This window comes from Falco peregrinus, chromosome Z (assembly GCF_023634155.1).
Source record: "Falco peregrinus isolate bFalPer1 chromosome Z, bFalPer1.pri, whole genome shotgun sequence".
Lineage (NCBI taxonomy): Eukaryota > Metazoa > Chordata > Aves > Falconiformes > Falconidae > Falco > Falco peregrinus.
In genome coordinates, this window is record NC_073739.1 from 33,755,405 (window position 1) to 33,827,493 (window position 72,089).

The 72,089-nt window shown below is 42.5% G+C and overlaps 1 long non-coding RNA gene across 1 annotated transcript; it reads left to right on the plus strand.

Moving 5' to 3' along the window:
• The first annotated feature begins 38,042 nt into the window (after nt 1-38,042).
• On the plus strand, nt 38,043-50,337 carry LOC129782747 (uncharacterized). Its single transcript, XR_008744806.1, has 4 exons — nt 38,043-39,754; nt 40,144-40,247; nt 41,901-42,019; nt 48,986-50,337. It is a non-coding gene; the product is annotated as an uncharacterized LOC129782747 (long non-coding RNA).
• Nucleotides 50,338-72,089: the final 21,752 nt, after the last annotated feature.

A 72,089-nucleotide genomic window follows, 5' to 3' on the forward strand; every position in this document is an offset into this window, starting at 1 on the left:
TGCTGCAGATGTTTCCAAACGGCTTGCAAAAGCAAAACAGATGTCCCATGTCTCTGTCATTGCCCATCCTTGCGGGAGAGGCTCCCCAGATGTGGTGTCTGCCCAGTACATGGCCCTGCGTGCACGCAGGTGGAGGGAGGGCAGTGCAAAACCTGCAGTGAGAACCGCCGACAGCACCCGGCACGGAGGCAAGGTTGCAGCGTCAAGCAGTTTAGGCCAGCGCAATGTGGGATGATGCTGGGAAGTCCTTCTTCTCTCTCCTCACAGGAGCATGTGCCTCCGCATCCCATATGGATGTCCCACCTTCTAGGAGCAGGTGAGACTGCAGTTGCACCAGGGAGACAGGTAAACTGTTCCTGAAGTGCAAGCCTGTAAGCCCACTTTCTTACTGAGTCCCTGGTGAGAGGAACAAGGGTACGAACAGGAGGGGAGGGGCAGAAATTGCACTGCAACCAAGACTGAAGAACCTACACGTATGGGTAGAGCTGGAGCCTAGGTGATTTGTGCAGGTCTTCCAGGGACAAGCTGGGGTTTGCCCAGGTGACAATGCCCTGGGCTAACACTGTGCCCATTTTTTCGCAGCGTTTTCCAGAGGAGGATTGAGGATTGCTCTTTGGGTTCTGCTGGCCTGGTGTTCTGCACCAGTGTGGAGGAAAAGCAGGTTCAAAAGAAAAACCAGCATAAGCTGCCTTTCACCCAGCTGTTGTGTGGGATAAATCTGTCTGCTGGGCACCAGTGGTTCAATGAAGTTTCGTTGGTTCCTTTGTCTTCTGATCAGTTGTCTGCATTCAGCTGCGATGTGTCAGCAGCTATCCCTTAATATGCTTCAAACCCCCTAGCTCATCTGTTCCTTCATCCACTGAAGCTGGTGGGAATTTCAAATGCTGTTGTGAGAAGGTAACTAAACCAACATGGGGCAAACTGGGCATAAGAGCTGTGCTTCTTGTGGAGGCAGATACCAAAGCTCAGATGATTGCAGCGTAAGGAGGAAGGATGAGAAATTTAGCTCCACCTGTGATCATCTTAATGCTTAGCCTAAAGTCTGTGCCACAGGGTGGTCACAGGAAGCTCTCAGTGCAGTTCTGTCAGTGTTTGGGGCAGCTGCCAGCAAGTCAGAGAATCTGTCCATTGCTGCCAATGAGAGATGGATTGAGCCCTCAGCAGAGTTAGTGAAATCTTGTCAAGAGTCTGCTGCCTGAAAACACACGCTGTGAGCTGATGCTGGAAAAGGAACTGCGCAATAGCTGTTCCAAGTTCAACTAACTCAAAGGCAGATATTTCAAAGAACAGCTCAGTGCTGGGCTCTGCTCCATTTGTCATCCAGGGAGAGATTTTGACACTTCCAGAGGACAACGTGGCCCACCCACAGTCTGAGGCAGTCTGAGAGCTGCATCCCTTTCTGCAGGCTGTAGAGCAACAGTCTTCAGTAAAATGGAACATACCTGCATGTTGCTGCTTTTTTACGAACCTGTACGAGGGAGCTATGCTGACACTGAGTGCCTCTGAAAGATCTACCCCAAGTTTCACAGCAAAATTTTGCAGTCAGCAAGACCGCTTTTACATTTTTTTTTGCTGCTCTGAGAATCGTTCAAGGGCATGGAAGTAATAACTGCCAAAAGGCTACAGAAGACTGTTTCTACAATCTTTCCAAACTAATAGTGGCATAAAATTAAACATCTTTTGATGCTATCTTACAGTCTGCCAACAACCATCTATACTATAAGCAGGCCACCCAATTAAAATGAAAAGTAAATCCCTTCATGTGTTTTTATATGTATATATAAATTTTATGCATCCAGATGACCATTTTTATGCTGCTGTTACATTAGTTGAGGTTTTTACTTATATTTATCTGTGGCCTCTTCTTGTTATTGTTGCAATAAATATAGTAATTGAAGTCAGAGAGGTAGATAATTTCTTGTACCACAACACTGCCTTATAGTCAAGCCACTTTATGCCATGGTAAGGCTTGCCTGGCCACTTCCACAGGGAGCTACACCATTCCTTGTGCCTATCTTTCAGAGGAAGTATTGCTGATCTGATTTTTTTTTAAAAGGATGGTCAGGAATAGAGTGTATGTCCCAGTGGCAGGCATACTGCCCTCATCCTTCTCTGTATGGCTCCTTGGGCCAGGATGGTATGCTTATTCCTCCAGGAGCCCGTCAGGGTGGAAAAATCGCTCTTACAGTTCTATAAAACATCCCAGTAGCTTTGGAGGCATATGTTGTACCACATTTCTCACTCTGTGGGGACTGCCTTATGTAGTTCCAAATGTGTAGGGTAGCACTCAAATGTCTGGGTTTGGAGGGCCCAAGGAACCTATCTGCCCTTAAACCGATGACTGTAACACCATGATGATGTCTGACACAAGCCTCACTCACCGAAGTGGCTGTCCTCTGATTGATTTCGGCTGGCTTTGGTTCACCTCCAGATGCCAAAGGGGTTTTCCATGATGGAAGAGACTCATTTTTTTCATTCCTGTTTTGTCATACCTCATACTAAATTTATCTTTGGAAATGACCTCAGACTTTTGAATGGTATTCTCTTTGGCTTTCTAAACAACGTCTTCATTTTGCCAAAGGGAAAGAGACTTTTTAAACCAGCAGACTATCTCAGATAGATCTGAACTAATCATTAAGTCAGCCCATCTAGTCACATCGATATCATTGTCTCTGATGCTGATTAATGGATCAGAGCTAACTTTAAACTGACACTTCCTGGTTTGCTTTTAAAGTCCTATTTTAAATGGCTGCTATATTGCAGTTTCAACATGTCCCACTTATGAGAAGACTGAACCAAGGGGTGTTTTGGAAGCAGACAGCTGGCTGCAAGCCTGTTATGCCACACCAGCAGCTGAAGAGCTGGCCTGAAACTGCATTTGATCACCTGAAAGGGCTTCCACAGCACAGCCAATAGCAAAGTACGGTGAAGGAGTCAAAAAAATGAAATAAAAAAAAAAATCACAGTGGATGTCATAATGACCCGGGTTTGTTTATGTAACGTAGGGGGCTGAATCATATCTCAGCCTTTCATCACCCAGCCCTGGAACAGTAGTACTTTAATAACATCTAATGACAAAAATATGGAAAAAATTAGAAGCCAGAGCAAATGAGGAGGAGTTTTTCGCTGATGCAGATTAAGTTCCCTAAATGCCAGTCATTGTTTATTTTTGTCCAAAGTTCCCCTTTCTTATTTATTTAACAGCTCAGACTCTTATTTCTCCTTATGGTTTGCAGTTTGAGAGGCCAATTTTTATTTTTTTTATATATATATAAAGGACATTTAATATTTTGCAATCGCTACATTTTTTTTGGCAGATAACTCTGGAGGAGTTCTTTCCAGTATACCTGCTGCTTTATTAAAACCATGGCTGGAACATGGTCATTAAAGTGCTCATTGCTCTCCTTTGAATACAGTGTGCCTCTCAGACCTCCCACCTAGACACCAACTCATTAGGAACATACAAGATCAAGAGCTTTAGAAACAAAATTGGTTGTTGAATACTGGTGGGAAGTCCTCTTTTGGCCCTGGAAAGGCAGAATTTTGTTTTCATGGGTAATATTCCTGCAAGTTGGCTTCTTATGCCCACAGAACATCTGAGTCTATCAAAAGTGGAAGGACATTCTCGTTTATGTTCAGGGGGATGTGGATTCCCAGCAATTCTGAGCGACCCAGTCTTGCTTATGTCTTTGAGGATGTACCTTGCTGCAATATGACTGTGAAGCAGCTGGATGTGGATCATGAGGGCTGGGTGCTGTAAAGCCATTTTCTAAGCATCATAGTGGCACAAGGCTTCTGGGTAGCCTGGCATCCATAAATCCTGGACATGATCATTGCATTTTAACCCAGAACATGAAAGTAGGCTTTTTGCATCCAGAGGTCTAGCTCTCCTGAATAACTGTTTGGATCATGCCTCCATCCTGATAGCCAACTGGAGGAAAGAAGGTGTGAGGAGGCTGGCTGAAAATGATGAGCAACGGTCAGAGCTGGGCACAGGAGAACACACCCTTCATGTCTGGTGACTTGTTCAGTGTCAGGCAAAGCAGTTGTAGCTCCTCTTTATAGGTGCAGAGCTGCAAGAGGAATCTTGCTCTGTCTGTGTTTTGAATGCTGCCCTCACAAGATTGGTACCTGTTATGCCGGGCTGTGATAATCTATCTGGACACGTGGTCAGAAAAGAGAAAGTACAGCTGGAAGGGACCTATAGAGGCCCAAAGATCCAACACAGGATCAGCTCTATGTGCATGTTTGTCTGCTCTCTTCTTCATGCCCTCCACTGATGGAAACTCCCTGATGATCTGTTCTACCCTGTGAGTACCCTTACCCATGAGAAAGATCCTTCAAGGCATGTTCCTTTTTGCAGTTTAAACCATAGGATCTTATAAAACTTACCACGGACATGGGGAATGCATTACTAAGTACCTCTCTTAATTTCTTTGGGAATGGTTGCTGTCCTACCCTCTTTGGAATCAGTATCCTGTGGCAGTGTCAACACTGCAGGAGGGATGTACTCTGTGTCCCTGACATGCACCCTGGTTTCATCCTGGGTTTCTCTTGAAAGAAACCCAAGAAAGGGATGTGGACAGAGAGCTTTCCAATAGATCTGTCACCATGGGTGCTCAAATGGACCAGACCTAAAAGCATAGCTACCCTGTGCAAATAATCTGAATGCAAAAGTATCCTTACATGCCCATGGCTTCAAGAGCTGGCATGCCCTAATCATGACACTGTGATGATTTTCTAGGCTACATTTATGAAAGCAAAGGGAAGAATGGCAGACCTCATGCCTGGACACAAAGCTCAGTTACCCATGGTGTGAAGCTGGTGTGACTATCCAAGTCCCAGAATGACAAGCACTGAACTGTTTATGTGCTTGATACAGGGTTTGGCCCAGGCCAGGGAGCTTAACGAGCAAGCAGCTTGGATTTGCAGAGAAGTCAGTATGTATATGTGATTAAAGGGTGCCAGTTGTCCTCAGGGCTGGAGAGCAGACCTGCTCATTTCCATTGTATAAAAGTACCCTTAGATTTTGGCAACCACTACCTTTATATATCTAGTATATTTATATATCTACTATTGATAGGACTGTCTGTGCTTGGGACAGTAGCACAAATGTGGTGTTACCACATTACCTCTTCTCCGTTTTACTTCCAGACTGCAATGCTGCTTTGGAAATGGGACTTTTTACAGCAGCAGCTGTGACACAGAAGAATATGAAGCATAGCCTGGTGCACCTGCAGGAGGTCAAGCAAAATTTGTGGGCCAATTTCAGTGTGTGGGGCTGGTATGGTGGAAACCAGAGAATGGTTAGGACACACATCTAGAAACTGACAGGTCTGTTTGTGAAACTGAGAATGAGTTTCCCTCCTGGGGACTTCTGCCACCACGGAACTTTTCCAGGGTCACCAGCAAGCCAGAGACAGTGACCTCCTCAGAACCACATGCTTCTTCAAACATGCATTTGAATTTAAAAAAAAAGATTTGTTTTTTTCCAATCAGGGCAATTTATTAAGTATGTTCAGGTCATGCAGAATATGACCTTGAGAAACCACCAGAGCTATAATCTTAATGGACAGTTGGCCTTTGTGTCTCCCAGTCACAGATGAAAACACTGTAGTGTTGCCAGTCTTGAAATGCTGGTGAGGCTTACAAATGACATGGAAATACAATATAAATATGAAGTTCTATTTGCTTGTCTGGTTCTGGAGCCGTGGGCCATGTTTTCAGGCTTTTCTTTGCAACTCTGAGAGCAAGAGAATTATTTCATATTGAAAAGAAACCCCCCAAAAAAACCCTTTGATACTGTTTTGTAACTGCTAGCTGACAGGAATTGGAGCTTTAAACCAAACATCAGATATTATGAAGCTTGAGATAAAAAGCTGTAAGAGCCTGCAGCTCTACACTGGAGCTCCACTTCCAGACTATTCCCTGCAGCAAGGAGCAGATTTCACAATGCCAAAGAAAAAAGAAACTGGTCAATGGCCAGAAGACAGAGTCTGTAAACATCGCTAACAAGCAAACCCCTCTCTGCTGCAACAAGTACTTCAGACACAGAGTGCTGTGGGGCTGAGGCAGAGAAAACCATTGCAGTGGCTGCTCCCAAAGGCAGCAGGTGCTTGAAGGTGAGGTTGTTGGTGGTAGTGGATTCCACCCTGGGACAATTTGTGCTTGAGTTGTCTTGGCCCCAACCAAATGGCCAACCTGATGAACCAAAGCCAATCATTACTGCTGCTTCATGTTCTTGAGGACTGTATCATATTAATACCACCTTGGTTGTTACCCTTTCTTTCTCACATAGGTGCCTAGCTCATCCACCTTGTCCAGCACAGGTGCCTGCACCACCCATCTACCTGTTTCTCAGCAGGCATCTCGCTGCAGCAGAGTTGCTGCAGCCCTGAGCCAGGTGCCATGGCAGATGGACCCAACATGTCCTGAGAGCCAATGCAGTGCCACAGAGAGGACTAGGGAAGGAGCAAGGGAGGAGATACGAAGGAGCTCTCTGGTTTTTGGGTCCTGCTATGGCATTTGCCTGTCAAAAGTATGCCTTGGTTGTAGCAGTAAGGGACTAGAGAGCTGGAGCAGAGCAGCTTGCAGGGTAGGGAAGCTAAGCAATTACCTGCTGTTCTTGGTCCTCCCACATCTCCATTGAGAAATGGGATGGCAGGGCAGGAAAACCTGCTAGGTTGCAGGTGCTTGTGTCCCCTTCACCCTCTTGAGGGTGGGCAGCCTGTCTGTCCCCTGGGGAAACAGCAGAATAAATCCCCAGAAGCCTTTCATATTCAGAAGGGATAACCCCAGTGCAGAGAAGGAAAGAACAAATGATTGGGGGTGGGGGGTGTGCAGTGGAGCGGGGAAGGACTTTTCACTTTGGGCAATGGAAATGAAACTTGTGACTTGGTTTCTGAGAGGCCATCTGCCAGAACAGCTGTGCCTGTTGCACAACCTGCTACTGTTAGCAGATAACTCACTCACCACAGCTAGACAGCACGTGGGACAGACCTAACCCTTTCCTCCAGGAGCTAGATATGGTCTTCAGGCAATCAAGCCATTTATATTTTCTCATTTGCTGGCTGTCTTTAGCAGCCAGATCTGCAAGTGGCTGCAGCCAGCCAGACACAACTGGTAACTGCCGGACAAGGCAGCAGCTGCGGCAGCTTACAATAATGGAAAGGAGCGGTTACTAGCCAGTTGCAGCAAAGCATAAGCAAACACTGCTGACTGTTACGGGAGGCTACTCATGATGTGATAAGGAAGTGTCCTTGGCCATAGTATTTTAATAAAGATTTTGTGAGCAATTGTTATTAAAAACTTCAAAGAGATTCCTCCATGAGTTATAAAAGGAAAAGGCTTCTGCAATATGTATGCACTATATGTGTGTGCATATGTAAATGTGACCATAGTCTCTTCCCTTGACTCTCTTTTCTCCCTCAGTCTAAAGCTAAGTAGTCTTGATTAACAAGCACAAGCAACCAGCTCCATCCCCTCCTGCTGAGGATGAAGCCCCATGCTCTTAAAAAATAGGAGTAATTTATTCTACTAGATCTCTAAGTCCTCAGCCTTTGTACCTCACTGAACACAAGCTGCCAGAAACATGATCTTTCCCAGCCCTTTACTGCTGTGGTTGAACTGCCTCACCAGACAGGTTGTGCTCACTCTGTTCATTTTGCAGCTGGCTGGATTAACTGCATCATGCCATGATTTCCCAGGAACAAGGTGAATTGAACAACAGTCTGATGTATGCACATTTCTTATTCCTTCTCCAAACTGTGAATTGCACTCTCCCAGTCTGGAGAAGCTTCCTTCCATTTCCAAAAAGTGTAGAACTGGTCCAAGCAGTATTTACAAAAACAGCTGCTTGCGCTTTTGGCACTCAAGTTCTGGGTCAAAGCTGTCGACACAGGTCTGTGAAGTGATGGATATTCAGCCATGGAGAACAGTTAGGTTCATGTGTAGCAGAGACACCACTATGTGATTTCTTTTCATGAAGGCTCCATCCCCTAGCTCAGCAACAGGCAGGATTTATTCATCTCCCTCCTCCATCAGCTAAGCAACCTTCTCAATTTCACCCATCACCAGAAAGGTCTTGGTATCACAGAACAATTTTTACGACTCCTCAAATATTTCTGTGTCTTCAGATCTACCCTTAGACATCTGTGGGGAAATGTGGGCTTAAGTTCCTTTAGCAGAGGCTCCATTCTTTATTGATGAGCAAGGCAATTCATTGAGAGTTGTAAGGAGCAGAACTCCTTGGCACACCTGCATTCCCTTGAGTTTTGAGGGCTGGTATAAGACACAGCAATGGCTCTAGTATTTAGGTCCAGATTAATTTTCCCTAGATGCTGGAGCATCTAGTTGTCTTAAGTGACTGCTCGGGAGATGCAGCTAGTGTAATAAATGTACAGTTTTTAGATAGGTCTTGCTTAGGTAGCCCTTGTCAGATGTCCTAGCTTGCTTGAAAGACAAAAGTCATTGGCATGCAGCTTGTCTTGCATTTCAAAAGAGGCTGAACATTTTCTGCCATGTGAGTAACAGCATATTCTTCTGTCTGGACGTGTAAGATTCAGGGAATGGATCAGGTCTCTCCAATTCCCAGAGACTAATACTGGTGGAGCATCAGGTCTGACACCAAGGACAGTAAAAGCTACGGGGTGCTTGGATAACCCTTGCCATTAAGAGATAAAGATGCAGCCTGTCTACAGGCTTGGGCACATACTGCGGCATTTGATACATGTTCACGTTTTACTTCGCTACAACAGAGACAAGAAAATTTAAAAGGAAGAAAAAGAAAACAAAACCAAAATCATAGTTCCCATTAAGTTTGCAAGCTTATCCATGATATTTCTTACTGAAGTCAGCCCAGATTTGGAATGATTTTGACTTTTTCTTCATAGAAGGTAGCACATTCGGTTCAGCTCCTGATGAAGTTCCAACTTGGGTAATTCAATTCTGTTGCTCAAAATTCCTCTTGCAGTTTCAATTAGATGCAATCATTTAATTTTCATTTCCTTTTCTGAGCTGTTGAGTAATACTAGTGTGCATTGTTCAAACAGTTGCTCTCCATCATCACAGAGATGCTTGCCTTGTCCTGGTGGATAATGCAATGTGATCCTTGCGTATGGCTTGCATATCACTTTGCTGAATCTATGAAGTGTTTGGGGATAGTTGAATTGCATTTTGACAAGAATTATACATAAATCTTTATTATCAGGGTGGTACCCTATAGCAATCAAAATCAATATACCTTCCAAAAAGTTAAAAAAAGTAGGAACGGAGTTTAGATCTCAGTCTGTGCAAAAATCCCACAGGCCTACAATACTGAAAAACTTGGCATATTCATTTGGTTTGGGAGATAAAAATGTATTGCATACTGTCACACAGAAAAAATTATTTTTGGAGCCAGGTGGGTGATCTTAAGCCCATTCATTGGTTTGTAGGTCATGACAGGTCCTCATTTCACACCTTGAGGTTTTCTGTGTTTTGAAGCGTGGGCCAGGTTTATGAGTACTGGTGAAGAATTTAGTTCCTCCTGTGGCAGTGTGAAAGATGGGGTTCTTCCTAAAAGAAGGCAGGTTTTTAAATTCAGGTATGAGTAACTGTGGGCCTTTGTGAACGTAAGTAGAAGTGGAAGATAATCAAGCAGAACTGAAAATTACAGGGTATAATAATCGTAAGGCCTTTACTTTACTGGACCTGTACAACAAGGTTTATTTTTTAGTTTTCAAACTATTTAGGGGAATTTTATCTTCTTTCATTCTGCTTACACATCTTCATTTCCAAAGTTGCTTGAGAGAATCAGTGGTAAATTTCCCAGACATGCAACTATATCAACTTGTTTATAGATTTCTTCGGTGAACAATCTTTGATGATTACTTTGTAAACAACCTTTTGTAGGCTTCTGTGATTTCAGTGATGTGGCACAGAGTGGCAGAACTTACTTCATTTGATAACTTACAGGAGCAACATGAAAAAGTTCTCTGTCCATGTGTCTTTGAGGCCAGAACTGCATTTTGGCGATTCTGTGCAGCCATACTTCATACTGTAGTCCTATTTAAAGATGATTTTATAAGGCCCAATATACAGCCAATAGATGTCATTAGCCCATTAGAGACAGGATTTATAAGCACAGGAACAATACAAACTTCCTGCAGTTCATGTGAATAACTATTATTCTCTCCATGTAACACCCTATAAGTACTGAGCTGTTGAAACAGCCACAAACTCCTTACAACCTGCGATGCACCCAGTGACTAGTTTAACTAGAGGTCTGACCTGGCGGGGCTGTTAGGCACTGTGCTCTGAAAATGTCATTTTTTAAACAGGAATTTACCTGTCCATTCAGATGACTGCTCTTTTTTTCCTGTTTGCTCAGCTTTGACCAGGGCACTGGAGCTGTACTGTGTGTTTCTGTAACAGGCTCCAGTAGTAGCCTCAGCCTGAACTGTGAACTAGTTTGGTTTTGTAGTGATACAAAGTAAGGATACCTCTGAATTCTTTCAGGATACTACCTTTGCCCTATCCTTTCTGATGGAGACTCAAGTCTAGAAAGGTGATGAAGGGTGCTCCACTATCTCCTGCAGTAGTGCCTTGGGAAAGCATGCTTCACCACGTAAAGCCAAGAGGCAAAACCTTATCTTACTCTGTGGAACAATGTTATCCTGATGAAAGCAGATCTTAGTTCCTCACTGTGGGTGCAGCTGTACAAACATACCTCTCCTCTACTGCCTGTTGGGGACAAAGGGTTTGCCCAAGACACTGTAATGGACCAGCAGCAAGGCAAAGATCAGACCAGAGCTCCTAATGCCTAAACTAACAGCTTACTCTCTTCTCCTGCCCCAGCCATTCAAAAGCACACCTGCAGTTCTTAAACATAGATTTTTCCTTTGAGTTTATCGCTGGGCCAAGGTTTGAATAGAGAAGAACTAAATACATAATGCAAGGTAAATAACCTGGAGGTAAATAATGTGTTGCATAAATAATAGGCAACGTGTGCTTCCTGACATTTGCACCATTGGCACCTATTACAAAACATGCAAATGGTCTGGCGAGGGCGTGAGTTTTCTGGGTATGAATGGAAAACAAACAAGACATGAAAGGGGAAGAGAGGCAAATAGGCTGATAGATGATGCTCTTGCCTGAGAAACCCCTCATGAATGGTATCATCTGCCAAAGAACTAAACCTTGTGTGAAGAGTGCAGTGACTTGCTGGCTCTAAAAAGAGGCAGGGAATAGGATAGGGACCAACAGACAAGAAAGGGAAAGAGATTTTCATGCGGGTGAGGAACCACTGGAGACCATCTGTCAACTCTATTTATCAGGGTTCTTTCAAACCTGGTAGAGGAGCCAGCTTTTGCTTTGTCTGTGATGCAAGTTTGGCAGTTTTCCCTCTTCTCTTTTCCTCCTGTCATGTGCTAGGATAACAGCATAACCAGACTGCCTCCGGGCACTGTAAAACATTAACACTTTCCCTTCTGCTCTTCACCTGTGAAAGCTCTGCCTCTGTCATTCTCCCAAGGCTTGGCTGACTATGAGGGCACATTTAGCTGGTATGGCAGCAGTGATGGGAGGCGGTGAAAGACCAGGAGTGGCGTGTGGTCAAGTCCTCCACTGTTGCTGTTTTGTCCCACGTCATTTTCATCTTGGCTTGGACTCTCCAATTTGATCTGTCAGCACAAACACTGCTAACAACAGAGCCGTGTTGAGGTGGGATTCCACCCCAGGCTTGTACAGGCACTGTGGCCTTGGGGTTTGAGGGTGTAAATCTCATGAGGAACTGGCTTTCTCTGCACAAATCCCCCAGCATACTTCATGTTGGGCTCTAGGACCTGGAATTGAGTTTGATCTTTGTTCCCAGTCCTCCACCACCTGTCCTGCTGCTTCTGGAAAGCCAGTGACCAGATGTGTGGATGAGAAGTGATCTGGATGAGCAGTGAGTGATTTTTTCCCCTTTTGTCATTTTCAGAGTTTCACCAAAAGATGAAGGTGGCCTTTGTGCCTGGCCTTCCTGATCTGGAGGGCTGCTGCAGTCACCTTCTGGGCCTGAAGTGCAGCTTGTGGCCACTGAGCTGTGCCGTGAAATTTTCTGCTGTGAATCCTTCCCTATGCAAAGTAATATAAAGTATACAGGAAACAGCTACGCTCAGTTAAGATGCCTAATGCTGTTTGCTGCTGTCATGTGCTGCTCAGACCACAGGTTCGCATTCTATCTCTTCATCCTGATTCATCCTTGTTTCTGAGCAACTGCAAAGTCTTTTAGCAGTTTAGACAACAGCAGCATCCCGTTCTGCACGAGTAGTGGTACTCAGACAAAGAAGTTTCTTTCAGCCTTAGACCTGGGCTTATAATGAAAGCCCAACACTAAGGGTTTGCAGTGGTTAGAGGAGAGGAAAGGGAGAAGTGACTTACTGCTGTGGTGAGAGAAAAGGAGGAAACTTGCGGCATATGAAGTAGCATTTCGCAGAGCTTTGGATAAGAAGTCCATAAAGCATCTCTGCAGCAAAGTGAATCGACTCATCTTGGTAGAAGGCTCTGTTGTTAAACCCTCTCCTCTGCACAATTCAGCGAGCTGTTAACCACCGGAGCATACGTTTTGCTTTCTTAGGCAGCAGGCTGCAACTAATTCCATACAGCTTTCTTCAGCTATATACTTAAGACAGACTCTTCTGGGTATATCCTCAGTTCACAGTCCTCACTGCATATGAACACCATCCCATAGAGATTATACACATGGACAGCACTCCCATCCTTATAGTTACTTTGGTATCAAGCTCTTGCTGCCGGAGTGAGAGTATTAAACACTTCTCAGTGCCTTGGCTGAGGTACGTGGCTGCCTGTAGAAGGGGCAAAAAGTGGAGCCCAACTTTCCTGAGACCAAGTTTCTGCTCACCTTATATCTAGCACATGCTAGCAATCCAAGAGGATATTGCAATTTCCCAGCTATTTTGCCAGGATGCAGCACAGCTGAACCATGAGGTCCTGCCTTGAACTGTCTTCCTTCCCATGGGCAAGGACACAGACTCTCTCCTGTTCCTGGGCACTGTTCACCAGCCGAGCTCTGCAACAGACCCTCAGTCTCCAAAGCAGGCTGTCAGGGAGTGGGCAGCAATTGAAGGGAAATGAGCAGACTTTGACAGCCCTCTCAAGGCATTACTATTGCATGTGAGCTGAGGTGGATGAAGACATTTTACAAGAAATTATTAAGGCTAGTTCCAGGCAGTTGGCCCACAGAGCCTTTATTTTTAAGCTTTGTCTTTGCTATGTCTAGTTTGCTGCTTTTGGCAAAGCTGCAGGGCAACCAAGTAGTGCTTAATTTGTGTTTCAGAATTTGATTCTAGGAAAACAACCTGCTTTGCCACATGGTAGCTCTGCCTTGCAAAACACTTATTGCAGGACTTGGCGATCCAGGCTGCTTTTAAGGAGAAGGTATTCTCCTGAAAGCCGCAGTGACTCTGAATTCAGTGTGCTGTGCTCAATACAGCTGTGTTGGTGCTACAGCGGTGCAAGGTGGCACTTCAATCCTTACAGGAGAATACAGTCACAGAGGCTGCATTGCATCTTCTCCTCTTCCTCCACAAATACTGTCATGAAGGTCAGAGAGTGACACTGCACAGTCCGGTGGTTAATGATGGATGCAGTCGTGCAAGGCAAGGCATGGGCAAAACCAGCTAAGACACTAAAGATGTAGCAGTGATCCATAAAGGATGGGAAGGATGGTGTAAGGAACTCAGCCACCAGTGAAGGTATCAGCCTGGTCCTTTGTTGGAGGGACATATGCTTAGCTGTCACCTCCAACACCTCCATGATCACAAGTTCACCATTGCTTGTGAATGTAGGAATGGGGTCAGGAAAGCCAAAGCTCATGAGCAGTTCAAACCAGCAGGGAAAGTGAAGGATGACAGTGTCTTTGCACAAGAACATTGGCAGCAAAAGGAAGGTTAAGACTGTGGGCTCACTGCTTAGTGGGACAGAGACCTAGTGACGGGGGCATAGTAAAGGCATGGGTATTCAATGCTGGTTTCACTGGTTCCAGATTCACTGGGACAGCTTCCTCTGCAGTCTGATCTAGTTAGATCCACTTTGAGCAGAAAGTAGGACAAGGTGACCTCTGGAACTCCCTTCTGACCTAAATTTGTCTGTGATTCTGTGACAAGAAACTCAGAACCTGTGTCTGGTTCTGGGTCTGACTTCTTCTGTGTAGCTGAAGATATTACTGGTGAAGCAAAAGGTGGAGGGGTGTTAAACTTCTGGATACTCAGCTTCATGATTAAGCTTTCTACTTCGACTTTTTACCTGGGCCTGGAAAGGACAGCTAGACAACTAAGCAAATCTTCAGTCTTACACGTCTAGTGGAGCTATAATATCAAAAGGCCAAGTTTCTTTGTGATTATTTTGTTGTAGTCATGAGAGATATATTGCACTGGTGTCCTGCATTAGAAACGCATCAAATTGCCTGTTGCGATCTCTGACTCCTGTCAAGCCATCAGTGAGGCATGGGGTCATTCTTCATCTGGGTGAAAGGATAAGGCAGCCCTGTGTCCTAAGGTAACTTAAGCAACCAGTCAAGCTGCACCCTCATGATTGCTAGGCAGGCTAATTTTTTTAACATGGAACTTGTTTAAGTACTTATATTACGGTCAGTTTCCTTAGCGGTGGAGCAAGGTGGGTGTGTGGGAAGTGAGCTTTGAAACTGTATTGAAATTATTGAAATTGAAATCAAAATTGTAAGGTATGGCATCAGTTTCAGAAATGTAAAAAGCTTGGAATGAAGCCAGCACTCAAACTCACCTTTCCCAAACTCCAGGCCTTGGTCTCAGCTTTGCAGTTGACTTTTTTCTGCTGTATCTTCCTCTTCCTAGGTTAAAAAGTTCATGCCATAAGGCAATGTGTTTGCATACATTTGAGTTGCTTAGTATGTGTCATTTTTACATTCAGAGTTGTAAAGGTCCAAGCTAGTATAGCATGAGAAAGCCTGGCTTATCAATGTAGAAGCCAGGTCATTTTCAGCTTGGGTCAGATCTATCAGAGGGAGCACAACTTGAGTTTATAACTCTGATTTTCTTTTCTTACTAAAAGAAAAGAGAACTAGTGCATTACATAGTATTGTTTATGCTGCGAAAAATTTCACTGTACCCAGGGTGTATTGCTGTTTCATTCCCTTTCATTTCAGTATAGCACTATTCATTCTGTCCAAGTTGCCATCACATACTTATTTTCTCAGGGGTACCCAAATATTTCCAAGGTGGAGTGAGAAACAGAGAGTTTCACAGCTGATATGTGTTTCCCTCTTGGAATGACATCACTGTTTAATTCTTCCAGATATTTTGCTCTTTATACCATTTTGACAGAAGGAGAAAGCAATTGCTCTTTACATTAAGGCAGAGAGTTTTAAAGTGGCTGAAATTGAAGTGAATTAAGATCTTGATGCAAGAAATTAATCTCTGAACATAAAAACCGTGATTTATAATCTAACACATCAAGTAACATTCTTATTTATGGTAATTCCAGGAACTTCAGCAGAATCCCAGAAGAAAGAATTTTCATTCTTGGTCTTTTTAACACATGGAGAGGTGTTTGTGCCTAAGGGTCAGTTTTAACTAAATTTAAGTTTTAATTGCCTTAGTAATTGAACTTAATCCTAAATATACTCTTTCATGAAAAGTGAAAAAGGTGCAGTTTGTAAAAAAACAAAACAAACAAACCCCAAAAGTTTTGTGTTCTCTTTTTCTACAATCACCATATGGCTGTAGAGACAGAAACTTATACAAAATGAATACAAAATGACTTATACAAAACGGGTACAACAAAAAGCCACCATACAGAACAGCAGCAAGTGTCGCTATTTCATGTAATGATGTCTTTTTTAACCAGTTATCATAGTTTTCAACTCATGAAAGAAAGGTCAGTGGTAGTGACATAGCAGAGATCTGTCCCCTTTAGTACAGTAACTCCAAAAGTCTGCATTGCAAAGCAAATAAAGAAGACCTTTTCCTGTGGGCAGTTAGAGATGAACCCCACTACAGGCAGAAAGTTTTGGCTACACCCCAGATCCTATCCATATTTGAAAATATAATCCATAAGGGAATTTAGGGTTGTTTCTGTGGATTAGATGGGGTGGAGCAGAAGCAGACCCTCCACTTGATCTGACTTAAGATTTTCCCCCTGAAAATCTTGCAATCTGAAAAATCTTTCCCCCTTGAAAGTCTTGCAAATGCCTATCAGGGGCAGTTGGAAAAGAACTTTCTTCACTTCTGCATAAAATATAGCAGTGATCAATCGTTTTCATTTTCAGTAAAACATTTTTCTTTTGCTAAAACCCCCCACATTTCCCCCAGTTTTTAGCTTTCACATGAAATATCACAATGATCTGAAGGAAGCACACTGCAAAAAAAAAACATTGATTGAATTCAATACCTAATTTTCCCATCCAAAAAGAAAAATAAAAATTTCCTTTCCAATAAGCCCTTGAATTTGTTATATCCCTTCTTTTTCCCTGAGTGGAATCAGGATATGAGTTAGAGATTAGTAGAAAATATAAGTAGAAGAACACCAACCAGGTTCAGCTAGACAAACTGATAGAAACTGATTTACAGAAGAAGAGACAGTGGTTGGAGCTCTTGAAGTCAATGGCAAACAAGTGCTTGACTTCCAGACAGGAGCAGGTTAGTAGAAATTCAGCAACAGCATGTATTAGGCATGTGGTCCATGCAGGTCCAAGAAAGCATGGAAGAAAGAGATAGTCTGCACCTGAGGAAAACAAAACCATCCATATAGGTTTTTGTTGAATGAGTGAATCAACAAGTCAGCCAGCATCTGCCCTGCTCATTTTCTTGGTCAGAGTCATTGTGCCAAAAATGTCATATAAACTTTTCTTTGGAGAGACTTTGAATCAGCTAATTAGAAAAAAAGCTTAAAACAGTAAGTGCAGAAGAAGGGAAAAAACACATATGGCCCAGGATTTAGATTTTCAGTCAGACGGTCTATATAATGGAATAAGCAACAGAACATCCCCATAAGATTACTGCTTAAGTGATTCCCCAAGATGTTTATAAACACATCTACAAAAATCGTCTTTACCCATTATCGGGGATGGTGTCGGATGCATTCCTCGAGGCACTTGTCATACTTTATGAACATTATGTGTCTTTAAATCATATGTCTGCTCTTATTAAACTCAAATGTCCTTCTTTGGCTTTCATTTTTACATTTCATTTAGGCTTCTCTTGTCTTGAAATGTTGTTAAAACTCTATAGCTACTTCAAGAGGCACAGGCATACTTCCTGATGCTCCTCTAGTTTTGGGTAGCATTTGTAAGGGCAACAAGCCTTGAGTTCATCATGTCTGGCAACAGCTGGTGATTTCAGGTGCCTGATCCGAAGCATATAAGAGGGCCAGATTTTCACACACAAGCAATCAATCGTTTGAAAATCACCAGATGTTTGCAAAGCTTGAATAAATGGTAAGGAGCATTACAGTAATAGTATGTGATTGTCTTCACAAGCCAGCCCATGCTCATGAGTGGTGGGCATCTCTGAAGGAAAAGAGGTGCAAAATCATGGTCAAAGAAATTTGAAAAGATGGTAGAGTAGGCGAATAATGTGGCTAACAGCGCAACTTCTAAGCCATTTCTCCATGCTTTAGCAAAGATTCTGAGCACTGTATTTATTGTTCAGTGTGGATCCACTCCTGTTTGGAGGAAAGAATGGGCTGATCTGCCTTTAGATATGCCATTTCACCAGTTTCTACATCCTTTTGTGGTTGTGGTAGCTCTGGGTTAAGAAAGTGAGTGAAGCTTTAAAGTGTATGAATCTAACTTTTCAGTGGCATCACTTAGGAGAATAATCAACCTTGCTTTTGGAGCTCTGTGTCTGGTAATTCTGGGCATGATAGCATCTCTCCTGTTCTGTCTGCCTTTCCTTTGCGTTTAGGCTTCCTTAAAGGTGAGTCCAGGAAGGCAGAGGTGCTAGTAAGTGCTCCAAGAACATTGCCAATCACCTCCCAGCTTTTGCAATCTCCTTCTTTCTGGATTTTCCAAAAAGTGACAATTCCCTCCATCAAAACTGCATTTCAATGCCAAAGAGCATTTTTCTTTCAGTGGGAAGCTGCACCTCATTTTAAAATGTCTGTAGAAGTAGATCTAAAAATATTCACATGGGCATTTCCATAAAACTTCAGAAGATGTTTGCCTACAAGGAAAAGCATACCCTTTAAAAATAAATAAATAAATTCTGCTTTTGAACTAGGTAAAATTGGTGACCTCCCTCTCCCTCCCCACCACCCCAGTCACATAAGCTTGTGTGTTGCTTTTTACTTCACAACATGAAAATTAACATAAAGTCTGTTATCTCTTATAACGCCCCAGCAGTTCATGGCACATCTGCACTGGATCAGCAACCAGAGAGGATAAGCAGAATCTAGTGTGGCACTGGGAGATGGTATTTGCTTAACAGAGGAACCTTGTGCAGGAGTGTGGCAGTTCAACATAGCCAGTGTTTCTGCTTTTTGTGGTTCCTGGGGAAAAGGGCACACACATATCTCTAACCAGCAATCCAGGGAATTAAAGTGGTTAATAGGCAGAAGTGTAGAGGTAGCATGTGAAGTATGAAGGAGACAGTGTCCCCTGCCTTCACGCACACACAAAAACAAGGCTGAGGTGTTCACAGAGTTGCATGCATATTTTTCAGTCTGTCAGACACTCCCTGTGTGTGGGCTATTGTTTGACTGCAAGTTCTAATAAATAAGAGCTGACATTCAATAGAAACCTCTTATTCCCCAGCTGCACAGGATGACACACCAACAGGGCCAAATTCCTGGAGGCGGTACGTATGCCATGGTCTGGGGACTTCACCACAGCATAGGTGACAGCTTATTGTTTGTGGGGAATGCGTTGGCCACGCTCTGGTGTGTATCTGAGCAGCCCTTCACATCACATAGCTAAATGACAGAGGCAATTAGAAGCAGAGAAATGAAGACTTGCAGCCTTCAGAGGAGGGAGGTCTGGAACAGTTTGTGCTGAGAGGGAAATCTGGAGCCATGGGCAGCTCTTTGGTGGTGGAAAACCAAGACGGAGCTAAGAGCTGGCAGAGGAAGGAAGGTGGTTTTCTGGGAGAAAGGAGATGGTGTGTTCGGGGCACCGCTCCAACTTCACTCCTTGTTTAGTGGGAGGCAGGCAACGCTAATGATTATGGGTCTCTAATGAAAAACATAGGTTATTCAACTTGTTGAAGAAATCAAGTGCAGAAATATAACATATTCAAAAAGCCTGCCTTTGGAGATTTATTAACAACAAAAAAATAAAAAAGAAAGGTCAACTGCATTTAATATCATGTGGTATACTTGTATTAATAGCCTCTGTGAAAACCTAAGTGGAACACCCTTTCAAAGCTTTTCCTCTTTGTCCATTCTGTGGAGTTTTTTGGGTTTATATTTGTAAAAGATCAGCTATCCCCATTTTACAGGGCATATTCTCCCACCCTACACAACAAAACGGTAACCCCTACAAGTAGAAAACAAGACAAAACACATTCTTCCTGAAAATGCACCCCTTGTGCACCTGCCTCACAATTGTTTTTTTCAGCTGGGAAAGGATAAATTTGTGGTATTGTATAGTATTTTGAAATTGAATGAGGCCTATATGGAGCCTTGAGGATTTGGGGACTGGGCTTCCTTTGAGCGTTTGATTCCCATGGGTGCTATAGTCTCAGAGGGACAGGTCCCCTATCTGTGTCCTTCACCTCAGAGACTTCATGGAGGTGAGGTGAGGTAAGCAGGACAGAGTGACTGACCTGATGTCCTGAGCAGAGCGAGGAGGGGTTTCTCCCAGTCCCAGGCCAGTACACTGTGCCCACCACCTTCCCACAGGAGCCAACAAAGAGGGTGTTAGAATACAGGCACTGCAGGGTCTTGGCACTTTTGGATCTTGGTCTTTGACAGCCTACAGTTAGTTGTCAGCAGGGACCTGCATTCCCACCAGAACTGGGAAAGCAGCATCTGACATGCTGTTGGCAAGGGACCAAATGGGAGGCAGTGAGCATTAGCTGTCACAAGTTCATTCATGGCTAATGCCCAGGCACCGCTGGTGAGGTGGGAAGGAAGAGCAAAGATGTCTGAAAACCCCCTTCTGTCACCACAGTTAACACTATGTGCTGTGCCCAGTTTTCCTTTTATCACCCAACCCTGGCTTAAGACCGTGCTGATCACAAGGTAGACAAACACACACAAACCTGTCTTCTGTGTGTAATGTTTAATGGCTACTCCACTCTTCTGAAGATTTTCATACTCCTAGCCCCCAGCTTCCAAGGGTGCTTAAAGATACATCTGAAGCAAAGCTCCACGTTCTTGAAGTGTTAGAGCAGGGGTATCTCCTTCCAGGCATTTTATCCAAAGACTGGTCTCACCGCTCCTGCATCATACTACTTCTAGGAAACTGATAGTGAGATTGTCACAGTATCTCCTGCTGGAGAGACAAACAGGCTAAAACAAATGTGTGTGTGTCCCTCCAGGCTTTATCTACTTTTCAACACTGCCAGCTGACACTAAAGGTAAGAACAACAAACGTACCTCCCGCTCTGAGCATCCAGCTCTGCTCTTCATGGCTCCATGGGCCTGTGGCTGCACATACATTGCAGAAGAAAGAGGCCCTCTGATCATCACGTACAAAATAGGGGCCAGAAATCTGAAAAAGCTGAAAAGTAATGTTTTCTTTTCCTGTAAAATTACCTGCTTTCCATAAAGTTTCTTCATTTTCTTATAATAAATCCCTGTCATAAAGAAAAGAGAAACAGATATCCCACGAGTGCCTACACCATCTTTCTGCCACAGGGCAATTCCCTTAAAGACTCTTTCAGGGAAAAGTATTTTTTTTTTCCTGGTCCATTTTGCACTGCTGGAGAAAACTAGGAGAGCTTGGGTGGAGGTTCTGGCTCTCATATGAGTAATAGCCTTTAGCTTACTTAAAGTTTCCTCTGCTGCACATGCTGTTTTGCTTCCCTCCCTTCCTTAAATCCATGTGTTGTGGTGCTATACACTTCTAAATAGCAGCTGTGCTGTACCTCAGGAGAGACAAGGCATCTCTCAAGGATGAAAATGAACATGATTAGCCAACCCTTTTCTCACTGGTGCAGCCTGCATATAGCAGACTGCTCAGCCCAACTGCATCTGACCCTGGTCCTACAGTTTCTCAGCAGGAGTTTTGGTGTGCATCATGTCTGTTTCAAATGAAGTGGGAGAAGGACATCTTTCTGCTGAGTCCCGTGGTCATTGTTGCAGTCCCTAGCAAGGGTTTTGCTGCAGTCCTCCTTTCAAGATGTGTGCAAGCCCTAGGAATGCCAACTGCAGTGCATCATAGCCTAGGTTCAATGGGATCATTTTTAAGCAGAGATGAAAAAATGCAGAGCAAACTGCATTCCATACTGACATGGGCTGTCAAGTCAGCTGTTTTATGGAACAGGCTGGAATAATAGGCTTGTGCTACCCTGAGGTTGGATAGATTTCTCTTTTGCATACTGTTAAGCCTTTTTGTTGCCCTCAGTTCAAGAGGCCATGCAATTATCTGGTGGAACAGAAGATGGGACAAAATGATAGTAAAACTAGCAGAATTGGGAGGCAGACGATGTTGGGTTTTTGTGTGTGTGTGTGTGTTGTTTTTTTTTTTTTTAAATGGGACCTTCTTCCTTGTTGTGGAGGAGTTAGAGAAATTCTGCCTAGAAATATCCTCCTGAAGCTGGGAGCGGTACAGAGATATGTCAGGGAAAAAGCCTTGGCCAAAGAGACCTTTTCTTCCTTCTGTTCCTCTGTGCACAGGTCAAATGGACAGAAACACAGGCTGTGAGAAATCAGAAATGCAAAGAAGGAAAGTGACTTTCCAAAGGTGACTCCTAGGTCAGTGGCAGAGACAATTCTCAGTTTAGAGCTTAATTGATGTTTCTGCTTTGGTGGTTAATTTTGTTCTTATTCTTCAGCCTGTGCAGCCCCCACACATGTTGGAAGCACCCCAGGCAAGGCTCTTTTTCTCTCTTATCACTTGGTATGCTGTGAGAACCTCACTATCTCAGGACCTGGTTTTCTTCCTTTCTCTTGCTCTGTAAAGTCTGCAATTTCTTAAAATGCTGCCTGCATTTATGAGTGATTTCTCACTCCTCACAACTGGAGAGAGGGGAGATAATTGAAACCAAATGTTTCATTTGTGTTAATAATGAGTGTCATTTTATTTTATGTCATGCTGTTTCATGCAAGAGCACTTCAAAGTGCAGAGAAGAATAGAGGAGAAGAACATCATAAAAGCACTGGAGGCCACATAATGAGAACCGATCACAAAAGGATAAGCACTCTCAATCCAAACCTTGACCACAGTCTCACTAGAGGAAAGGATTTGAGGAGAGGAAAACACCATGCTGCAGGGCTGTACCTTTCAACAAGAGGGGCCATTGAGGTGCTCTGACATGCCCTGAAGCCTGACACCTTCAGGGTTGAGATAAAGAGCAAACATTCAGGCTTAGTCTCCATGGGATGACAATTCCTCCCTCCTGGCTACATAAAAGACCTTTCTTGTCATACCCGTGTTGGTATGGGCCAGGGAAATCAATCAGTGTGATGCTGATGAGGTTTGTACTCCAGGAGGGTGCTGCCCTCTCTCCCACCTTTAAGTGTGGGTGGAAATTACCCAGTACCTCCCCTGGGGGGTCGAAGGCATCTGTTATCTCCCTGTAAACACCGTCTCTGTGCACGCACGGATGAAGAGCCTGCTCCTTCAAAAGGGCCCTGGGCTGGGAAGCTGGAGGAGCTCAGGATAGGAAGCAAGCCAGCAGCAGCACAGCAGACCCAGCCTCAGGGCTCCCAGGCTTGGGTCACAGCTCCTGGGCAGATAGTGGTGGGTTATTTTTGCCTCCTGGTGCTCTGTGGCAGGTTGCTTATTGCTTGACTTCCTGCAGCTGGATTAAAAACACTCAGCAGTCATGCACTTCATCCTCACGATTACCAGCTGCCCCTATAAAAGTTCAGTTGGGTAGCCATGCCTAATCCTGATCCATTTGCTGTGGTGGAAAGGGTAGTACGAAGGCCTGGTATTAACTGGCTGATGAACCACTGTCTGTAGTTTGGGCCAGCCTTAACTCAATATCATATCTTCATTTCAACACAGTTTTAATTACAAGTTTGTACTCTTCTGTGGGAAACTTAGTTGATTTTGTACATGGGACCATCTGCACTCATTTAATGAGACATTATCCAAACTTTTCTCCTCTTTACAGAGGGGAAACACCCCTCGTGCCATATTTATAGCACACAAACACCATCCAAAGAAGTGGTGCAAGTTTCCTCCATTTCCTGCTGCCCATGATTCATCGCAGCATCTGAGAATATCACATCTGGGTCTGTCCCCTCACTACAAGTGAAGAGCGGAGGAAGATACTATTGACAGAAAAGCACACCCAAGCTTTAAGTGTCAGGTCAGATGGGCAGGACTTGTTCTTTTCATCACCCTAAGCATTTGATAGCACAGCATGGAGTCAAAATATGTGGTACTGTGGAGTCTTCATTCCAACATCCAATATGAGGGACAAAATAAGGATAGTGAATGAAGGAGGAGTGAGTTTTGCAGCCTCAGGCAGGCACTCAGTGGCAAAGGGCTCCTACAGCCACCTCCTTCATGACAATGAGGTTCTTCAGTCATGACATCCTATTAATGCAACCTGATATTTTCCCTGCACACCCTCTAACAAAGGAAATGGAGCTGTGCATGCCATTTGACACTGTCCTTCATTGCAGTATTTGCATTTCATCTAGGTTTACTGCAGCTGATGACTGTTACAGCCTTCTTGCTATGTGCTTCTGCTCTTACATTCAGATAATAGAGTCATAGAATCACTTAGATTGAAAAAGACCTTTAAGGTCATCAAGTTCAACCAACAACCTAGTGCTGCCAAATCCACCGCTACAGCACTCCTGAGATTTATAGGACAAAATCTTGGCTCCACAAAATCTAATGGCAAAAGCTGACAGGTTTGCACTGTGTAGTATAGTGCAGCCCCATTCTCTTCTTCATCGTAGCTATCAAACTATCAGCCACCCAGATTATCAGAGAAAAAGCTTCATCAACTGGAGCATTGCTGGAAAGCAGAACCCATAGTAAAATAATGTAACAGTACTTTTATTTATGCAGCTCCCCCAGAGCCAAGACACTATATAATGTAATGAAACACTTACACTGAAAAACAGAAGACCCCAAAGAATAAGACTCATAAATTCATTCTCCTGGATAGTTTTTGCCTTTGGGCTAGGTTACACAGCCACAGCTCATGTTGATTGAAACCTGCTCAAAGAAGGAGCTGAATTCAAGAAGCCTTCAAAATGCCTCTTGTTAAAGGTGGGCAGGGGGGCCCTGTGGGTCATGCTTGCATGCAGCAAGAGCCTGCATTCAGACTGCTGCAAGCTGCTGTTTGGTTGTAGTGAGGTCATGTTTCCTCTGTGCAGGAAAACTGGAGCACAGGCTTTGCTTCACCAGCAGCATGTTTGAGGCTATGTGTGTCTGCAGCTGTACAGCAAAAGTCTGGTGGAGGCTGCCTTTAAAATAAAAGGACTCAGCTTTTTAAAGCCTTGAGTGGGAATTCTTCCCCACAAGCCAATGGGACTACGAAATTAGAAGTTGGTGTGCTGATATTGATGGAAGCTCTGAGTTCAGGTGCTATGAATGGTGAATGTTCCACCCGCCCTCCCTTTCCTGACCAGGGCCTGATGAACCATGCTTTGCAACTGGAGCAAAGCGTGTAAAATGTGGGGTGCCTGAGGGGCTCCCGTTGATCCCCACTTCCTTGTAGTCCAGCCCCAGGTGGCTCAGTCCATGTCTGCTCTGCTTGGTCTGTCTTCATCCCTTGCATCTTCCCAGCTGAAGGGCTCTCCTTTCTGGCCCAACACCAGAAAGAGCTGGCAAGTGCATAGAGGGGATGAGGGACACCAGATCCATCTCATGGGAAAGCCCAAGTGCTTCTTCCCACCCTGCCCACTGCTGTTTTCCCACAGCTCTCCCTGCCCTCCAAAGTCACCCCAGAGTCTAGTGGTGCCAAGGGGAAGCCTTCCCACAGGCAGTGTTGCAGGGTCCCCCCAGACATGGGGAGATAGCTCTGCCTTGGGAGATGCAAAGGCTCAGGAGCAAGAACTTTGTCAGGGTTGGGTGATGCAGCATTTCTGAACACATAGTATCCATTTATCTGGTATCTTTGAAGTGTCACTCTTCTCTCCCAGAGATTCTCACAGGTAGGCCCTTCAGAAAAAGGTGTTTTATTTTCAGCATGCCTCAGTGAAAAGGTTTGTTAAAAAGCCTTAGATACTGGAGCCAAAATTTGGTCTGCTAGTACCATTTACATTGCTATCCTAAGGGTTAATGATCAAACTGGAGTTTAACATCCTGCTTCCCTCTCAGATGGGTTCACATTAATTGAGCTGCCTTGCTATTATAAAATTTAATATCTCCTCTAAACCAAATTCTCCTACATTATAACCCTTCCTACCTGAGATCTTGGCAATTGCTTTTTTCTTTTTTTTTTTTTCTTTTTCTTTCTTTCCTTTTTTTTTTTTTTTTTTTTTTTTAAATCTCTCAAACTAACAGCACAGGTCTGGGGGATTTGCTGTCTACACCCTCCCAGGTCTGCCTGTTTTCGGTTCAGTGTGTTATATGGACATAGACTGCAAGCCTGCAGGATCTGGTCTGCAGCCTGTGTGTGTTGACGGGAAGTTTGCCATGAATTTTGAAGGGGCTTGGGGTCTGGCTGGTGGAGAAGGGAAGCACAGGTGGGGAGATCAAGTGAGGGTGTATGCAGGTAGCCCCATATTTTGCACATGTCCAAATCGCCCCATGGTGTATGGTGATTCCAGTTTGCTGCAGTTCTCATTGCCCTGAATTTAGAGAAGAAACAAAGGTACATCATTACCACCACCTCAGCAGAACCTTCTCTAGCCAAAATATTTCTTCAGGAGCATTATTTCTTGGCTTAGAAAAATTCTCTTTTTTTGTGTTGTTTTGTTTTGAACAAGTGTTTCCCAAAAGTATTTCCCAACTGGATCATAAAAAATTATAAAAAATCTACTTTGCACTGAAAAGAATAATCAGTCCCTGCTGTTAAGCTCTTATATTCTGAAAGCAGAGTTAATGAAATGAATATTGTCTAATTAAAGAGACCTTCATAAATGCAGGATCAAACCTTCATATGGAAGTCATCAAGCTGGAATAGCATGAAGCTGTCAGCTCAGGCTGGAGTTAACTGTTGAACCTGCATTCCCAAGAAAGACACTGGGGTCAGGAGACGGCTTTTTAATAAGAAACCCTAGCCTGACACTTGAGAAAACTGCTGGGCTGTGGAAACTCTTTGTCCTTAACAGGAGTAAGAGCCGGCTGAAGTCTTGCCAAGCTCTTCACCATCTCCCCCTCCCACCAGTTGCAACATCTCTGCCTTCGGAGCACCACGATTGACAGCAGGCTCGATCACAGTTTAGAGCCGCCCTTTTGAAGCTTCGGCCGGCAGGCGCTGCTACTCTGACACTCTGCAGCCCTGGTTTTGCCAGAATGTAGAGGTATGGATGGCCGTACCTGTGCTCCTTGGCTCCCTCACCTCCATGTCCTGCCACAAAGCCACTGTGAACCCATCTTAAGCAGTCAGCCTCTAAGCCAAGTTGATATCTACACCAATCAGAATAAAACCAGGAATCTTCCACAGTCTTTCACAAGGACAGAGTTTGCACTCTGGTATTTAACTCCATACAAATGTATAATTTTTCAAATTATTACTGCTATTGGATATTGGATAACATTAAAGGTTTTATTAAATGTGACCCACCAAATGTGAAGGAAAGGCATTTTCACCCCTCAGCAGGAGAAGAAGCACCGCTAAGCCCTTGAAGAGAAGCCTGGCAACACTGTGAGACAAAAAGATTTTCCTACAGGATACTCTGTAGAAAGACACTGATTAAACTAAAGTCAGTGTTTTGCAGAAAAATGCTGGCTTCTTTAAATTCTGTAAGGAAGTTACTGTTTGAAAGGGTTAGAATGGCTAAAAATTAGCTGAATATCTCTAAAATTACATTTCACAAAAACTGTTCAGAGTTGAGGCTGATTTGGGAAAGGACTTTGGAAAAATAAATGGAAATCCAGGGAAAGAGAAATTCTGCTTTATAACAATCTGTAACCTCGATGTAGACAAAGCACTGTCTTAAAATAAATAATATATCTTCCTGACTTGAAGAAAAAAATTGTCTGAGACACATTCAGTACTCAGACGGCAGTGAAGATTTGTTTAAGCAGGGAGTATAGCATTCAGTTTCTACAATCTGAACAATAATAATTTTAGAGCTTAGAATATGTAGTTAACAAGCATTTGGAGGGCTGTTTTACTTTTTAAATATAAGCCCTCAATTGCTCAAGCAAAAATACACATTTTTATATGCAAGTGGTTAGTCAAGTGCCTATGCAATTCTGCAAGAATGAATTGCATGACATAAATAGTAATTTCATATTCAAAATCTGGATAATATATTTGTACTTACTATAGCACATGTGTAGCTCATGCTTGATGTGCAATTCACAACTCTTTCTTTAAAGAAAAGATGAATGATTGAATCTGAGCATTCTTAACAAACACAGAAGTGAGTATCTCTTTTGGGAAAAATGTCAGATCTGGGCTGGCTTTTCCTATTTTGCCAGCACACAAAGGAGAAAAAGAAAAACTGAATTCTTGTCACTGAAGCATTTAAGAAATTGACGTCTATCTTTCATCAAATAATAATTTTCTTTGAATATTAGCACAGTTAATCAAAATAAAAATACATGTACACACAAAGAAGAAAGCATTACCAGTGTATGAAACACGGACAACTAGAAAAATTTGAACAATCCCAAATTAATAATTTCATTTTCCTGCAAGAACAAAACCTAGGTAAAAACGAAAGCAAAGATATAAATACCTTCACTCCACATTTGCTGCATAGCCACAACCCCATTTTTTTCACCGCTGTGTCAGGACCAGGGCTCTTGCCTAAGCCACACGGACCTCCATGTGCATGGAGGAAGACCTTTTGCCAGGATAGGAATTACCAGCTGTGGTGTGGTGAGTTAACGTTGGCTGCCTGCCAGACCCCTACCAAGCTGCTCTCTCACCCCCCTACTCCAACAGGACAGGAGGATAAAGTAAGACGAAAAATCTCACAAAGCCGATACACCTGCTATCCTCAGACAAGCTGAATGCCTCCTGCTTGAAAAAGTTGGCAATGCTGGAGCAGTAAGCATGAAAAGTGAAAAAAGAAAGGACAGAGCAAAATCCTAACAGTCAAATGTTAACTTCTGTGAGGGACACATAGAAATTACGTGGTGGTACTGGGCTCCCTAATGGAACTGGCTGAGGCGGGTGGTTAGGTCTCTGATATGTTTCTTAAGCAATGAGTTGAGGGAGCTGAAGTTAGGCTCCTGAAGGCCTAAGTAATCCCACAGGAGAGCTTTGTGTGGCATTGTTCTGAAACTTCTCTAGGAGTCTTTGCTCTGAAATGTTATCTGACACTTTTTTCAGCTGTCCACAGCAATGAGACAACCTTTCAGATCTGCAGAATAACTGTGGAGATCATGCTAATGGACTCCTTGATGACATTGAGCAAGTTCTAGCCTGGGGCAAGTCACATCACAGCCACATAGTTTAGCATAGGTGTTAGGGGATTTGAGGGTGGGGGAAAGTTCTTCCACAAGGAGGAGCATGGGTTAGGGCTACTCTTTGTGTCTTCTGTACATTACTAGAGATTGTTCTGTGGCATAGAGTTGGACTGTTTCTTGAATTCAGTGCTTTCCCTTCAACAGCTGAAGTGTTGAGCAACTCATTCAACAGCTAGTGAAATCACTTTCCTTGCTTTCCATCCTACTTTTTACTTCAAATGTTGGCTTTATAGGGGGATTAGAAAGTTTAAACCCCAATTCTGTCCTTTATAGTGGCACAGCTGTCTCTGAACCCATGGAAAGTTGTACTTGACCTATCTGAGTGTAGCATTCGACCAAGGGCTTTTATTCAGCCATTTCCAAAGGAGGCCAGTCACTACCAAACATATGCCCTGCAGGAGAAGATGCTAGAATGTCAGTTGTTCTCTGTGAACCTGCTGGAAACCAGCAAGGACTACAGGGGTACAGCCATGCTGTGGCAGAAATCATCCTGTGAGGGTTGCATTTTGGGCATGGCCATCAGGCTGGAATTGTTTCAGATGACCACAGCTGATGTGAGGGCTGCTTGGGTGGGGAGGTCCAGTCACACCAGTTTCATGGATTGGTCTATTGAAAGTTCTTCAGATTTTGGCTGGGGGTGGGGAGTGGGAGGTGGGAAGAAGTGGATTCTCTCTTGTTGATGCTAAACTGGTCCATTGAAAAGGTGACATTTTCCCAGAGAAAAAAATGGAGGCATTTCTGATGTGGATAGAAGTACGGCTATTTTTATTGCAAACTTAATTTTTGCCTATTTCAGTGTCTCGGTGACTGTAGAAAGCAAATGGTACTACTCCCAGCTTTATCCATATTTTCCTATGGTCCCTATCCAGAGTATCTTGTAAGTCTGGAAAAGAAATAAAGATCTTGAAGATGATCTTATCCCACTTCCTGGACACTCATGGACAACTATTGCCTTTCTAGCATGAATAGTGTGTTGCTGGGAATAGCAGGCGAGGAAGGGTTCCGATATTGAGTGCCCTGGGGATGCTGGCAGGTAAGCAAACATTTCCAATAGCAGGGATCGTGTGTGAGACATAGCTGTGTAGTCCGATTGGTCTCTTCCTGATCACTCCTTCCAAGACCCCAGTGGGTCACTGCCAGAGCTACTACTAACAAGCAACAAACCAAATCTGACCATCTCCCTGCCTCCCTGGTCAGGGATTCACATTGAAACTGCTCGTAATAAGACCTACACGAATGAAACCTGAATGATCCTTTCCCTGATGCACACCATTAGTGTCTCGAAGGATTGCCTCCTTGTTTTCCCTTCCCAACGCTACTGATATTTATTGACAAGAGCTGACTCCATATGTCATGCAGGGCATTTTGAATCTGTTTGCTGTTCGGCAAAGTCCAAGCTGTAGCATAATAAGATGCAGCGGATTCCTAAATGTAGTTAGTGAAAGGTCAGACTTCATGTACTTCATGTATTTCAAGCCAGTAAATGCAGGCTGATTCATAAAACCACTCTGAACAAACAACTTGTTACCACTTGTGCAGTCCTAGAGGACACTGGAAAAAAGAAGGACAATTAAAAGGGGAAAGGTGCACTCTCTTGTGAAGCCTCATTGCTTGGAGGTGCAATGAAGGAACAGAGAGTCAGCAGTACTTTGGGTTAGGTGTTACGTGTTTTGCTCCCTTCCTTCCTTCCCTTTCTCCTCTGGGAGTTGCTCTGCATCACTGGACTTCTCCTGGGGCTTTTGGGATAAACTAGTTGTGACTGCATCGACAAAAACATGCTGAGCCTTGGGTGTCACCATGAAAGAGACTGACTTCCCAAAAGAGGTGGATAAGCTGTCATTATCTGTGTGAGGGTCCCAATCAAGATTAGAGTGTATTATTTATGTGGGAAGCATGTGGAGAAGACATGCTGAAGACGCTGAATAACAGATGTTCAAAGGTATTTATAAACTTATTGGAGCTTAAACGTCTTTTGAAATTTGGAATAGGGAGATAAATATTGAAAGAATTGCCTAAAATCCCCATATGGAGGAGAATTAAGGAGCCAGTAGGGTATGTGACATACATGAAGTACCAAGGATCTAAAACCAGAGAGACAGTTTTAAAGATTTTTTTTAAAACCAGGAAAGTCCCACTGTGCTGAAAAGTACCTTGCAGTTTCTAGTTTGTAGTCTCCTGCCCCTGTGTGTACCTACATAATTCGAAAATCAGATAGTATTTCTGCTTACGGAAATGCAGTTTAGGGTCCAAGTGATTTCTGAGTCTAGGTGAGATGTTCAATATTATGGCAGAGTTTTGTGGGAGACAAGGCTGTGCATTAAACTGACCTCTTTCACTTCTCAGCTCAGTGGTTAAATGAGAACTTGCTGATTGTGAGTGGTATGAGCAGCAGTCACTCAAGACCAAGGCAACTGAAAACTCAAATTGAGTAGTACAGGTATTGACAAGATGTTATATTGGTGAAGCCCTCGGCCCTGGGACAAGCTGTGTCTGTTGCAGCCTTTGATGCAGAATTCCCTGGGAAGTGACAGTGGTATTCCTCAAGTCTTTCAATTAAGTAGGCAAATACCTAAGGAAAAAAAAATAGGGAGAGGATAAACAGAGGGCAAAAATACATAGACATTTGTAATATGATAAATTTTTGGCTAGCTTTGTACTTAAAAAAATCGAAATCCAGGTTAATTGAAAGATATGATTTATCATTGATGATGTTTCCAGTATTGGGAGTGGCTGGAACATGAGTGTTTTCAAAGCTGCTTTGCCTCATACCATTGATGGTGCCTGCAAAGATTTTGCATATATGAGTTTTCATTTCTCTGTAGCTGCAGTTGGCTCTGACACTGGAACAGCACATTGCAGAATGTCATCCTGTAGGGATGCTGGGTGTGCAGGGCCTTCATGGTCCATCCTCTCCTCTCCTCTGAATGCATGCTGTCACTTCTCAGGTGGACGACTGGTTGAATTGCTGGTTTTCTCCACAGAAAAAGCCAGAGGCATGGAGGGAAGGGGAGGAGAAGCATAATCCAGCTCAAGGTGTCTTCTGCCAAATGAACTGCAGGGAGGTCAGGCACAGGATGTTGTCTCCAAAGAGGGCCTCTGCAAAATCCCTGACAAAATCCTTGTTGTATGGTAAATCCCCTGATGGAGTACCAAGTCTGATGCTCCTGTTCAGGATGAGAAATAACCTGCTCAGCCAGCACCAGCAATGTTCAAGAGCAAGCCCTGGCCAGCCCAGACTCCCACCATCTCCCTTGGGGCTGCGGCCAAGAGGAGCATCAGTGCAGCAGCGTGGGCAGACATCACTGGCCTGAGGATGCCTGGTTGGGTTTGCAGGCTGCTGGCAGCCTGGAGAGGTTCCAGTCTGGTGAGGAGGGAGCTTGGCTGGGAAGAAGGGTGCCTGCAGGACAACACTGTAGCTCCAGTGAAACTGGTGAGGAAATTCCCCTGCCTCTGCCTCTGCCTCAATAAAATGTGTTCCCACCTTTGCTGCCCCATACACACAAATCTCCTGCTTCCCCATCCCTGCTGATAAAAAGGTATCTGGGGCTGTTAAAACCTTTTATTTCTGTAACAGAAGCTGGCTAGTGAGCACAAATTTGGGCATGCCTCTGAACAGTGCTGGGAACAGGTCGCCCAAGGGTCTGCGTGATCCAGCCTTGTCTGGAGGCTGTGCTGCAGGTCAGTATGCCTCGCACCAGGGTGACCCCATTCCTGTGGGATCCCATCCAGGCAGCCTGAAGTCCTTGAGGTGGTGACAGACAGCCCATGCCACTTTGTGCTGAAATGGGTGAGGGCAGTGTGGTCTTTGAGCTGCCATCGTGGCAGCACTCAGCCCTCTGTAATGCCCATACCTCAGTCTCCCTTGTCCAACGCAGGAGCACTGGCACTGACTCTTACTTAGAAAAGGGAGAAAAAAGTCACATTTTGCATGCATTGAGGAGCTCGAGGTGTAAAGCTTTCCATTTAATAACATGTGGCAGTAAGAGGTTTCAAAACAAAATCAGGGAAAGGGAGGGAAGGGGGCATTTTTTAGTGGAAAAGTTTTGTCTATCAGCAGTTTGGATCTGTTTTGATATTCATGATCTGGACTTGCTTTTTCTTTCTTATTATCACTGGCATTATTTACTTCTATCTGATTTAATTAATGATGACCCTGTTGGCTCCTTATTGAAGCAGGTGTTCTGAGTCCTTCCCCTTGGCAGGCAGTACCTGTGCTGAGCTCCAGGCACAATGGCAGCCTCTTGGCCAACATTTTGTGAGGGTAATTAAGGGGTGCTGGGACTTCCTCTACTTCCCTGCAGGTGCACAGGCTGGCATATGGTTTCTGACCAGCTATATCCATTGCATATGTGTGGAGAAAAGGCACTATAGCAGTGAAAGGCACTACAGGGGCAATGGTACCACTGTGTGAACAGCTGCTTTCTAATTCAGCTTTGCGAGGGATGCTTAGCTTCATGGCTGTTGCCTGACACTGTGGTTTCTTCCTGGCCATAAGCTCTGCCTCCTGCCCCATCCCAACAGCCTCCCAGGACCTTCCCCAGAGCAACTTGGCACAGCTCAGTGCCCATACTGGGGAGCTCTGAGAAAATGCTGCTGTTTTCTTAGGATTTTAAATCACAAGGAATTAACTTGAGATTAAGGAAACACAGGGAAGAGAGGCAACCCCACCTCACCAACCCCCACCCCACCTCAAAACCATGGAAGCATCTGTGAGGATATTGCACAAACCAGTGGCATTCACTCTGCGTGCAGCTGATCCTGCCAGGGAGCTGAAGGGAATAGCATATGGATTTCTGTTGGCTTTGGCAATGATGGCACAGACAGCAAGTGTTCAGACCTGTTCAGGAGCAGCATGGAGATCCCACAAGTCTAGTGCGTTGGCCAAAAGCATCTCTCAGAAATATTGGAAGGTATTTCCAAGAAGTGCTGTGTCTTGGGATGGTAGGACTTTGTGCAGCACATAAGTGTGTAGCTGCTGTGACCATGAGATATGTACCCAAACAGCCAGGGGAATTGCAGAGGATTGAGGAAAAAAGGTAGAAACGGACAGTGGGACAAGACCACAGCAGATATGGATGAGAAACACAAGAGTGGAACTAGAATGAGCATTTGCTAGGGTCTTATTGCTCCGTCAGCCCAATATATGCACCTCATGGATGAGGAAGAATTCACTGAGGACATATTTCTGTAGTACAGGGAGAGGGGAACTGGTCTGAGGGCTCCTAGCTCACAAGCAAGGTACCTCTGATACTCACAGCACGACAAAGTTTTACAAATGCTACTGACAGCCATTGCCATTGTGCTCAGCTTTGCCCCATACCCCAAAACAGATGTACCTGCTGAGACCCCACAGCATTTACAAGCCTTTGTTTACATACTCCAGGCTTTAAGCACTTGCAATTTTGTGGCTTGCCCCACACACCCTAAAAACTTGTCTTTAACAGTTATCTCTGGATTTGAAACTCCTGTAAAAACAAAAACAACTGGTTTTGGCTGCTCTGCCAAAGAGTCTCTCTCCATAAAAAGGAGACTGATTTTTCTCTCTGGGTAAAGTAAAAGGTTACAACAATATTTAGTTTGAACTTTCTTGAGATCAGCCATTTATTTTCGCTCATTCTCTCAGCGTGTGTGTGTGTGTGTGTGTACATGGAAAGTACCTTGGAGTGAGTCAGCATTACTCAAAGTGATTCATTGGTCGCTGCTTCTCTGGGACGTTCATTCAGTGCTGCAGGCAATTTTTCTCTGCCTTCCAAGCCAGGATGGGATTATTTGTGCTGCTTCCAGCCTGCCATAGGCATTAAGGCACTGGATTAGAACCAAACAAGGGACTATCTCATACCCACTGGTATCTTGAGGGAAGGCTTGATAATGGGCAACTACTGCAACAGTAACGAGAGAAATGTTGTTTTAATCCCCTCTCCAAAACAAAAGGCTTGCCTCCATCTGGTTTAGTCTACAGTATCACTGAAAAGTGTGCTGCCTCGCGAAGCAGCAGTGTCTCTGCATAGAAGCAGCAGAAGTGTCAGAGCCCTTACCTCTCTTCCTGTCATTAGACCAGGCACTCTTTCAACTCCCAGGGCAATGTAGATTCTGAAGTGAATTTGGAGGGCACCTAAGAAACATAGAGCAAAGAGAAAGATCTGCATAGCAAGGGCTTTGGAGAAGCAGGTTTAATTTCTTATCTGCTGTGTACTTCAGTTTCAATTCTCAGGGCATATCCCAGTAGGCAAGGATAAATTTCTGATACCATGGATAAATTGTCCTTGTCGGGAATGATTTCAAAGCATATATTTACTCTATAAATTGCTTCACTGTATTCATTCCATGGACACAGGAGTTATTAGCCCTTTTTAACAACTGTCTGTAACACTGTGGGGAAGCTTTTTCTTCCCATTTCAAGAAGCTATAGCCTTTTCTTTCAATTAGATACCAGCTCCCACAATAACCTCCTGGTGAGGATCTTTGTCTCCTTTTTAGCAGTCTCCTCCCTCTCCAGCAAAGAGCGATGATATTGACCTGTCCCAGGCTTGCAAGAAGCAATGCCCCAGCATCCCTTCATCAGCCATTGTAGCCCCACTGCAACAGCCACGCTGTCCCTGCCAGCGCTACTTGAATGGGTGACGCCTTGGTGCTTTCCAGGGGAGGCCCAGCAAGATGCTTTGAGCATGGGAAAAGAAGGACACCATGTCTTGCCTCACCCATGAGGGTCCTGGGCCTCACAGGACCTGGCCTAAGTGGCAATTGCTCCCTGATGTTGATTCTCTGGTTCCTCATGACAGACTCCAACCCTTCTTCAGCTAATCTGTATTTCCTGCATGCATCAGAGAATAACCAGTATTGTAATCTGCCTCCTCTGGATTTAGAGGGCATTCATGATGGGAATGCTGGTCTTGGAGTGAGACTGTCTGGTACCCCCCACTATTTCCACTAAAACTGAAGTACAGAAGAAAACCCAAATTTGATTTACATTGTCAGAAAAAAGGGACCCTATTTCATGGAGAACAGGTTAAAAGTATGAGTTTTTGTGTGTTTTTGATTTGTTCAAGCAGTTCCACATTCAATATGAATGCAAGAAAACACATTTATGGTCAATATATGCTGAGGGACAGAGATGTGTGTGGAACTGCTGGTCCAGGGAGCCAAGGCTGGTGCTGGGACAGAGGCCATGGGGTGTTTCATCCTGCTTGGTTCAGCCTCACTGTCTCCACAGCACTGCCCATCACTCCAAGATGCGTGGGATAGATGGGCAATTCTAGCAGGGGGCAGGCTCCCAGATGGTGCCCCTCAGGAACCCTGAGCATTCCACTCCAATCATGTTCAGTCACTCACGTGGTTTTGAATCCTTCAAAAGATGGGTGCAGCTGAAGATGGAGCCGGCGGTTGAGAGGAGCATTTAGGAGTGAGGCCAGCTGAACCTGGCTGCGGGTGGGGAGGGGGGATCTCCCTTGCTAGCTGAGTTGTTTCTTTCCTCTAAGCTCCATGGGAGCTCACTCAGGAGCTGGAGGGCTGGAGTGGCTCCTGGTGCGATGTGCCTGTGGGAGAAGGAAAGGCATGGAAACCTCTGGAGCTCAGTGGCATTGGCTGGAGGGAGGGTGACGAAAAGCCCTGATGGTGAGTGCTTGGGGAAAAAAAAGACGGGGTGGGGGTGGGGAAGTTAAAATAGGGACGAAAATGCTGGCATTTATGAATGACTTGGCATAGCTTCTGCTCTTGGACGTGGTAACTGACACAGAGTTTCCAGTGGCACGTGTCCGAGGGAGAGTGGCTAATATGCCCAAGATGCCTGTAGCTTTAGTCACCTCAGTTCTGGAGAAACGCTGCGGGGGATGGGGGGGGACCCATCCTTGACATAGATTTTTGATGTGTTTTTTTTAAAGAAATCAATTCTGTGTGGGCTGTGAAGGGACTACATTTACAGAAGTGATGTTAGAACAGCCTGTGTGTGTTGTATGGAGAAAGGCAGGGGGTGGAATGGAGCTTGTAGTCTTTAACCTTTGGAAATTTAGCATATGGCTGAGTTGCTGAAAAACAGGTATGCTGGATTTTGGATGTGAGGCACTATCAGGCACTGTTGACTCTCTTACTTTACCAGGGATGAAGCCTGCTTTGTGCTTGTAAAACAGCTGAAAGCAACAGCAACCTCATCATAATGGGATCATCCTGGATATTATGTTTTCATATAATGAAATTGCATGGAATTTTTTCTTCAGCACACTGACTGCAAAATTCCTTGGATGCAAAGGCAGCCACAAACCTAAGAGTCAAGAGGCTTTGTCAGCTGAGGTTGTGAAAGCAGGAAAAGGCAGAAATTCAGGGGATCTTTAAAGACGGAGGCAGTGTGGGAGGAAACATAAGAAAGCCTCTGCTTGGTCTGGTCCACCTGGGAATGGGTTTAAATTAAATTGAAGCACAACCCTGTAAGTAAACCTGAAAGCCAGGTACCTAAAACTCGTTTTCAATTAGGTTTTCTGATGACTGGGAAAGAGAGAGTAAGTGAAGCTAACCACAGAACCACAGCTTTTGGTGACCTTGGCTATGAAGAGGGCAAGGACTTAAGGGGAGAAAAAAATAATGTTTCTGTTTCTTTTGGGTGTGTTGTGGCTGGCTGGGATTTATTCAAGCAAGACAGGTCTTGCAGGATGGGATGGGCAGTTCAGGGGATGTAGAAGGGCATCACTAAAAGTAGAATTAAGGTCAAACGCAGGGCTACAAATGCTTGTGAGTCTCTTAAAGGAAAAGGTGAGGAGGGGATATTAATATTTCTGAGATACTCTGTACAACAAGCAAATAAATTCTGCCCAATCCAAAACGAAATTCTTCATTAAGAAATTTTATGCGGCTGCATTCTTCTCGGGGAGAAAGTTTTATAAACAGCTTGTAAAAGGGCCTTTTGATGTTTCAGTATCTTTATAATATGCCACCATAACAGACTGCTGTGCTAGTGACCCTGCATAGTTTTTCTAACCACATACCAAAGAATGGTAATTACATATCTCAATACCCCTTGAAATGGTGTTTTTCTTTTTCACATCCAGAATGTTGGGACCATAAAAAATAGTGACCTAACACATTTTTTCATGAGTAGCAGTGTGAGTTCTCTATCTGAAGTGCCTATACTAAATTGAGTCAAGCATCCCAAATCTTTGTGGCACAAGATCCCATGTGGTCCTTGTCAGCCACCCAGGTTTGTACTTTTTGAGGAGATGGGTTCAGAATTTAAAGTGTATTAGACCCCCTACTGAAGGATACAGCTTTTTGCACATGTGAAATCCTGTTAAAAAGTTAACTTACTGCTTTCTTGTCAACCTTTTTGATGATACACCATTAGATAAATTAAAAAATTAAATTAAAAAAAGACAGACACTTGACCACGGACATTTTTTGCTACAAAATGTTACCAAATGGGGCTGCCAGATCACAATCTTTATGTTCCTAAGTTCATCCTCACAAGGTCACACAACAATGGACCACCCTTATGTTCTCCAGTGTTGCCACAATCCATTTTTAAATGCAGTGAAAGCAATGAAATTCACACTCTCTCTCCTTAGGAGATCTCCCACAAGACTAATACATCATCAGAATGCTTTTTTTGATTGCTGTGGAGATGTATTTTTGTATTTGGGTATTGTATTTGAAGATTCTGATTGGGAATGCATATCTGAAACCGATGACAAATGTGGTTTGCTTTGCTTGGCACTGTTTCTGACTCTGCTTTTCCAGCTTCTCTCCAAAACCTTAATCCTACAGTATATGTGTTTTTCAGTTATGTTCAGAATGCAAAGCATTGGTGATAGTGAGAAAGAACCAGCTGACTAAATGGTTTTTTCCATTGGACAAAAATATTGAAAACATTTTAAGCTTTCTCAAGATGATTATTTTCTTTTCCTCTCTTTCCTAATTTTGTATTTGAAAACAAACAAAAGAAAAAAGATTACATTAATTTTGTGCATGTTTCTGACAGCTTAAAATCTTTGGAAATTTAGATAGAATCAACAAGTGTTACTGAAACACTTCTGGTTCTAGATGTCCTGCATACAGCACTAGGAAGATGTAAGTGTTACTTTACCTTTTAAAAGGAAATTTTCTTGTAGACTTACATTTCCAGCAGGCCTGTTCAGAAGGGTATAGGGTAGTACTGCAGTTGCCCAGCCAACAAAGTTCAAACACAACTACGAAATGCACATGGTATTAAGGTATGGGCAAACCACAGATTTACAGAGCAGCATAGCAATGTTATCTGTTTTGGTCCACATTCTTTCCTAGCAGCTCTTAATACTTGGTTTGTGTTTTTGGCTGCTGCCAAGCACTGAGCTGACAGTTTCATGAAACTACCTATCATTGCACGCAGGCCTCACTGTAATTCTTCACTGTTTTTCTTACTGCCTGGAGAAACTTTGTACTGCCAAGAATACTTTCTTGCTCACATCCCGTTTTCCAGGTCACTTATGAACATGTGGAAAAGCATGGGTCGCAGAGCACAGCTGTTGGTGGGTGACCTCCTTCCTGCAGGAACTGACTGTTACCCCAGGTCTTCTGGGTGTTTTTTTTATGAACTCTGCATACCTGTCAAGGATATCCCTGCTGTACCATGGATGCTTAGTGTCCTTAGAGGCCTCAGGTGAAGGGATCTGTCAAAAGCTGTAAGAAATCCAAGTAGACTATATCATGTAAATGACCCTTATGCAAATGTTTGTTCATCCCTTCAAAGACTTCTGAGAGGCTTGTAAGAAGGGACTTTACAGAAGCCATGCTAAAACTTTTCAATTAGATTTTATTTATCCAGGTGCCCTCTGGCTCTGCACTTCATTGTAGTCCTGCTTTTTGGTATTGTTAGACTAACAGGCTTGTAGTTTCCTGCAGTCTTTAAGGAAAAAAAAAAAAAAAAAGTCTACCTTCAGTCCTCCAGTACTGAAGGTGTTTGGAATGAGAGATTACATATGCTGTTAATAATTCAGCTATGCCATTCTTTGGTTTGCTTGGTGAATGCACTCTGCTTTGTTGATTCATTACTGTTCATTGTGTGAACCTGTATTGTAATTTCTTCTGCAGCAACTTCAGTCTTGGAAAGGTGCTCTGGTGAGTTGCTCCTTGTATTCCTTCCTTTTTCCCCAAAAGAAAGAGTTCTTTTGTGGACATCACCCCAGTTTCTCTGCAGCTCATGCTGGGGCACTGCATTCATTTAATCTCCCTGCCAACATTCTCCCCTACTCTCAGCCCTCCTCCCACACCCTGGTGTGCATTAAAACTCCCGACTCTGCTGAGCTTTTTTTGCTCTTCATGATGCAGAAAAATGATCTAATAAATAGGTTGAGTCCTTTTGCTGGCTCCTCCTCTTTTTCACCTGCATTTATGAATTTAATGCCACAGTTAATTTCCCCTTTACATGCTTTGCCTGGAAACAACTTCAGCTTTTTGGAATTCTTCATTTTTCTGTTTAACCATATTGGCTTCCTTAATCTCTTTAGTCTTCCAGAGGAATTCAGGTACAGCTGAATAAACCGATAAATGTGACTTGAGTCACACTGAAAGGGACTGGAACAAGCTCAGTCAGATAGGAGGAGGCTTGAAGGTAAGACATAAATGCCTGCTTATCTTTTGTTCTGCTTTCCCTTTACTTCCCCACTTCCCATCAAAAATAAACAAAAAAAGTTCTTTTTACCAGAGAAAATCATTTACAAGTATGGTGACCTCATTTCAACCAGATGCATTTCTGTACTTCAGCAGACAGGTGTCGGCTAAGGAGGAAAGGCCAGCCACAGTAAAGTGATGCTGATACGACAGTGTTGGAGACCTCCCCTTGAATTCTTCTCTGCTTTATGAATCTCACGTGTTTCTTGACTCTGATTCAGTGCTTCCCTTTTCTTCCATTTCCCCACTCCTTTCCCATAGTTTAACACACCGTAGGGTGTGAGCTGTGTGGCTTGCTCATCACCTGCTGCATGTCACTGATTGTCCTTACACAGGACTGCAGAGCCATTATGGTTTCTACTCATACTGCCTGCATACATTTAAGCTGTGGCTGCTACTGTAAGAGGTGGAGAGATATGTGTATTCCTTCTCCTCCTCACCCCCAGATCTGCATTATTTGCCAGAAGTCCTGTTCTCCATTAGATAGAAATTCTCTAAATCAAAGAATGACCTGAATAGCTTAATTGACTTTGGAGATGTGTTTACAATGGAAATAAGGGTGGTGAGAGAGGTACATAAGCATTTCTGGTTGAACAGAACAGTTTTAAGGTTAAAATGCTAGCTGACAAAGAATATTGGACACCTAATTTTTTCATATACTTAATCTGCCATAAATACTCTTTTACTTTAGCTATCTCCACTGTGCTGATAAACTCCAGATTTCCTTCACTTACACATTGTCACTGTCTTTTTTTAATGGATGCATAAAAAGTGCCTAATAAAAATGTAATTGCTATCCCAAAGCAATTTCCCACAGGAAAAAAAACAACTTAGCAAAATATATATTTTTTTTCATTTTTTTTTCTTTTTTATAGAGAAGTGGATTTATATCCCTTCTCTCCAAGTTTTTAAAACAAGATTTTTGAAAAAATCTGAAGTAAGTCATTATTTCTTTCCTTTTCCCCTTTAACTGCCTTTTTTTCCTTCAAAATTTTCTTTCATTTTCCAGTAATATCCAGAAGGAGACAGGAAAGTTAGTTACAAAGAAATACCAAATTTAGTTTTCTTCCTGGAACTGTGAATGCAAGGTCACTAAACTCCTAAAGTCCTCATTTGGAGGGTATTTGTGGAATCTGTAGGGAAAATACTTCTCAGTTCTTGATCAGTACTTTAAATAAACGTTCATGCTGACTTTTTGCTGCCTAGGAAGATTGCAACTCAAAATGCACCTAGCTTTGCATCAGGTGGGTCTTGTTTTATCCCTTCAGCTTGGATTCCTTTATGTTGGAGTATGGGCCTGTTGTTCTAGCAAAAGACCACTTGCCACGTAAGCTGCTGTCACTTTTTTTGTTCCTTTCTTTTTCTGTGAGTCTTTCCTCATGAAAGGTTGAATCCAGTGACACCTGTGGAGAAAGGCAATTATTTGATTATATTCACAGCATCATACGCATTGAGGATGCTCATGGATGAGAAGATGAATGCACAGCGGCAGTGAAAATCTAACTGTTCTTTAGGGCTGTGCTAGTGATATATAACCCATCCCAAATGGTGATACTAATACTTTCACATGCTACCTGTGCCCATTTCCCCATAGTGCAGGCAGTGGAGGTACCCTGGAGGAGGTCAGCCGTCACCTGGAAGGCATGAAGAGAGCAAAGTGACTCAAGATGCACTATGCAGTGGTGCAGGATGAGGATTCATTGCCACAGACAGGTGAGACTTGAGATGCTTGGAGCTGAAAAGAGATGCTTGGTGCTCAGGACAGACTGTTCACCTTGGAGAGATGGTGGTGGTGTTTGGGTGATGGTGGGAGGCCATGAAAACCATGAAAGCATCTCTCTGCATGGAGAGCAATGGAGGTGGTGGGTCTCTAGGAGAAGCCCTGTGCTGGCCAGGGTACTGACCCAAACCATCCTGTGGGCACTGAGGTCAACAAACATTTTGTGGATTTACCCCAAGGGATGAGCCCCTTCACCCTTGGCACAAAGTACCCTGGTGTGACAGGTCCACTCCTGCCAGGTTAGAGGGACTGGAGGTCCCCAAAAGGCTGAGACATGCCCTGCTGCTGTCAGCAGGCTTGGCTCCCTGGAATGCCAGGCAGAGCTCTGCAGCACCAGGGACAATTGCTGCCGCGTGACATCAGCTCCACCCTCACATTGCTGCTTAAACAACGGAGCTGGTTGGACCTGCCTTGATGAAGTGCAATATAGAGAAGAACTGGCCTCCTGCCCAGACCAAGACAATGTGGATTGAATCACTCTCACATTCCTCCCTGGCTTGACTTTGCATGTGCAAAACCACCCACCACAGGGGCTTAGTTATGTGCTCATGCCAAAACAGAGACCCCATGGATGAGCAAGACTCCTGAAATCTCCTGCATGTCTTGTGGTCAGGTCAGCTGTGGAGCTCTCTGTTGGCTACCAAAAACAGGTTCAGGAATGAATTTTTGTCACATTGTCTTTGAGTGGTGCGGGTGTGCTTTCTATATCACTGCGAGAACAATTCCTCTTGGTTATGTGGTTGTCTGTCAGCTCCATGGGGCTGCCCTCTGTCTAAGTCTTGCAGGTATCCTTTGTTCTACCAATCGTTTCTTGATCAATGAGCTTTTTGGTAAGTAAGGACACTTTTGTACCACTTTCACATGATCTGCCTCAGGGGCCTGGACATTAGGACTGTCAGGTGCAACTGTGGTACGAAGAGCCAGGATGGGGTCTGTCTTCTGTTTTCTGGCCATTTGAAAGTGTCCAGCTAATGCATTATAAAGTCTATGGGTTTGCACTGGCTAAGAAAAAGCAAATGCATTCAGAGAGTTTTTCTTATTTTGCCAATATTTTTGGTGAAGAGCTGTCTGTAGGACTTAGCTTCTGCATCAAGAGATAAGAGGTTTCCATAACCTCTGATGGTATTTTCTTCTATGAAATATCTCTGTTCTCCCCTCCTTCCTCTATTGTTTGAGGCTTTAAAAAAGAAATGCAGCCTTTTTTATTTTCCCTTTTCATTATGAAAAGCCAAAGTCCAAATCTTCTCGTGACTTTGGCAGCTACATTGTTGTACAACGTGAGCAAAATGAAATGTAACAAAAGATAGTATAAAAGGTTTTGTTGAAAGGTGATGGAAGGGGAAACCTATGTGCAAGAGCAGGAAGTAATGACCTCTTGAATGACGTTGTAAATCAGCAGTTAATTGCAGGTAGAGATTTTATAGGGATTGGAAGAGTCATGCTGCCCTCTGATAAACCTGAAACAAGTGATCAAGTCTGAGAGTCCTGCTTTTGCAAGAAATGTGTGCTGTGAAATGCATGCAGATTAATACTTCCATTGTTTGCAGCTGGCTCAGGACAGTGTTTGCAAGCAGGGCAGCAAAGCCTAGCTCTAGCCGAAATGTGGGTGCACTTCAGACACTGTTTCTCATTCTGCACTGGGTGTAGGTTTCAGTTTGTTACATCTTCTGCACAACTGCCTGTATGGAAAATATCCTGTGCCTTCAAAGCATTAAAAGACAGAATAAAATAATAATAATACAGACTCTCAGGTCATTTCTTTGGAGAGCTATTCATAAACTAGATCAAATTTATTTTGTAGATTCCTCAAATTAAAAGAAATACTTAAGGGTGATCTAGGACGTCTGAGGTCTCCTAAGACCCACTTTGGTTCTGCTATTAATTTAACTTTTTTCCTCATTGAATTAAGATAAGCCCAAAGCAGAGGTCCAGCCATGTCATGCTAAAATTGTAAAGATATAAGGCAATACATTCCTGTGTAGAGCTTCAGCTGAACAGATGAGAGAGGAAAAACTAGGAAGGAAAGGGAGCAAGAAGTGAGAGAAGTTAAATGGGTCAGCAGCAGGATTTTTGCTCTTAGGTTTTGGGCTGCAGGCTGCTTTCCAGTTATATGGCCTGTACTAAGTGTCAAATGAAGACTTCTTGTCTTTGTTCTGCTACACCCTGCTTATTAGTTATCAGGTTCTGGGGTCCCTAGATGTCACAGGGAAGCCAGTGATGATGATGCTTTAGTGTATCCATGATCTACAGTTACTCTTGGGGACCAGCAAGGCATGTGCTCTCTAAATAGGAAAGTTGTCTTGGCCTGTCATTGGTGGTGGAGACCTTATTTCAAGGCATCGTTCGGATCGGAAAATGCTATATTTTGGAGGAGGAGGGGGAGATGGGGCAGTTCCTTAATTTTATTGTGGAGCTACAAGATATAGGTTTTGGCAGGTCGGTGCTGCTGCTGTTACACAGGACTGACCTCTTTTTTTTTTTTTCTTCCCCTCCTTCTTTTTCATCTTTTTTTAATGCTTTCTGTAAACTATTCAAAGTTTACATCAGAGCTTGTATCATCTTTCCCTGACTTGGCTGAGTCTGAAGCCCCTGTCATCTCTTAATTAAATTATTTTACAAGGGGGGGAGGGGGGTGGTGGGAGAACACATGGCACCACTGAAGCAGAGAAAATGTGTTGTGATTACTTGTCTCACTGATTCCAAGGGAGTTTTGTTTCTGGTTTTTCTCTCTTTTCGCCCTAGTGTCTGCTAGAATCTACAGAGGGCAGCAGGTGCTGAGGGCCAAGCTGTGCTTGATGAAACAGCTCCACAGCACTTTTCTGTCTAGGAGAGGGTTTGGTTTTCATTTTCAGCTTCTCCAGTTCAGGTAGGCAGTGTGCAGCCTTGGGAGGAGCAGGGATGAGGGGGAGCCTCTCCAATTCATGGTGGCAGTCTAACCCTGCTCTGATTTCATGCATGGTGCACAGCATACTGAACAGCCCTCTGTCTTTCTGACACACCTCCAAAGCTCTCTTCATTGCTGGGTGTTCAGTGTCGTTATCCTCCCAGCATGCCTGTAAAGCCAGTGCAAGCACATGCTTTAGTACTACTGACAATGGATTATCTTTGTGAACAATTATTTTTGTCAGCACTTGATGGAAGCTGGGCACTTCTCACGATATGAGAAGACCATGTTTCAGCACCTGCACCTTTCCAACATCCATAACCTTTACCATTTTCTGCATGCTACTATATACTTTTCGGAACAGTTGGCTCTTCTTTATGATCAAAGTCCTTTTTATTATGTAATCACAAAGTTAGCTGACAATGAAAATCCCTGTTACATTAGGGTTGGTAGAAATGTGAATTAAGAAATGGTCCCTACCTTCTAGATGTTACAATTCCATCTGCAAGGATCCACTCAGAGGTACAATGAATTCCAGAGAGGCTGGCAGGTGGGGTCTGTGTGAGTGGGTGATCATGGACGTGCTTGGGTGCCCTGCTCGTGAGGAAGTAAGTACTGAGAAAGCTGTAGGAAACAGCACGCTCACAAGAGTTTATTGCTGCAGCTCTGGAGGAGTAAATCACATTGCTCAATGTGAATTTGTCCTAGTTGGTTTTTAAGGCAGAATACTTTCAAAGAATTGTAACACTTTCCCATAAATATGGGGCTGTAAATCCTTCACTTGAAAAGGGTTCCCATACCCATATTTCAACCCCAGGGGTGACGTTTTCTATGATATAAAGCTTTTCCTCCTCTATTGAGGTTCCCCATATGTCCCATTTGTTGCAAGTGGGATCACAGATCCCACTTGTTCACAGAGGATGCTTATGGCATTGTGGAAAGAAAGTTTTCCCTGGGAATCATCCCTACTAACAGCAAAGGCTGTTCTGTGTTTGAATCTGCCTATCCTTGTAAGATGTGTCTGCCAAAGAGGAGATTTTATATGTGTAGAGGGAGCATTGGAGTTGTAACTTCCTGGCATTCAGCTTTGCAGGCAGTTCTAAGAAAACACATCCGTGTGCTTTCACATCGTGAAAGTGATGTGGAAAAACTTTGCAATCAATTTGGGTGTACAGAGAAAATGATTGTGATGGGAAAGTTGAAAAGCAGCAACCCCAGATGATCAGAAATGCTAAGTGGATATAGATAGAGGACTCATGGCCTGTTTCAGTTTTTGTCTGTTTTTTGTTTGTTTGTTTTTGGGTTTGGGTTTTTTTTTCTTTCTCTTTGAAGGGGCTGGAGGGGTTTATGCTTCTGGCAAAGAGAAAAATAGTATCATAAGGTTTGAATTATTTTGCGCACTTGGAAAAAAGGTTGTTCTTTTAGAGTTAGGGAAAGATATGAAGTGCAAGCAAATCTCTGCCTGTATTTACATATTTTGAAAACTAGAGCCAACTTTGATTAAGAGTCTGAATGAAACAGAACACTTGTCAGACTTTTTCTTTCTGCTGGGATTGAAAGTAGAAGGATAAGTGATTTGTTTCGAGATAATCAGGGCAATGTAATCAGAGATACAGTAGCACTGGGAGTCAAAGTGAAGATCAAAGTGTTTTAGGAAGGCTCATCAAGATGGTCTTTGCGCCAGGGAATATGCAAAGGTGTGCACGGTATCTGGGGGAAGGATGAAGTTTTTACTATTTTAACTCCTCATTTCTTGTCAGAAAAGGCAATCTCTCTGCTAGGTGGAGAAAAGAAAGCTCTGGTCGATCATCTGTCTAAGGACTGATAAAAGGTGGTGAGGAGAAAGGAGTCATCATAAAGACATAGTTCTTTATGCAAAAGTGAAAGACGCAAGCTCCTGTGAGTGCAGTGTCTGCCATTCCTGCGGAGAGGGACTGCCCTTGCATGTTATGGCCATATTGCTGGTCTGGTCCTCTTTGTGTCAGAAGGGCCATTGTACTAAGAGGAGCCAACCTGCTTCTTCTCCCTGTGGAACAGCAAAGGACAGGCCCCTGCAGCTGTTTATCCAATTTATGCAGGAAATCAACTTTTTTTTTACAGGATTCCACTCCCCTTTAGTTTCCAATTGATGAAGTTTGGTACTGATTTCCCCTATGAATCCAGTGGTCCCTGATTTTTAATGGGAACTGAGCTAATGGCAGAATCAGCTGTTAATAAATGTTTGCTTTTCCGTTCAAATATTTGCATAAGCAGCAGATTTTACAATGCCATTCTTAGAGATGTTCTTTTTTCTGCATGGGTTAAGCAATCAACTTTTTGCTATAGGCAAGCTGGAAATGCATGTACAATATATGCTCATCGTACAGACAATTGATCTGCAATAATTTTAGAGGAATCTTCCACACTTCTTGAAGGTAGCAGATATATTTCACAACACTTGTATTGTAATCATTAATTCACTTTACTAATATCTCGTTGTCTGCAAATGAGATTTCCAACAGGAGGCTAGACTATGTTTGGGCTGGCTCATTCAGAGGTCCAGCTTTTGCATCCAGTTGCAAGAGGAAGAGGCTTTAGTTACCTTTGCTTTTTGGGTGAAAAATGCCTTGTTGAGGGCCAGCTGCTAACCTGTTGTAAAATGACCTGACTCTGCTTTGAGCTTGGAGCAATGTAATAATATTTTTTTGTTGTTGTTTTCCACTCAGTAATGTTCTCCTGCTATCTTTTGCCAACCCAACCATCAGCAAAACAGTTGAACAGTGTCTTCTGGTGACCATAGGAAATTCTGTGTGATTATTATGTGGACAGATATGATTTACATGTGTGTGCACCTGTCTTGTTCAGAAAGAGGAGAAGTAAGGAGGAAGTTTCTGCTTAGGTTGAGCCTGTGACATCATCTTTTGGTGAGAGTATTTTTCCTTGCTTCTGGTATTAAAACATTGGAGAGAAAATGCATTGCATCCTTTCTTCTGAGGTTGGACAGCTAAAGGAGGACAGAAAATGACATGTTTTCATGAGAAAAATAGTTTTGAATGATCTCATCCACTCTTATCCCAGAGACCAGTCCAATGGCATGAAGAAATGGTTGTTTAAAAATGAATTCCAACTGAAATGTGATGTACAATCAGGTCTTTATTTCTTAGCCACCCAGGAGGCATTAAAAGAATTATAAAACAGGTGACTTATTTCTGCTGCTGCCTTTGCTAGGGAAAGGTGCAAGCTTTCTTGCTGCACTTGCCGGCCTCGCTTGGAAAACCAAAACCTGTTATTCTGCAGACCTGCCTTTCTGTGGTACCCCGTCTGTTGTCGTGGAAACAATGAAGGTGTTAAGGCAGTCCCTTACTCCACCTACATCACCAGGCTGCAATAAGGGTCAGATTGCATTGCAAATTGTGTGTGAAATGTGTTAAAGTGACTAAAAGCAAACACCCACAGAAATGCTGCCCTTTACATTGAAAAGATCAGATCAAAATTTCTCCCTCTAAAGGACTTACAGAATGAGGTATTTGTCACTGAGCTATAAACAGGCTTTGCCCTCCCTGCAAACAACATCTGTGAGCAATATAACCCCAAAAACCTGAATCTTATTTACATCAAGGACTTGCCCTTATCCAAGGCATTGCTGGTATTGTTAAATCTGCCAGGCCCCTTTAAGTGTGGATGAAACAATACTGGCGTAAAAACCCAAGGGTCGATGTAGTAAATCCTAATTTAGAAGACAAAAAACTTTCTTATCTGTGAAGGACACATTTTTATTGGCATCTGTCCAAGGATTGTTTTCTGTCATGACTGTTTAAGCAAAATGTGCCTTCCTATTTTCCCAGCCCCACTGATAAAGTTATAGTGGTACAACTTTAAATGTAGATCCTTCCTGTGGGCCACATATAACAATTCCCCCTTTTTAGGTTCCTCTGTGATGAAAGTGGTGCTAGGAGGGTTTCATGTCAAAGCATATCAATGCCAATCTTTTCAAGATCCAATTGCATTGACTATCTTTCAGTTTGTTTCCCTGCAGGAAGTTTTACCTGCCAAGGTACCTGACCTGTGAGATGTCAGCAGAAGAGATCTCAGGAGCTGATATGCCATGGTGGGAGTGGGAGGATCCCTTCTGAAGGATGCTACTGGGAGGGTTGCAGAAACTTTGAAAGGATCTCTAGAGCAAGAAGACACATTCCTTTTGGAAACAGCAAGTAAGAAAAACAGATGAGCCTCAAGCTGCACAAGTGAATTAAACAGCAGCTGCAGAGAACAGAATGCCAAGGGCTTACACTGTGAGGTCCTACCTTACATGTCCCAGTGCCCAGATGCTTAGATTCATCTTAGTTCCCAGCACATATTTTTGCATAGGAGTGAACAAACAAGCCACTTGAAGGAAACTTAAGGGCATCTTTGTAATTATTTTCCTGTGCATGTGAAGCAAGTACAAATAAAGACAGTTGTTTTGTTTTTTTAACTCAACTATGAAGAAGAAATTTGCTATAAGAATCATGTTGTAGCTTTTATATTTAGCCCTAATTGTGGCCCCATACATAGAAAAATCATGAAACCACAGCACATCTTCCAAGTAATATAAATCATGAAATACAGGCTCCTGCTTGGTGCACTTTGAAGATTTTCTATTTTGTGTACGTATCTTCCACTTTCTGCTGAAAACAGCAAAATAAATGTCTATAAGTCAGATAAATCCTTAAAGTGAAGTTCAGGCTTCTATATTTTATTTAGATATCACCATTTGGGGTTGCATTTGTTTGCATCTGTGGAATAATTTATAGCAACAGTCCATCTTTAACACAATCCTGCCTAGTAGCATTGTGGTCATGGTTAATGATTTCAGTGCTCTGTGGAAAAGTTTTGGGGTAGTGGTGTTTGAAGCTTTCAGAGAAACCTGCCCAAATTACTTAGGATCCTGACACACAGAGAATTTTACACAGACTTGTTAAAAGGCAGATCATTCAAAAGCATGGAAGAGATGTAGGGAGCTAAGTGTAGTCACACTGATGATGTCCTTGTTTGTGTAATGCTGCCCTTGAGATCTGAAAGCTTTTCTGACTTCATGAAACTGACATTGTATTTTTGGATGTGTTGAAATAAAAGCTCCCTGAAGTAAAGATAAATCTAAAAATGTTACAAATAGTCTTAGCATAGCCCAGACTTGTATCATACTCAAACAGAGGACCTAAGTCTTTGCATAAAGGTGAACATATTTCATTAATATAGACCCCTGACTCCTTCTGATTGCAGCAACAGTGACCAAACTACAGACCTATGGGATTAATTTTTTTTCTTCCTAGAAGTTTAAAAATGCATGGAGAGTTTGTGTCAAGGTCCCCTGACTGATTTGTTAATGTTTTTTCACTCTAAAAATATAGTGGCCTTTTTTTTTTTTTTTTTTCTTGCAAAGTTCCCAGCCATGTTATCCTCTTGGTCTTGTTCACTTTCTTTCCCTTTCTGCTTCAGCTTTGGAGCTCCAAGGCTTTCTTTTGGGTTTTATCAAATTACACACTAAAGAAAGGCATACATTTAAAAAACAGATGGATTTAATGTGCATGAAAATACATGCCTTTTAAAGAAACTAAATTAGTAGTTCCACTTCTACCCCTTTTTATTGAAGACAGAGCTCTGAAGAGATCTCTGGTCTAAAGCATAACTTTACAGACATCAGCAAAATGAGATTTATTTGCATGGAAATATAACAGAACATCAGAGAAACCATCAGCAACACCAAACCTGACAGTTCCTAGTAGACATGAAGGGAGCTGGGACAGTACTAATAAAAATATATTTTAAAAAAGGCTTCAATAATCCATAACCAGCAGACATTTCAAGACTTTTATTCACCATATATATTGAGTTCTTCTGCAGATTCACAGGCGCCCATGTCTGTAAACATTCGTCTTACAATAAAATTAACTGGGAACAAGATGTTTCTTTTAGTGGCAAATTAGTGTTTATTCCCTTTTAAGGTGCGGTGTCCCTACTTATGAACCGAGAACCAAAAGTAAGAACAGATTTTTTTTGAAAGCACCTGGTTCCCACAAAAATGCATTACACAGAAAGGTGAAGCACAACATCTGCTCTGCTGCCCAGCCGTGTTTCACCAAGTGTTGCCTTTGCCTCGGTGCAGGGGGGCTGCTCTGTGCTCTGCCTGGGCTTGCAGTGCTGGATTTGAAAAGAGATGGGTAAAATTGCCATGGGAGGATGGGACAGAGGGAATTGTGAACATTTCCCATGGGACAGTGCATAGGACAAGTCCAAGTCTCCTGTAGACGTGACTGCTTAACTGTGTGGTTGTGTCTTAATCTGGAGACAAAACACGCTGTTGATAAAACTCTGAGTGACCTGACTGCAGGGTTCTTCGTGGTGTTTCTGGACCAGGCAAAGAAGGCAAAGGCAAAATGCCAATAATGCTTTACATGTGCCCTCCCCTGCCCCTGCCACTGCTGGATTGACCAGAGACTATTTAGACACTTGATTATCTCTACGATTCAGCAAGGCACTTAATTATATTCCTGACCATTAACATATAATCAAGTCCACTCTTTTTCTGCCTGCTTAAGTCTTTCCATGAACAGGATTCAATGGCTGAACAGGCTTGGAGCTGAACATAGGCTTTGGGACTTTGCTGAGTCCGTGCCCAGCTAGTTGGGTTTGCAGAAGTGCTCAGCACCTCCCTGCTCCCTCTTTCCTGGAGGCTCTGATTTAGAAAGGAATTCTTTAAAGGAAGCACTTAGGTACATGGTTATGAGTTTCCCTGACCAATACCACATGGAGATTTGCCCAGAATTGTGCTTTATCAAAATAAGCTGCCTCCTCAATGGGAGATTTAAATCAGAGCATCAAAGAAGAAAAAAATAGTTGACATAAACATTAATTTTTTGTTACAGAAAGCAAATGTTTTCTCTTAGAAGTATGAGCTCTGTTAGCAATTGATGATCACCAAGCATGCGACATGTCAGTTCTAACCAGCAGCAAAAATCATGTGCTCAGCTGCGTTGTCTGATTTCCCTGATGCAGCAAAACTGGATGTATCACAAGAGTTAGTTTTCTTTGCCAATCCCTCTGCCAGTAAATGGCAATATTCCAAAAACTCATAGGCACAACCCCCAAGTTGAAATTAAATGCTAATTTACATTATGTTTTAGAGCCTTAATAAAGTTTTTTAGATCATCAGCTAATCTTCAAACTGAAAAGATTTTTTTAAAGTTGTCCTGAATTGGATCATCTGTCTCTGATATGTATTCCAATGATCTCAAGGACTGCCTGAATTCGGGGCCTTTTTTTTAATACTTCCTCTCTCAACTTGTGATTAGATGATTCAGTATTTTGAATGAATGCAGCTAATCCAGCCACATTTTACTACATGAAAGTGCAGAACTAGCAGTAATTTGCATTCTTTAATTTTACGCAATGTTTTAAATAGAATATACTGAGAATTAATTGTTTCGGGTTTTGTTTGCAGCTATTACAACTCCACACTTCTCCCCCTTCAGGTCCACCATATGTGGTTCTGCAGTTTACCCCAGAATACATCAGAATCAGAGTGTTGACCTGCTGAAGGTGTCAGGGAATTTTTGTGATTCCTGGGCTGAAGACCAGAGTCCCAAAAGACTGGAAAAAAATTGTCATGATGAACCATGAACCAGTTACGTCCTCGTTATAACCATAAATTTTGTTTAACTCTCTGTCAAATAACCTGGTTATCCATTACTTTACTGGTCCCAGTCCCCTGGTGACTAATATAAACTTAATGTAAGCATACTCTTAGGCTCTTTTTTTTTTTTAATGAACCAACTAGTTCCTTTTGAGAGGTAAGCTGGGTGTGGAGTGCTGCATGATAGAGAGCGTTCATTGTAGCTATTACTAAGACACAGCGGATTTATCTCTCTTCATTCCTGTGGTACTTTGTTGTTAGCCCAGAGGGCTTTGTGCCATCTAACATATGCGTGCCCATGGTATGCTATTAAAAATATTGTGGTGGGGTGAGATCTCCATAGTTAAACACGTTTGAGACTTAAAGATCATGAGGAAAGTATTATCTTAGTGCTGTGGGGGGAGGATGAAGGTGAAATCTGTTGAGCTCCTCTGGGACAGGTAGAGATCCTGGTGCACTCTGCATGCTCGCTTCTGGAGTACTGTGTGCTTTCACAGGGGAAGGGCTAAACACCATGGGAATGCTATACAAATTTACCAGGAGGAAGGCAAACAAAGAAGTCAAGAAATGTACATAGGTGATAACAAGGTAAATATTAGAAAAGTTGGCCTGTATTATACTAATATAATAGGATATCAGTAAGGAACAAATAGTTAGACATCCATGGCTGGTTAGGCTGAGAACAGTACCAGCCTGGCCTGATAACACTCCAGCCTGCTGTTGGTACAACTTGGACTGAAAGTGGGGCATTTAAAAACATATAGGAAGTATAAGATGTCAATATCTCTACAGTTCTTGCTTTCTCGGCTTGCGTGGGACAGATTTGACATTCATGGAGGAAAGGAGTGTGGCAGCAAGGGTGTTGTGTCAGCGCAAAGGCAAAGACCTCTCCATTTTCCCTTTTCCCATTAATTTAGAGAGCCTTCACCTTGAGGACATCACACTTAGTGAGCCAGGAAGCTACCAGGGTTGCATCACATATCTTTTACTTGTTCAGTGAAAAATCTGGCTTTCCTCATACCTGAGCTACGGTTGTTAATGGGCGTATCCACCAATTTCAATAAAATACATACTGGGCTCTGCTGTCGAAGGGGCATAATTTTTGATATTTTATTCATAAATCACACTGCCTCATTCTCTTCTGCTCTGAAAGGGAAGCTGCTTTCAATCTCCATTCCCCTCAAATCTCTTTCGCCCCTGGACCAGTCTCTCATGTTGTGAACAAATATTGTCTTGCAGCCTTCCTTTCTGAACATCATATGATGACAAATTACATGAGACAGACATCCTTTTCCTGTGTTTTTCCTATGAACAATAACACACTTGAACGCCATGTCCAAGAGTAATAATTCATCACTATTTTACACAGTAATGGATAATACTGTCTTTAAAATGTTATATTCCTAAACACATTATATGAACAGAGCAGTTTAGCAGAACTGAAGGAAAAAACTAGGAAAGTGGCTGAAACATTGAATTATCAAGTAGTTCCTTTGGGTGCCCATGCACTACGCATGTCGTGGCAAATCCCAGCATCGTACAGTGCCAGCACAGACAGCAGCTTTCCAGCTGCAAGACTGCAGCCTGAACTGGTGGGATGCAGTGTGTGGACATGGAACGCAGGCCTTAACAACATGAAGTGACATACCTGAGGTGGTTTTCTTACTCGGTGCCTAAGCTGCAAATTCAGATCAGGGAGAAGTCCTACCTCTGTTGAAGTTAGTGAGGTGTTCGCTGTTGACTTCATCCTGCAATTCCAGAATCTCAGATGAGTTGAAACTCCCTTGCCTTAAGTTGTCTTGGGTGCTCACTCGTATTTCAATGGAAAGAAAGCAGATACGTTTTAATAAACCTGCTTCACAAACCTTATGAAGATTAAAGTGTTGTTTTAAAATGTCGTACACTTCTGGAGTAAAAAAGTCTCCTTTAAAGTAAATATTACAGACAATTTTTTTTAATGTCACATTCCAAATAATTCTCTTTACTTTTGCATTTTTTTCACTAATGAATATATTGCATGAGGACTGTAGAGGGGAGTTGATAAAATATTTTTGGACCAGATTGTGGATAATCTGCGTGGATTTGATTTCCTAGTTCTGTGTGCAGTATGATCAGTTTTATTTTGCTAACAAGACCAAGTGAGAAAATAAGATGATAATCTGCTTCCTGTTTGTGTTCCCATCTCAATGTGGACAAAAGAAATTATTTTTCTTAAAAACTTTGTAAGCAATTATATTTGTTTGAGTTTGTGTATTTTTGTGCATGTTTAACTACTTGATGAAAAGTGGGGGTTGTCTGTGCAGTTCCTGTATAATAGATGGCGATTTATCTTGTTTCAGGGACCCCAAAGTCTTAAATATTTTTCTGCTGTGTTACACACTTCTGCACCAGATTTTTACAATATAAATTACTCTGGCTTTAGGGACAAGAGCTTTTCCTGGAGATGCAGAAGAATTCTACCTTGCACTATAGTGGCCTGTCTGTTAGACCTGTCTTTCCATTGATGGAAAGACAATGTCTACCTGTCTTGTAGAAGTCTAAGCTGCACAGATGTGCAGAGTTAAATGTAGAAAGGAACCGGAGCAAGGGATAAATTCTGGTTCTGCAATGAGAGACGCGCAAGTGTTTCAGAGGCACATATGTAATTTCTTCTGTAGTTCATCCCATGTTTGTAAAGTGTTCATATGTCCCTCTTTTGTGAAGGGCTGACATATGGTGGCCTCTTAGTCCAGATTGCCCTGTGTCAACTAGAAGTCAATTTTTTTGATATTTTTTTTTTTATATATATAAAGTCAAAAAGCAAATCAGGCTATTCCCTGTTCTCTCTCTGAGCAGTTTATGAAGGACCAAGTCCCAGCATAAACCAAGAACAGAGATCCAGGAGAGATCCAGGTCTTCCCTTCAGAACTGGCATTTTTAAATGTTAGTGATCTCCTTGATCTTCATAAAGGTAGAAAATGGTTGTGGCTCAAGACCACTATAAAAAGTTATAGTAAGCTTGTTAGGGGTTTTTTTGCTTTATTTATTTATTTATTAATTTATTTATCCATTTATTTATTTATTTATTAAATTTGTTTTTTGGACATAGTTATTCTTGTTTGCTGGAACAGCAACTTTGAACAGCAAACGCTTCACAGAAAGTCTAACAGGAGCAGCTTTATCTTGCCTTTCCTGTTATGAAGCTAACTATCCAAACTGAATGTAATGTGAGATATCATCTTGCTTTTTCACTTGATAAGTAGCTTTGGAAAAAATGTGACCCTGTACTCTCTGTGCTTCAGCTTGTTTATCTGAGAAATCACCCATAAATGTAGAAAAAACTGTACCTCAGAGAAGCCGTGAGAAGCAAGTTTGCAAAGTGCCATGAAATGCTGGAGTGAAGCAAGCATGCTCAGGGAATACTGGTGCTCTTGGGCAACTCTTGTCAGGCTGCTAAGCGTGATGCTACCAAAAGGGAACAAGCTGTTTCTTTTGCTGTTTTGATAGCAACAATTGACATTAAATAATGATTTTCTATTAGCAGCCATTCATTTGCTGTCTGAAACCCTTACTAACTCTAAGCAGTGTAAGTCTGCTTTGGGTACTTCTGTGCTAGTATCCATACGCTTTTTTGACCAAACTCTACAAAAGATACTCTTTCATCCCTACCTCACATTCCTGTGGAGTGTAACAAATTCTGGGGATGAGGAAGCCAGAATTTTACAATCTTGAAATGGCAAGCAGGAAGAAAACTAAAGTAGACACATTACACAGAAAACATATTTTTTTTTTTATGACATATGACGAGATTTTTGTTAAGGAAATCAATTCAGTGAAATTTTCTGTAGCTGCAGCATTTGAGTGAAATATATGATTCAGATCGGGAAATTGTGTAAATTGACATGAAGCCTCAGTTAGCATGCAACACCTGGAATGGGAATATTTTTAATTCTTATTTAAAAAGAAGGCAGCAAAAAAGACAAGGGTAATTTTTATATTTTCCCCATCCTTCTGTATTCTTTCTGTGTTCCTTAGTGGAAACACAGGGAAACTAAAAATGTTTCAAACCACTTGAAAAACACTGAGTTGGAAAAATATATAAAATATGCAAAAATATAGAAAATATGTAACCTCAAATCTGAAGAATGATAGTTTCATCCATTTAATATGCTCAAAAAGCATTATGGTGATAGTTTATTGTTGTTGATTTAATATTCCTTTTTCTTTCCAAAGGAAGAAAATGTGGCAGGTGAAATTGCCTGAAGTTTGGTTATGCCATTCTTGCTTGCGTTAGATATTTTTTCATTCTGGCAATATGAAATTTCTTAAAAGCTGATCACACAGCAGAATTTGTAGCTGACATAAATAACTACAAGGGTTTCTTTAACCCTTTATTGAGAATGATTTTCCAGAGAAAAGTGAAGACTAGAGGTCAGTGGGTATGTGCACAATGTCAGATAAGGTAAATCGAGAACTTTGAGTTTGCAACAGAGATGTCTACAATAATGTACATGTAAAGCTGTGTTCTTGCTAAAGTAACTTTTTCTAAAGTAATCTTACTTTGCGCTATGGAAGTTCTGTATTTTTCCCTGTTTTTCAGTAGCCAGCGAAATGAGATCCAAACTTTTCCCTTTGTGATATGAGAGCACCAAAGCATTGGTTGTACATCAAAGGACTGTGGTTCAGTTTCTTTGTGTTCTGCCCCTCCTCATGGCCTGGACCCCCAGCCAGGCTGCCTCTGATCAGCTCAGCTGCCCAGGGCATCGTGAGGTCCCGAGGGATGGTGGTGGAGTTATTCAGCTGATGAAGGTGGCCTTATGGTCTTTTTCAAGGCACAAACTGCCTGAACTTTCTTCTGTTGAAATCCTGATCCAAAATTAGTTGCAGTGTTGTGCTGAGTGCTCTGTTCTGGGATGGCAAATGGCAGTCTGGGAAGGAAGGGTGGGACACAAGTGTGGAGATTTTCAAACACACCTGGAAGTCAGTGGAAACTGGGTTTCAGAGTACCTTAAGTACTTTAAAAATCCCACCCGAATTGCAGTTGCAGTCTCTGGAGGTTGTATGCTTTTCTGTTACTAGGAGCAACATCTTTTATGTACAAAGCAATGACTAGTCCAAAAATGTCTTTTCACAATTACAGTGATTTCTTTTACATTTCATTTTCTTTACAAGCTTAATTCATTTCACTTCTGTGACCTGCTGAACCTGAATTCTTTAAAACTGGGAATTTCCCAGTGCACTGATACATTTGTAATGATGTAGATTTCCTTCAGCAAAAGGGATATACAGAATCCTTTTTTGATTTCATTACCTTTCTGAATGTGTCAAACGTTCATGGAGCCATAAGACCAGGAAGGGCCTTTATAACTGCATAACAACGTGCTGTAAAACTTCCTTCAGTTCAGCTCTGTGATTTGAAATTGAACAAAGCTGAGCAAATTGAACTGTGCATGTATTTTTGACAAGACAGCCCATTCTGATTTGGAGGCACTGGTGGCTGGACAATTATTTGCAATGTTGGATTACAGGCTGACGACAATGACTTTCCCAACCACAGTACCCTGCCTTGCAGCCTTTTTCCTTTTGGTGTGTTTCTGGTGTCATTTACACCAACAGTGTTAGAGCTTAGCTATGCCTGGGAAATGGCTGATGGCGTTTGCAAATGTCCATATGGCTGGTTCGGGCTCTAGAGGGCTGGTTCTGGGGGTCTTGCTGCATTTGTTGATGTATCATGTATTTGATGGATGGAGGCACAAACTGTATCTGGGCCTCAGCCCCTGTATGAGCAAGGTTTGTTTGCAGTAAGGCTACAGTACAACTGTACCATATACCTGGCTTTAAGGCTCCAAGAACATTGTTAGAAGTACTGTGATCCCAAGAGACACAGTCACTTGTTCTTTTGTATAAACTCACTCTTCTGGATTGAGGTGGAACAAACTGCTTTGACAGGCTGACTTTGTACCAGCAAGCTTTAGACCAGATGAGATATCATCTGTTACTCTGCAAGCTTTATGCCTAATCACTCCTAATGTCTCTTTTCATGGTCAGCTTGAGGACAGCAAGACCTGTATGTTATGTACTGAGCTTATCCATCTGAAATGTGGTGTTCTTGTCCTTGCTGTTGGGTGAGGCTACAACAGGTGGAGGTAGTAAACCCATGCACCTGTGGGATCATTGCTTACAGGGCTGTGTTGGAAAGGTGGTAGGGCACAGTCATACACTGCTTCATCTCTGTGGCAAAGTGTGTGTCTTGATCAGAACACTGGGACAGAAAACAGTTAACTAATGTCTAAAACTGCCATAGCTACTTCTTCCCTGAATGTGGCAGGTGATCCTACCTGTGGCTTTGGAAGATGCACAATACTGACCCATCCAAATTAGATTACATGTACTGTGTACACCTGTACAGAGCTTTGATTCACTCTTCTGTGATGTTTGACAATGAGCAGTCAATGCAAGAGGAGCAGCAGGACTGCTGAAGTTATGAAGCAGCGCTGTGGTGTTGCTCTGTTTCTGCAGAGTGGAAGTCTACAGAGAAGTAATTGACTTCTGGATAGGAAGTTCTGCCCTATATGCTTTGCAGGTCTTTTGTTGCATGAACTGAAGATGTGAAAAGCTTAGAGAATGATAATTAGATTTTATCAATAGAACCAAAGTATTGATTCAACATCAAGGAGGTTTCACAGAGCAGCTGAGGTAGAAAAAAGCAATGTGTGACTGTAGAGAGAGACAACTCATGTCCCAACAAAATGAAGAGGAGTAGAGGAACAGGGAACAAGCAGCACAAACCACCTTATCCTTGTGTCTTCTGTTAACTAGCCATTTGATTCACTGATTCACGGTATGCCCTGGTGCTCAGGCTTCACATTTTATCTGTGAGAAAATGAGGACCTTTCCAGTCAGCACAGCATGCCATCATAGGAGCAATTTTAAGAGTCATTATAAGTCTGAGAGATAAATTTGGAGAACAAATAAAGGAAAGAGGTAGCAGACAGGAGTCAAAAAAGTTTTCTATCTACAAAGTGTGCAAGAGTGGTTGGCTCGGTAGGAAAGTCATATCCTTTCAGTTCACCTCATATGGCATGTGGCCACTTGATTTGTCACCTTGCTGTTGCTGGACAAAGCTTGGATGTCTATCTTGAGACACTTGAAATTGCTGTTGTTTTTCAGCTAAGGGAAAGATCCCTCTGTCCCTCTTCAGGATATCTGATTACTTGTGCTGTGAATGCAGACGTTAGTTTATCATCTGTGTAGGTGGGCTGGCTCCTTAGGCAAGGGTCTGACCAATTGCAGTGTGTCCATGAGAATCAAGAAGTGTTACACTTTGAACCAAGGGTGAAAATATCTACAGACTCAGGTTTACATACATAAGTGTGTGTTGAAGGGTATGAGGAGTAAGTAGAAGATACTGCTTGAACGTTATGCAAAACTGTCTTAAGGAAGCAATCCTTTCAGTTCAGTGGTTTTCTTTAGGGGGAACTTCTGAACATCCTCACAAAGGAAGTGTGAATTCAAAGAATTTCTCTGTACTGACACACTAATGTGTATTTAATTCATAAGGTAAATTAAATTCTTCTTTAAACTATTCTACCAAAAAACTTGGAAAACATACATGAAAATAATCTGGTTTTAATTCCCTGTGGACTGCAAATTCATAAGTACTTAATGTTTTAAGTTTCTTCTTATTTGTTAATCTATTGGGCCAACTCAGTCTAGTCCAATTTGTACCAAGAACACTGAAATGTAAAATTTTGGCATGGGTTTGCTATGACTTTTCCTTGAAACACAGTGGTTTTGACCAGGATGCCAAAGAAATTGAATTAATTCAAGTTTTGGAAGACTTAGTGGTGAAAAGAAAAACTAATAGAAAATATTTGCAAAGACTGGCCTTTCCCTCCTCTCCTTCTTGCCCACCAAAGAACTGTGAATCCCAGCTAGCCCTTTCAAAAGTGAACCAGCAGGACAAAATACCCCAAACTAAATACCAGGCACTGCCACGTCCTTGCTTTCTGCCTGTAATAGAGCTCCAGTAAAGGAAGCTCTGAGTTTTCATACCATTTCCTCTTTTAAAATAAACCCAAGCATGCTAGATGGTTTCAAGGCCTCCCAGTGCCCCAAAATGATCACCCTATCTGATTCCTTCCAGTCCCCAAACTTCTGGTTTTTATTTTTAGAATGTGCTTACTTAATGACCTTCACACCCATCTTTCCCCTCCTGTCCTCCAGTTTGCTCTCAGAAAGTACTGTCTGGGCACTAAATCCAGCTACTGCAAATGGCTGGCAAGCTCCTATTTGATGCCAGTCAGAGTGTGGATTGGTGCCATGGTGTGCCCAGGGCATATAGACAGGGGTTATCCTGCTTGGCAGCTCCATATTGCCTTTTCTAGATGAGAGCACAATGTACTTCTGGAGGTAGCAGTGAAAAGAGCTCACTGCAGAAACAGTATCGTATTGCTTTTTTCTAGCCAGCTGAAACAGGAGTTCCTATCATCTGCGTGTGGATGGAGATGTGCTGAGGCTTACTGAGCATGTAGGAGGTTGTCTTTCCCCTTGGCTGTTGGTACCTGGTGGCGGCTCTCTGGCCATCCTGAAGAGAAGCAGGAATGTTTTCCAGCTTTTTGCATTTTAATAAGGGCTCTTTAGTAGAAAGACAGGGTGGAAAGGAAAAGCAGACTAAACCCATGACTCTGCAGAATCTTATGTGGGCTGTGGTGCTCCAGTGATTTTCTTGCTCTAACACTTCTTTTCCCTCCTGATGAAAAACATTGCAAAACCAGGATATGTGTGACAGAAAGCTTATCTTAAGCTGAAACAGGTAGTGCCTGAATCCAAATAATGAAAACACACCAGGGGGATATTGAAGTCAGTTGTGACTTTCTATGTTTGGATAACACGCATGCAAGCATAAAAATAATTCCTGGGACTATTAAAGGAACTACGAAGTGGAGGTGAGCTGCATGGGAATCCAGCACCACTGTTGTGTGAGATGCTAATTAGCAGCATGCCTTAGGATGCTATGGGAGGTCCTTCTGTTGCCAGCTGGGATGAAGGTTGGTTGGAGAGAACAAAGGGCATTCTGGCAGTTAAAGCAAAGCGGGGGCTGAACCGTGGAGATCTATCTGGCTTTGATTCCTAGCACATTCACAGGTTTTCTGTGTGGCCTTAAATTGTGTAATTTCTTGGAATGTCAGCTCTCCATAAAAAATGACATTTTTTGCTGCTACCTACTGATTGTGCTGTCGGCTTACAGTACAAATGCTTTGCGGTTGAGACCATTTTCCAAGCACACAGTGATATGTAGGCATCTCATGCCAGGGATCCCCTCAGGAGCTGATGCTGGCAAGAGAGCTGGGCAGCTAAAGGGATTTTTATTTCTGTGTTTGGGATCTGTCACAGAGAAGTTAACATCACTCTTGAAACTGCTACCTGATGAAAATGCTTTCTTGTCTAGAGCAAACCTTACTGTCAGTCAAAATATAAAGATCTGAACTATGCCTTACAGACCAGATCTTGAGGTCACCAGCTTCCAGGAGTTTTCTTTCTTTTTCATTTGTTCTTTCTTTCTGCTTGAGTGCCTTTTTGCCTTTTTTTTTGTACATTGGCAGAGTTCTGACTGTGCGGTAAATGCCAGAATTAATGACACAGTTTGATGATCCGCCCAACTGGGTAAAACATGTTGGCTGAAACATACCATAAATGTGGTTTGGGGTTTTTTTTGTTGTTGTTTGTTTGTTTTGGGGTTTTTTTTTTTTGTTTGTTTGTTTGTTCAAAGACATTTTTTTGTAATTCCCAGCATGAAGGTTTGAAAACTGCAAGATCAAGAAGCCATAAACACGTCTTTGCTTAAACTTTCTATAGTGTGAGAAGGTACCCTGGCATTAAATTGGTTTTACATTCAGATTCAGAAATGGGCTAGCTCGCCTATCAGGAAATAAATTGCTCCCTTTTTAATTGCATTATCTTTCATGTAACTTTTAAAATGGCATAATTCTAGACTTAAGTAGTTTTATTCCTCATTTGCCAACAAAGTACGTGAGAGAAAGCTTAGGTTCAAGATGTTCCTGAAGAAATTTCACCTTATCGGTTCAACATGATACCTTGATTTCAAATGTAGTACAGCATTTTCCTGACTGCAATTCACATATTCTTAAAAGTATTGTTCCTGTCCTCAGACAACCCTTTGCAAGGGGTGGGGGGAAAGAAGGTAGGGCTGCAGGAGAGATTTGCCACTAGACTAAAGCTTTCCCTTGGCATTTACTATCCTTTGTATTACTGGGACACAAATTTGTCTACACTGAAAGGTTTTGCTCCTTTCAGCCCCTCAGTAAGTTACAAATTGAGGTTATAGTGTTCTGGACTCAAAAAGGGTAAACTTTACACAGTCTTCTATATGCCCATGGCCTAAAGGAACCAAATGCTAGTCTATTGCCCTTAGGTCCAAAAACTACTTTGAGAAACAGATTCAACTTGGGCACAGCTGGGTGGCAAATGAAGTCTTTTGTATGCCATTCTTGTATGGAAGACCTTAAGAAAAAACATGTTGGCCTGCCCATACTGTTAAGGAAAATAGAAGTGGTGACTGACTTTCTGCACTAGGAAAGGAAAGGCCATGTTTCACAGTGGGGATGTAATGAAACATGGCCTGATGATGTTTGTGATAACAGAAGCTCTGGGAGTCTGGCCTGTGGCTTTGAGCAGTTTAACACCATGCACAATTGAAATTATACTAGTGTGGTTTAGACTATGTGCTCTTCATGTGGGGGTTCCTTTGTTTGCATGGTGTCAGAAGCCCTTACTGTACAACAAAAATCCTGTACTCTGCTTCCACTCCTTTTCTTTCAGATTTCAGGGCTTCAAGATTCAAGGCTTTTATGGGTATCTTTTTCCTTATAAATATTTATGAAACAGACAGTACTTTAAATGCCATTAAGACAAAATTGTTTGATCACGCTGCCTATTAATTTTTTCATCTCCTCTTGTCCTTGGCTGAGGCCTCACTCTTTTGTCTGTCTGCCCAGGTTCAGGGTGGGACAAGATTACTGTGAAATCAACACTGACATTTCAGGGCTGCTAAAGTGAATGTATTACAGACATCTGGCAGACATGGTAATGGTAGTTGGATTATTACTAATAATTTAAACCAGGTAGTCACATCTGCCAGCAGACCAAGTATAGCCTTATGATTTTTGATTTTTTTTTTTTAATTTGCTTCACCAAAGTAAAATACAAGGATTTCTAAGTTAAAACCTCATCCTTGCTTGACTGTGAGTTTAATGCTATACTGTGATAAGGACAGGTCCGTATTGTTTCTGAGTAGCTTTAATGACTTTCCTCAAATGTCACTGAATCCAAAACAGTTTGGCACCAACTCTGCTTAGGAGCTAGTGAAATTCTACCTAAGTCTTCTGAAGTAAATATGCTTGAGAAAGCTTGCGTTTACCTAGTTAGAAGGAAAGAAGAGTTGTGGCTTGACACTTGGATAAAGCATGGTGACCTAGTTTTACAAGAGGACTGGGAGGCACGACTTCTGTCTGGCACCCTACAGATACATACTGCCCAGGAGGCAAATTAAAACCCCAAGGGTCCACACTGCTTGAAACGATACATGATTTGACTTGCAGATGCTTGATTTTCAGGAACACTAGGGTGGGTAACCTGGATGATGAGTCCCCAGAGACTTGTATGGGACATGCTGAAGGACTTATGAATACTTTTGAGGCTTTGGACCTGTCTTCTCCTTACTGTGTCATGTGAACACAAGGAAATTAGTTGGCTCTGACAGCACGTGATAGCAGTCCTGTGTTAATTTCTCTGTCTCCAAAATTTTACATCCACAATGATTCTTCATCATAAGGAGCCTGCAACAAACCATAACCAGTGGGTGCTTCCATAGTCCCCAGTGATTTCACAAGCAGCATGAACAGCCTGGGAATGTACAGTGATGGCTCTTGACCACTTTAGGATCTAGTTTCTGTCTCCAAGCTTATCTTCAGTACTGTAAAACATATTGCATATGTGTGCTTTCTTGGAGAGAAAACAAGCTGAAAATGTAGTTTTCCCATGGAGTATATTCACCAAGGTCAAGTTTTACTTAGATTCTGGGTTCTTCATTTCTCTGTTTTTATAAAACAGCTTTTTTAGCAGTCAAGACAAGCCTTTACATGCATAATCACCTCTTGCATCGGAGCTCGTTATGCTACTACTAACTATAGGTTGGAGCAACAGGCTGGGGTGAGCTGAGGACAGCACAGCAGGAGCTTGAGCCTGGAATGGCTTTTTTCTGCCAGGTTACAGTGGGAAATTACAGTAGGCTTCTGAGCATAAATCTATTGCTGCAGTTAATAGGGTGTTAATCGGGTTAGTGGAGCAGGAAGACAAGAACAGGGAGGTGGTATGTGGGAACTACTGAAGTTCATCTGTGTTCTGACCCACAGAAAACAACTTGAACATATTTCTTGGAAGTCTGCACATTTATATTAATGACCTTTGGTTTTGATCATAATGAGAATTGGCTTTAACTTTTAAATCTTGTTCTTAGTTTGAAGTAGCATGTTTTCATTGCTCCTCACACCTATGGGGTCACGTTGTAGGTGTACTTGGTAAAGCAATATGGTAATTTCTTCTGGCATTACTGGTAAAATAAGCTATGTTAAATTTATAAAAGCACAGGTCCTGGAGTCCTGTGCCAATATATAGAGTGAGTGGTTTATTTTGAGAGGAAGTAATAACAATAATAAAAGCCTAGTGCTTGTTGTTTCAGCACCCTTGTTAAAACTATCCTTAAGGATGGTTTTTTAACTCATCTCTTCCTGAACCAGCATGTGCTACCACGACCTTCTTAGGCCTGTAACTAGCCAGAACTGGTCAGCTGCTCACATTGTTTAAACAGCACTTCTGCACAATAATCCAAAATAAAACAAACTGATGTGACAGAATAGAATCATGCTGTAGCCATGAGCTGACTGTGAAGCAGACAATAGAGCAGGTGCAGCTGCATGAGCCTAGCCTGATCAGGAGTCTGGGTGGAGTCTGCAAGGAAGAGGTCTGGGATATGTGCATGGCAAGCTGGTTTCACACTGGGAAAAAACCCCCACCTGGGAGAACTAGAGCAATGCAACATAAGTAAGGGAAAATTATGTAAAATTGGTATGAACATGATAAAACACTAAAATACTGTCCACGCTCAGAGTTGTATCAGTATTGCTCTACTCCAATAGAGAAGTAAGACAACCACCTGCCCATAGACACACACCCTAGATCTGAAGATATTACAGCAGGGGAAGAAAATTGTTTATACATAACCTGCAGGCATTTTTATTCTACTCTGGAGGTACAGAGTGACTTCACATTGGGAGAAAAGATAATTGATGCCCTCACAAGGCCTTTTTTATTCCTTTAAAATGAATCAAGAAAGATCCTTAATTAGAAGACAGAAATGGACTTGCAATGCACACCAGCGCAGGACAAGTTTTGCACTCAAGAGCTTCCTGGCGGTGTTGGAGGGATAGGACTCTGGGCAGTCTTTCACACTAACTAAACAGCATTTCTGTGCATATTGTTCGCATCTCATTTTTTATTTGGGAATAAAGTAATGGCATCATAACCTTGCAAGAACTTTTGGCAACAAAACCAAAGCTATTTAGCGTGTTAGTGTATCTGAGTATTCACTATGGGGTTTGATGGGAAAGGAGTGCTGAAGAGGAGTGATCTCTGTTGTGCTCCTAAGCAGCAAGCTTCAGGGGCAAAATGCTTACAAGCCTGCTAAGAAGATCCCTTGCATTCTAATTACCTTCATTTTAAGCAAACTTATGGCCCTGAATGTCAAGTATTTCTTGATCAGAATGGATACAATTTGGATGATCCATGCATAACCTCAAATTGATGCTGTGCTATTCCTGCCCCAGGTGTAAATGGCTATGCAGTGTTCAACCTCTGGCATCCTCTGCCTCAGCTGTGGCAGATATGTTTTCTCTGTGATCGGTAAGGATATTATTGCATGGCTCCATGTGTCAAAAATGGTAACCGGGCACCAGAAGTGCTATACTGGAAAACTATGTAATTATGAGTGCACTATAGAAGGGCCTGTCTAGAGAAACAGCTGTGATTTCCATATGCCCTACCAAGCCACACAGATGGAACATGGGCCAAAATAATCCACATGTAGTCCCAGATAAAAAAAAAAGGCAGAGGCACATGAAATTGAATGAGATTAGAGGGGAAAGTCTCTCCAAACAGGTCTGAGCTTCAAAAAATGAAATAGAGATTAAAAAGCTTCTGGGCCAAATTTGTTTGCATACTGGCTAAGAAGAATTGGTTGTGTTCTCATGCTTCCCTTGAAAATCACCTCCTGCTGTTATTGTCAGTGACTTTTTTGGCATTTTGCAGGCCTTCAGTCTGTCATGCATGTTCCTTCAATGAGTCAGAAGGGCCATGTTCCACCCAAGTGAGGCTGAGACTTTCAGGTTGACATCAGACTTTTCAAAGTCCTTCAGCTTTTGTCATCTTGTAATAGTTAAATGCAAGAAGAAAAAAAAAAAGAAAAAAGAAAGAAAATTGCAAGAATTTTCATAATACCTGGATATTCATCCAGAATGGACAGACAGACAGAAATGCATTCAAACAAGCTGACAGAGATACAATATCTGTGCATTATTAAGGAGTCTGAATATTTTTAGGAAGTAAAAGAGGAAGATGAGGTGAAAAAACTGAAAAAATTGAGTTTCTAGGCCGGCCTACATTACAGTTTCTCACTTCTTTTAGAGACAAGGTTTAAATATTATCATTCACAGGGAAATAAGAGTTTTTAATATAGAAACAGATAAATGTTTCTTTCTGGGAAGGCATTCTCATTCACAGAGCAAGTTTTTAACTGGACACCTCGATATTTTGCAGAAATTAATCCACTGTTTGAAAGTAGAATTAGACTCACTTCAGACAGCGAATATTGTATCACTTATTTGTTGGGGTTTGTATGCAGAGCTGGCGGTGGGATTTCTGGCTAACTAGAGGTAACTGTACCTATCACAGCTTCCTTTCAGCTGGCTTTCTGACCTGACCTCAAACCAGCTGGAAACATTAAGTGTAATCAAACTTCAGGCATTCTGTCTCATTTTTGTAATTAGTTGTTGGGTTAAACCATCTGTGGGTAAGGTTTCAAGCACTTCTGTTAAGGCATTGGGGTGTAGTGCCACTGCCTTTGGGTACTGCATTGGGTATTTACAGACAGGCCTATCTACGTCCATCAATGTTACTGCTTTTACCTCATAGAGCAGTAGCTGTAGCCATTACGCAAAGTAATGAAATACCCAACAAATAATAGTAACAGCCTTTTCCCTTTAATGCAAGACAGCGTCTATGAAGCTACTCTTCAAATACAATGGGGGATTAATACTTTTAAAGGAAATGGATAAAAGAAATATATTACATATTCTTTCAATGCTTTTACCAAAGAGGTTTAGGGTCTAGAGGCATGTTGAAAGTAAAGGTTTGAAAATAGGGAATTTTTTAGAAGGATGTCAGATGCTGAGCAAGTGTAAATTAGAAAAGCTGTATGTCTTTCAGCATGACTGTGCTCCTTTACACTCTTTTCACATATGCCTCCAAAAATTTCCAGAAGAAAAGCACTGGTCTCAGAGACATGCGCTTAATTTCAGTGACTTTTGCTTAACCTTAAACACTTCTCAAGTGTTGTCTTGTTTAGGAATGCTTTTTTCCCCAAAGTGAAGCTGCATTTTGTAAGGAAGATTTTGATGGTGGTACATTTCTATAATGTCAAATAAAACAAGCTTAAAAAAAACTGGAGATGTCAAACAGATATAACTGATACTTGATGTACTTAGAGCAAAGACCAATATTTTGACTCTGAATTTCAATTGAATCCTAAGTCAATGCTACCTTGTTTGCATGGAATATTTCTTGGCAGGACATCTGATGCACCCATCACAGACGATAAGAGCAGATCTTTTGAATATCAGCACACCTGTGCTGCTCTCAGTTCTGCTGCTTAGCAGGGTTGTAAAGCATTTTGTTTTAACAATGAAATGCAAGGACAAAAAACATTCTTAGTATGAAATGCATGTGTGAAACACCAAAATATATTTAAAAGACAAAACTCCAAAAATTAACATGGATGGAAGGCAGCGCTTGACCTGATCAAGCTGGAAGATAGAAAAGACTTCTGAAGACAGGTAAAATCACAAAAAGTTGCTTGGTGAAAAGGGAATATTAAAGACAGAGTTTCCAGCAACAAGATAATTTCCCCCCCCCCTCCTTCCTTTTTTCTTTGCTTTGTGATTACTCAGATCTTTGGAAAGCTTCAAGCTTTGGGCAGTTAGTTCATTTCAGCAGAGTAAGGATAATAGTGGAGCAGACGGAAGAGCTATCAACAAGGAGCTGGATGAGTGACAGTGCCCCTCCCCATCTCTGGATCAGGCAGAGATATTTCCATGGATTGCTTTTTCCAATAATAAGAATACTTGGCACTTCTGTGGGCCTTCTATTAGCTAACTGCCAAGGGTTCATGAATTCCCCAATTTGCCTTTGTGAATTCATATGGGGCTTTGTAAATGGGGCAGAAATGAGGGAAGATTAATTTTGGGATGGTGTGTGTGTGTGCTAATTCCTCCAGAACATCTTTGTCTATCTAACATAGCCCCTCCTCACAAAACCCTAGCTTCCCCATAAACTAAATTGTCAGAGCCCTTTATCACAACATACCTAAGAAGTGCAGACTTGTGCCCTTTGTTTTATTCATCACCCTTACCTGCAGACAGGTGAAGGGAAGGGAGGGGTGAGTGGACACCTGAGTAAGGGGCTTCCTTGCCAGTCACTGCAGCTTTCTTGGTTGGGGAAGGGCTGAAACAGATCCTGCACAACACCTTCTTTTCTCCTGCTGGCTCAGGCTGGGCTATCACAGGACATTAGTCCTGCAGAGTCCTATTTTTGTTGCGAGGGTATTGCCAGAGAGCAAGCACAGTGCTCTGGCTGTGAGCCTGGCACTTCTCTGCTCAGACAAGTGGTGGGAGGGCAGGAAGGGAAGATGTTGTGGAGATGGCTTGCAACCGAGGACCCCACCCACCATGGAGGCATCTGTCTGTCTGTGGCTCTCAAGCCAGGTTCCTGCAAGCTGTACTGTAGCAGAGCTGCTCCAAGCATCTGGAGGGAGGAGGGCATGAGCGTGGATTCCTGCTTCTGAGATTCATGTAGCAGTATTTGCAGAGTACAATAGCACAAAGGCAGTGATTTGGGGCCACCCCTGTATGTACCAGGGTCTGCTCTGAGACCTGGTCTCATTAAACTCACCCTGCATTCCGCTTCCTCTGTGAAGAACCTTCAAAACCTTTACAGACCTCTCAAGGTCTTAAGAACACTTGTTTCAGGGGGCCAAGTGTCCCTCATTTGCACTGTGTGTCATCTGCACTGCTTTCACTGGCGCTAAGCCAGGCCTGAGGCAGGACAGGATTGATCTTTTAGTCAAAGGGAAATACAAATGATCACATCTCCTAATCTGAAATTAAGAGGGTCAATAATAGGAGGTACTCTGTTGTCCTCCAGAGACTTTCCACCAAGCTGTGGATCTGAACTATCTGTTTCCAGAGTAAAAATGCTTGTTTCTCCAGTGTCAGATTTCCTTGAAAAATGAAAGATAAATGAGTTGTGGTCTCATTACGTGTGGCTCTGGAAATCAAGGAGGATTTCCACATGGCTAGGGCAAGGGAAAAGAGCTCAGAGATAAGCTGCAAGGCAGAGTAGTGGCCTGTTACAGCTCTTTAAATAAATCATCCTGTATAATTCCTACCACCCATCAGTTTGCTGAGATTAAAGAAGAGAGATATTGACAGTATGTTTAGAATAGGAGTCTCAGTGTCCAATAACGGATAACATTGCATACTCTGGTTGAAGCCAAGTCTTTGTAAGCAGGACAAAAGTTATGCTTTGCACTTTTGTTTTAACATTTAGCTCTGGTTTTGGCTCCTTTTCTGATGGACGGTTCCATTGTCACATAGCTAATCTTACGATTTTTTATTCCCTTTTTTCTGCTAGAGTGAGTATCAGTCATTTCTAATCTGAACTCTCTGAAAGCAATGATCTCTGCTGCCTTTGATGGGTTTTGGACCAGGCTGACCAAAATGACCAGAATGTAACATAAGTATATACTCCCAAGAGTGTGTGTATCTAAGGCTAAAATCAAGCCCAATGTTTGTAGGTTCTCTAGGGAAAGTTTTAGACCTTTATGTTCAGTACACATAAGTTTTTGTGGGTAATTAGAGATGGGAGAATTCAGCGTAGTTTTGTGTTTCACTAACTCTTTTGAGTCTCTTAAAACAAAAAGTCCCAGACAAACAATATTTTTTTTTTTTTGTCATGGAAAATCACCATTTAGATGAATGCAATAAAAATGTTTTTCTGTTTTCTCTTATTAAAAAGAAGTCTGTAATATAGTTTCTGACAGTTGAAGGTAGTAACTTGCTTTCAAACATTAAAGCGTGCTCCAGCTGCTTTATGCAAAGAATTTTTTTTAACCTTTTGTAGGGTCTCTTTTCTCAGCCTTGACTTCCCAGCAAAGACACTTTCATGCATTCAAGATACTGCAGTAGGTTTGGTTTGGAGAACAGCTCTGTGTTCTATTTCCAGCTCCTGTTCTTGAGTCACTGTATTACCTTAGCATGGTGCTTAATCTCTAGATTTTCCTTCTTCAGACATTTATTGTGCTGTCAGTGTAAACTGTCTGCTGTAAACTCTGCAGTAAAAGGGCCATCCGTTAGCCTGTGGATGCAGACAGCCACACACAGTAGGGCTTCACTCTCAATCTCAGCTCCCCAGGGTTAGTGTAATACTAGTAGTAAATAGCACCATGATTCTGTCTGGTTGTGTACACTTTGTGGAAGACTAGATTTCAAAATGTATGCATTTTGCAACCATCTATTTATCCCAGTACTCTAGTGACATATAGTAACAAAATTTACTATGCTAATGTCAGCATCATAAATACAAGTTAGCTAATGTGCAAAGGATGTTTGAATGTTCTTGAAGTAAATACCAGCAGGCAAATGGACTTCCAGAGAAATGGAAGTATGGATGTGATCTCAAACACAGTTTACTCTGCCTTTCTGTGGGCTTCATAATGTGTCAAAACCAAGCAAAGAATCTGTGGCTATTAGAGGACGTACCTTAGCCCCATCAATAGCTTTTAGTTGGTAATATGTATACCCATAGACATTGGATACGTTTACAGCTGTGTAATCTTGATATCATGCATAAAGGAAGTGCCAGGAGTTACACACGCTGCATGTTTCCTGGGATGTCTGATTCCCACTTCACAGCCCCCTGCTAGAGGAAGCTGCTTTTTTTTATTGCTTTTACTCCTGCAGAATAAAATTATATCCTTTTGTGTAGGCTGCTTCACTTACTACTTCAAGTTTGATATTGCAGCTTGTTTCACTTTCTCCTGCTCTTTCTGAGTGATAGAAATTATATGATACAATCTGGG